At 38.2% G+C, this 72089-nt stretch overlaps 2 protein-coding genes and 1 pseudogene across 2 annotated transcripts; all 3 read left to right on the forward strand.

Annotated features, from left to right (window-relative positions):
- The first annotated feature begins 27822 nt into the window (after nucleotides 1-27822).
- LOC113289332 (flavin-containing monooxygenase FMO GS-OX-like 3) lies at nucleotides 27823-33009 on the forward strand. The gene is made up of 8 exons (XM_026538565.1): nucleotides 27823-28487; nucleotides 28993-29063; nucleotides 29808-29960; nucleotides 30070-30152; nucleotides 31825-31960; nucleotides 32059-32232; nucleotides 32422-32607; nucleotides 32691-33009. Exons 1-8 carry the CDS (start codon nucleotides 27938-27940, stop codon nucleotides 32715-32717), a joined length of 1380 nt encoding a protein of 459 aa, XP_026394350.1. The 5' UTR covers nucleotides 27823-27937; the 3' UTR covers nucleotides 32718-33009.
- Nucleotides 33010-38963: 5954 nt separating this feature from the next.
- On the forward strand, nucleotides 38964-44093 carry LOC113289333 (flavin-containing monooxygenase FMO GS-OX-like 4). The gene is made up of 7 exons (XM_026538566.1): nucleotides 38964-39617; nucleotides 39973-40043; nucleotides 41021-41158; nucleotides 41250-41332; nucleotides 42880-43015; nucleotides 43120-43293; nucleotides 43499-44093. The coding sequence occupies exons 1-7, from the start codon at nucleotides 39074-39076 to the stop codon at nucleotides 43697-43699; spliced, it is 1347 nt and encodes a 448-aa protein (XP_026394351.1). The 5' UTR covers nucleotides 38964-39073; the 3' UTR covers nucleotides 43700-44093.
- A 521-nt stretch (nucleotides 44094-44614) lies between these two features.
- LOC113286192 lies at nucleotides 44615-45517 on the forward strand (annotated as a pseudogene).
- The last annotated feature ends 26572 nt before the right edge of the window (nucleotides 45518-72089 follow it).

Genomic DNA, 72089 nt, shown 5'->3' on the forward strand with positions numbered 1-72089 from the left:
CTTGAATTGTAAGCTAGGATAGTCCTTGTTCATGTCACTGTTCTTGTAGTGCTGAAACTAAGTAGGATTGATAATTGGCTAGTTGAGTGAATGCACCTGTGATCAGCTTTGCTGTAAGAAGACAGCTGATTCTAGGGGTGTAAGAGTGAGAGTAGCTAAGGATTCAGTCCATTTGAAGGACTGTTCTTAATTGAAGTAGGGAAGTTAGTAAACTTAGTGATCAAATGCACCTGTGATTGAGTGTGATGTAAGAAGACACTCAATGCTAGGGGTGAACTAGAGAACTTAGGGGATTAACCTTCCACTAATGCGGATTGCTAGATAACTGGTTGAGCAAACAAGCATGTGATCAGCTGTACTGTGAGAAGACAGTTGATGCTAGGGGTAAGTTAGTAAGATTAGTTAAATCATTCATAATATTCCCTGAGATGAAACAAGAACATGATTTGATTAGGATCTGCCTTAGTTTAGGATCAAGATGTGGATTCAAAAGCCCTACCATGTTCCTGTTTACTTGCTTTACATGCTACTGTTTTTTCAGTTCTGTCACTGCCCTTGGCTCACAGCCTTGGTTTGTTTGTCTTTGTTTCACTGTTTCTTATTCACTACCACCGATTTTTCTTGTTAACTGTCACTTGATTCATCACTTCAACTATACACCCTAGTCTCTGTGGTTCGACCCTGCCTTGCACACTCACTACAACAGACCATGTGCACTTGCAGGTATCAGTTTGTGAATCTTTTAGAGAGCCACCAAGTTTTTGGCGCCGCTGCCGGGGACTTGGCTGCTGTTTTGTTGAAGTTTTTCTTGTATCTTAGTTTGCTCTTTTTGCATAACTTGCTGTGCATCTTACTGTTTTGCATTGCATCTTAGTGTAACTTGCATTAGCATCTTGCATATTGCATATTAGTTTGCATCTTAGTTTGCATATCACTGCTGTATTGATCCCTCATTGCTTCTTTTTCAAGATAAACTTACTTCCCTTTTTGAGCAACAGGTGTTGCTGCTACTGCTGCTTCCTGTTGCTGCTGCCAGCCTCTGTTGCTGTGCTGCTGCTGCTGGGCTTGCCACTTTCTGCTGCTGGTGCTGAGCCTCTGGTGCTCTTGCTGTTGTTGCTGCAGCTGTGCTGCTACTTTCTTCTTCTCCCTGCTGCTGCTGAGTTCCTGCTGCTGCTGGTGCTTGGGCCATTGCTACAGCCAGCCTCTGGTGTTGTTGCTGTTTTCCTTCTGCTATTGTTGAGTTGGTGGTCTGAGCTTGTTGCTGAGAACCAAGCCCAACTGGGCTCCCCTTTTCAAAGTGTAAGCCTAAACTAAAAGTAGAAATTCTGAAAGTGTAATTATTCTGGGCTTGTAACAAATTTTGTTTCTGAAAATTTTGATAACCCATTTCTAAAACTCACTTCTGGGCCTGTTTCTACTCTGGGCTTGACCCAAACAAAAAATTGAAAAACATTTTCAAGCCCCGATGGGCCTAAGCTTTTGGCTAAACTGCTAGCCCAAAACCCAACTGAAAATGAACTTCTGGGCTTGTTTCTGAACACTGGGTTTGACCCAAATTTAAAATTTGAAAAACAAATTCCAAGCCCAAGTGGGCCTCGTACTTTTACTCTCTGAGAGCCCAACAACCAAATACCCAACTGGGCTTCTGAACCCAGTTTGTGGGCTTGTTCTAATTGTTTTTGGGCTTGATTAATTTGTTTTTGAGTTTGTTTAAAACTGTTTCGGGCTTGTTTGAATTTACTGTGGGCCTGTAATTGTAACTCTGAAAACCAAAATCTAGGCCAACTTTTTAAACTGAATTTTGGGCCTCAAACAAACTGCAACCCCCCTTTTTCCCTAAAAAAACCAAAGTTTTCCAAAAGTTTCCCATAAAAACCAAATGTCTCCCGACAAAACCAAATTTTGCCAAAATGTCTCCCGTCAAAACCAAATTTTTTTTGTATATAATCCAGTAAAAAAAAAAAAAAAAAAAAAAGTTGTTTCTTTTGTACATATTTTGCTAATCCAATATGATCTCGGCTGACATATGTTGGATTCTTGCCTTGAATAACGGAGTTCTAATCTTGCTTTCGCCGAAATCGGGTATTCTCTTTCCTTTTTCTCTACTCAGCATGATCCTCTTCATATGTTGTATTATAATTCTTTACATCTTTTGAAACATTGAGGACAATGTTTAGTTTAGGTTTGGGGATATAGAGTAGATACCACGATAATATGCCATAATTGAAAACAAGAACTCCTTCTTTTTGAATTCTTTTTGAAAAAATTGAAAAAAAAAATTACAAAATTAAAAAATCATAAAAATGGAGCTCATTTACCTTGAAATGTTGACTCTTCTGCATGTATGTAAACATAAGGATTCTTAGTCTAGATATTTAGGCACCCTGATTCTAGCACAATTCACATAGTGATAAGAAACTTGCACGCGCACGATCTACCAATACATGTATAGACTCGATCTTCAAGGTGTTTGATAGGAAGTTTGATAGGAAGTTAGATTGCCAATCACTTTAGAATACTGAATGAGACTTGACTAGCTTGTTCTTTGGTTGGCTGGGATAGAAGTTGGAGGATACGTTAAGAAAAGCAACCATAAAATTTGACCGGATGCATTCGATAAGGGCCACCTCTTGCTAAGAGTCATGTAATTATGTTTTTCTTTTTGTTCATGTATCAAAAGTGTCACTATGTTGTAAAGATCAAAGTTATTAATTTAAAAAAAAAATCAAAAAAATTCAGAAAAATCAAAAAAAAAAATCAAAAAAAAAAAATAAAAAAAAATAAAAAAAAAATATCAAGCATTTATTCCATGTTTTGTCATGTTAAAGACAATAGTTCTCTCTTGTTCCAAAAATAAAAGAGAGTAATCAATGTAAATAAGAGTCATGTAAAGAGTCATCTTTTTGTTGTAAATAGTCTTGTAATAAGCAAGGAGGGTGCAGCCATCGATGTATAACGCGGGTAAACTGAAATATCACCAACTCATTGGGTGAACATTCACAATTCTCGTAAAGCTGGACAGCTAGCTTGGCTTAGAATTCGGTTCTTAGCCTAAAAAATATCTCTTGGTGATTAGTAGTCATAACTTCAGGTCATTCTAGAAACATGTGTAGATACACTTTACACTCTTATCACGTGTCTTTAGTTGTTATCAGTGCTAGGATTGTGCCTTTGATAGCTAGATTGACATCTCCATTTTGCTGTGAGCTTCTACTGTCTTGCACATGTCACATTTCATGGAATCTGAGCTTATATTTTGTCCTAGAACTTTGTAGGTACGTTCTAAGCAAACCTTCACGAGACTTCACTCGTCCACTAGGGACACTTAGTGGTTTAAAAGGCTTAGTGCATACGCTAAATGCATTCGAGAAACCAGAGACAATGGTATAGGTAGGATTTCCTTAGTTTTGTTTTACTTGAGGACAAGTAAAATTCAGGTTTGGGGGTATTTGATGAGTGCTAAAAAGTGCATATTTCTATATATTTTTCTTGGCATTTAACTCATCTTTTGTGCATTAATTCTCCATTTTATCCCATATTCTGTATTTTCATTGTTTTCAAGAATAAATACTTTTCTTAATTAATTTTGCATTTTTAGGTACTAAATAAAGCCTGGTTAACTCACGAAGTGAAAAGAGCAAAGAAACGGCAAAGACTCCCGCAGAAAGGCAGCGAAGAATGATGTTTGCAAGAGCCGGATCAACTAGAAGTGGGCTTGGAAGGAAGAATTTGTTCTTAAAGAAGAAGTGGGATCAGAATTGTCTAAGCCCAAACTCTAACCTAAGTCCAAGACCAAGCCCAAAGCCTGCCTAAGCTCGTAGCCGTCAGATTGGATCCACAGATGCATCCTACGGTCGCTTCATCGTCGTGCATCAAAGTCTGAAGCTCCTGTCAAACACTACAACACCTAACTCCATCTTGAGCCGTCAGTTTCGTTGTACTTCCGCATCCAACGGTCGCTCCTCGCTTCCTTCTGTCTCGCCGTTAGATCGATCCATCATCTTCCGCATCCAACGGTCGCTCCTCGCTTCCTTATGTCTCGCCGTTAGATCGATCCATCATCTTCGCATCCAACGTCTCATCCTCGCTGTTCATCAACAATTGCTAAACCCGCTCAACACCCGAGTACCAAATACCCTATACCCAAAACAAACGCACCCCAATCCATTTTCCATCGACTTCTTCTCTTTCTCCCCCACCCTCTGCAACACCACCATACCCTGCCGCACCACCATCATCACCACCACCTTCCTCAACTGCCACAACCACCACCAAAAGCCATCATGGCTATTACCTAACGAAACCCCATCTATTTCCCCTTCTTTCTAGCCAGCTATCATACCAATTTCTCTCCTAGGGTTTCAGAGACAGGAAAGAAGAGAAATTGATAAAATAGCTCGAGCTAGAGGAGCAGTTGGAACAGGAGATGGAGAAGGAAGAGCAGAGGAAGGATGGGTCGAAGACATGGGAACGAATCATCCCATCAAATTAGGTAAATCAGTAACCCTAATTTCTGCTGTTTTTGGGGATTTGGGGAAAACTTGTGTAGAACCCTAATTGAAGCTTGTAACTATAAATATGATGTGTGTGTGTGTGTTAGAAGACATGCCTGGGATAGCTAGTGCTTCACCCAAGAGGACTGGAATAGCCAGTGCCTCAAGGGTTAGTTATTAGTTTAAATTGTTTTGTAAATTTCAGTTCATTTTAGAATTTAATTTCAGTTCAAGTTTAGTTCAATGTTTTAAACAATTTCAATTCCATTGTCATTTAATTTCATTATGTTCTAACTCCATTTGCTAGGGGTTAGATGATACTCTTGAATTGTAAGCTAGGATAGTCCTTGTTCATGTCACTGTTCTTGTAGTGCTGAAACTAAGTAGGATTGATAATTGGCTAGTTGAGTGAATGCACCTGTGATCAGCTGTGCTGTAAGAAGACAGCTAATTCTAGGGGTGTAAGAGTGAGAGTAGCTAAGGATTCAGTCCATTTGAAGGACTGTGCTTAATTGAAGTAGGGAAGTTAGTAAACTTAGTGATCAAATGCACCTGTGATTGAGTGTGCTGTAAGAAGACACTCAATGCTAGGGGTGAACTAGACAACTTAGGGGATTAACCTTCCACTAATGAGGATTGTTAGATAACTGGTTGAGCAAACAAGCCTGTGATCAGCTGTACTGTGAGAAGACAGTTGATGCTAGGGGTAAGTTAGTAAGATTAGTTAAATCATCCATAATCTTCCCTGAGATGAAACAAGAACATGATTTGATTAGGATCTGCCTTAGTTTAGGATCAAGATGTGGATTCAAAAGTCCTACCATGTTCCTGTTTACTTGCTTTACATGCTACTGTTTTTCAGTTCTGTCACTGCCCTTGGCTCACAGCCTTGATTTGTTTGTCTTTGTTTCACTGTTTCTTATTCATTACCACTGATTTTTCTTGTTAACTGTCACTTGCTTCATCACTTCAACTATACACCCTAGTCTCTGTGGTTCGACCCTGCCTTGCACACTCACTATAACAGACCCTGTGCACTTGCAGGTATCAGTTTGTGACTCTTTTAGAGAGCCACCACTCCTTAGTCAAGACTATACGTCTAGCTCGTTTACAAGATGAAAAAGTAATCTTGCATCGATAAGACTTCAGATCGGCGGTGCAACTTAACTTTATGCCCACAACAACATCAGAAAACATAGATCATATTCCTCAAATCAAAAGACTGATTACAGAATAAGCAGGGGAACGATGGAGGAAACAATTACGTTATTATTGCGACGAGAGATGGTTTCGAGGACATCAATTTAAGTAGAAAACTTTATTCCTTATTGAAGGGGAAGAGGGCATCGATTACAAAGGAAAGAGGGTTATATCGTCAGCATGCTTTGAGGACAACACAGTTTCAAAGGGTTATATCGCCAGCATGATATAACCCAGTTCTATCTAGGCTTAGTTTAGCGCGACAACACTACAAGTTAGGGAATTAGGAGCCAGTATGATTTATATTTCAGTATTTCAGTTGAGTTAGGACTCCCTGGAAGCTTTTTTCGAGAGAGTTTTTTTTATCCCCAAGAAGTTTAATTGCTTTACGAGTAAGTTATGAGTTTTAATAGGATCAGGTTTTGTTTCTTAAGGTTTATATAAAGTGTTGTCATGTCCTTCTATTGATTATCAGAAATCAAATATTTTGTTTATTGCTAATTCTTTTCTTATTCTCTGTAATCGATTTCGCTTCTGCTGGCCGTGATAATAATTCAGTTCTTATCTGAGTACTTTTCTAAACTAATCAGTTTATCAATTATTAAAAGAAAGTGCTTGTAAAAATTTATTATAAAAATGATTATATCAAAATCGTTAATAATTTATGACTATCTATAATCATACTCCTAATTCATAAAACCAAGCCTATTCTCTATATAAAAACAGAGTTTTTTCGAGCGACGTGGTTAATCGGAGCTTCTGGTTGATTCTGCCCCACCATTTTAATTTTCAACCAATAGAATTTGAGAAGGATCTTTTGATTCTACAATATATTTTTTGACTAATGAAATGTAAGAAAAAATATTACCAAAATACTAACTGTCATAAAATATTATAACAAATTACATAAAATATATTGAAGAAAATCATTTAGAATATTTTAATACTAACAACATTTAAGATTAAAATTCAGAAATAATATAGAAATAATATTAAGATAAATATATTTTTATTTTCTTCTAATATAATGTTTCCAAAATTATAGAAATGATATTTTCATAACCGGTTTTAATTAATAAAAATAAGACAACAAAAAATATATTTAGGTAAGTATATTAAAATTCTAGATATGTTTAGATATTATTTAACATTATTTCCGAAAATTATTGTCCCGGACGTTAATAAGCTTGCATATAAATTTTTAATCTATTTCAGTATTTCCCGTCAACGCCGCTTCTTTTTTTCATATTTTTATTAGAGTTTCTTTAATAGGGTTTTATTACATGGATTCTTACGTGTTTTTTCGCAGGAACCTTCGAGTTTGCTTGCATCCGTAGTAGATTGGTGCCACTTTTGTCTTTAAAAAACAGCTCAGGTAATAATTTAATTGCTTTGAAGTCTTATTAGTTCTGTGATAAAGTTGTTAATTGTTTCTGATAATCAATCCTATTTTTTTGTTTTGATACATGATAATCAATCCTCTTAATGTTATGATAACCTGTAAATTTTACAGATAGATTTTATTTGTGCGGGCTTTATTGATGGTTATGCGAGTTTTGAATCTTTTATTGTGTTGGATCTGCTTACATTAATTTCGTTGGCCTGTGATTGTCGTTTGTGTTACAGGTATCGAAAAAAGTGTATTCGATGGATGATGTTCTCTCTTTTGAAAGCAGCTCATCAGGTTTTTTTGTTCTTTTTTCTATTGTCTATAGAAGTTCTTATTGGTTTTTTATTTTGCTTTCTTTTTTTATGGTGGGAAAACATCAATTTGTGATCCGCAAGGTTTCTCTCTTTTGCAGTTTGCAATCTCATTTATGAAAAGAATGAGCTAGTAGCCATTACTGAACCGCAAGATTCAAGGGGTATTTTGTTGGCCCTAATTTTTTTTTCTGTCTCTTGGAGCTCTCTTTTTTCGAAATCTAATTGGGCTTACAAGTTTTTCTTTTAGCAGGTGGAATTTTTTTCTTTTTCATTATCCGTGTCCCTGTTCTTTTTGCTTCAACTACAACTTGATTTTTGTCAATCAATCAGGGGTACACTATATGTACGAAGAGGGTGAGGGAGAACTAATTGAATCGACACAAGTTGAAAACTTTGATGGTGTAATATGGATGAAATTCATCTTTTTATTCGAACCAAAGATGGCATGTTCTATAAGTTTCCTTGAACAGGTGCTATTCTGTACCTCTCTTCTAACATTCTACGTTACAGATTACTTTGTTTACATGTGTGATGAGTGCTAAAAAGTGCATATTTTTATATATTTTTCTTGGCATTTAACTCATCTTTTGTGCATTAATTCTACATTTTATCCCATATTCTGTATTTTCATTGTTTTCAAGAATAAATATTTTTCTTACTTAATCTTGCATTTTTAGGTAATAAATGAAGTTCGGATGAGTCGCGGAGCGAAAAGAGCAGAAAAGTAGTGAAAAGCCGGGAAGAATTACGCAAGGAAGCCGCAAAGAATGGAGCACACGTCCAAAAAGCTAGGAATGGGCTCAAGAAGGAAGAATTGTTCTTAAAGAAGATATGGGCTTGGCATACCCAAGGCCCAAAACCCTTACCCAAACCCATTTTCTATATCCATAACCGCCTCCATTCTCAGCCGTTAGATGGGACTACATCGAAATCCTACGGTCGCTCCTTCGTAGAGCATCAAAATCTGAAGTCTCTGCAAAACACCACAGCGCTTAAATTCCAAGCCTTCAGATTAGATTGTAGTTGAATCCAACGATCGCTTCTTTGCCTGCGCATCAAACCTCGATACTTCCGCTTAACACTACAACACCTAACTCCATCTGGTGTCGTTAATTTTGTTGTATTGTATAATCCAACGGTCGCTTCAGGATCCACTTCATCTCACCGTCATATTGATCTTTCATCTCCATATCCCACGGTCGAGATTCGCCAAACATCGAACTCGATGATCCCGCTACACACCATAGCGACCGAACCCTATGACCTAACCAAACATCCCCTTCTTCCCAAAACAATCGACCTTCACCTTCTTCCTCTCCACCATACCCTGTGCAGAACCACCACCATCACCCATGTCCGTCTCTGCCACCACCACAACTCTCACCAAAGACATCATGGCTCCTACCAACTGAAACCCACTCTTCCCCTACTCCTCTAGCTTTCTATAACATCAATTCCTCGATCTTTTCCTCTCACAGGAACCCTAGGTTAGGGGTTGATGAAATAGATGAGCTAGAAAAGCAATTAGGGCATGGGAAGAACAAGAGAAGCATCAGGAGAAGAATTGGAGGCATGGGTCGACATCTACCAGTGTCATCAGTGATTAGGTAAATTTTAATAGAAATTTTTATAAGAACCCTAATTCCATAAATTGGGGATTTTTGGGGGAAATTGATTGTACGTCTAATTAGAAGCATGGGTCACGTATTAGGGTTGTTATCAGTATGTTAGGTGAGTGAATTTTGGATTTTTGGGTAAACCCTAATTTCACTGATTTGGGGGATTTTTTGGGATTTTGCTTATATGTATAAATAGATGATGTGGGGGTGTGTTGTAACTATCTCTGGACTAGCCAGTGTATCCCCATGAGGGCTGGACTAGCCAGTTCCTCTTGGGTAGATTTTTCTTACCTGTTTTGTATTTGTAGATTTAATTTTAATTTTCAATTTTAATTCCAAATTCAGTTTAGTTTATCTTGTTTCAATTCAGTTGTTTTATGTTTTAATTCACATTTCATTCTAGTTCACATGTTAGTTTGTAGTTCTCTGTTTAGTAAATGTTTTGTTTTTGTTGCTGTTATGTGAGCTCACATGTGTATGTGTATAGCTAGGCTGAGATGATGCCTTAAGTCACTGTTAGTGGTGGAATGCTAGGTTATAATTCATGTAAATTGAGTTGATTGAGTAATGGAGGAATTTAGTGCTCAACTGTGCTTGTGATTGATTGTGCTGTCAAAAGACAGTCAATGCTAGGAGTAACAGTTGAGCAAGCTTCTTCTCCTTCCATTCCATTTATGTATGCCCTGGAACATAGGCAGGCTTGAACCTTCACCTAGATCCATTAGGGACAGGGATTTAACATAGAATTACACTATCTGGCTAGTTCACAAGGTGGATTCATAACCTAGTTGTGTTGTTTCTCTGTTTTGTATTTGTAGTTTTGCTCCCCTGCCATTGCCCTTGGCTTAGGCCTTGGTTTATTACACTGTCATTTTATTGTCTTTGCTTCACTGTTTATCTTCATTGTTGTTTCTCAATTGTTCACTGTTAAACTTTCACTGTCACCTTCTCACTTTCACTTTGTTCCATTTTGTTTTGCTTTTGTTCTCTGTTTAGTTTCATTGTTCTGTCACCTTCTCATAATACTTTTGTTCTGTTACTTTTGTTCATTGTTTTGCTTTGATGTGTTCACTGTCACCTTCTCACACACTTTTGTTACTTCAGTTTCAAGATCTGTCACTTAAAAGCCCATTTGTTCTCTTGCTTGGCTAAAGCCTAGTTCATAGCTCAGAAGCCTAGCTAATCTAAAGGCCCAGCCAACTGAGCCCAAGGCTCAGTTCATTCCAAAAATCAAAGATCCAGTCCACTGTGGACTTAATCAAAGCCCAAGGCCCAGTGCAATTCAAAAGACCAAAAGCCCATAAGTTCACAGTCAATCCAAAAGCCCACTGAGCCCAAAACCATTTCATTGTTACAAAAACCCACTAAGCCCAAAGCACAATTAGAAGCCCAATAGCAATTTAGAGCCCAAATAGCTAGAAACTCCAAACACCCCAGTCTCTGTGGATCGACCCGTACTTGCACGAGCTATAACTGACGACCGTGCACTTGCGGTATTACTGTAGGCCCGCGTTTTTATTTCGCTTCAATTTTATACGCTTTCCCGGGCCCACCAAGTTTTTGGCGCCGCTGCCGGGGACTCGGGTTTGTTTCTCTAGTAGTTTTATTAGCTATTTTTGCATTTCACTGCATAGCATTTGCATCTTCATCTGCTTCACTTCATTTGCTGTTGGACCTGCTGTTCTGAACCAGTTTTCCTCTGCTGGGACGCCACCAAGGAAAAGAACCAAAGCCCAACTGGGTTTTTGCAACAATATCAGAGCAGCTGGGTTGTGCTTAAAAGGTAACCCATTTAAGAGAACCCGAATTGTGGGCTTCCAATTTTTAATTGTGGGCTTGTAATATTAACGCCAATTTTGGGTTTTTATTTTCTGTTGGGTTTGTAATTATTTTCTGTGGGCTTGTTTGTTTAATTGTGGGCTTGTATTTAATTTTTGTGAGCTTGTTTAATTTGGACTGGTATTTTGTAGTCTGGGTTTTTTTAAACCCAGCTGAGCTTGTAACCGATCACGCTAGGTTAACTCGTTAGTGGGCCGAGTACCCAAATTCTAGGCCGAGATTTTGGACTCAGTTTCACCAAGCGTTTTCAAACCAGCTGAGCCAAAGCAAACACAAAACCAACAGTGGGCTTGCTCCCATTCAAAAACCAAATTTTATTTTCTTTTTAAAAAAAAAAAAAAAAAAAAAAAAAAGTTTCCAAATGTCTCCCGACAAAACCAAATTTTTCCCAAAAGTCCAATCCCATTAAAAACCAAATTTTCTTGTAGATAATGTGTTAGTTAAATTTCCTTTTGTATATATTTTGTGCTCATCCATTGTGACTCCGAATATGTTGGAGTTTTGCCTTGGATAACGGAGTTTTAATTCTGCTTTCGCCGAAATCGGGTATTCTCTCTCCTTTTACTCTACTCAGCATGTCCCTTTCCATATGTTGCATTTTAATTCTTTCCATATTTTTAAACATTGAGGACAATGTTTAGTTTAGGTTTGGGGGTATAGAGTAGATACCATGATAATATGCCATAATGAAAACAAGAACTCCCTCTTTTTGAAAAATTTGAAAAATTCCAAAAAAAAATAGAAAAATGAAAAAAAAACATAAAAATGGAGCTCATTTACCTTGAAATGTTGACTCTTGTGCAAATATGTAATTATTAGGAGTCTTAGTCTATATTTAGGCACCCTGATTCTAGCACAATTCACATAGTGATAAGAAATTTGCACGCGCACGATCTACCAATACATGTATAGCCTCGATCTTCAAGGTGTTTGATAGGAAGTCACGATTGCCAATCACTTTAGAATACTGAACGAAACTTGACTAGCTTGTTCTTTGGTTGGTTGGGATAGAAGGTGGAGGTTACATTAAGAAAACAACCATCGAATTTAACTGGGTGCATCAAAAAGGGCTACCTCTTGCAAAATGTCATGTAATCTTTTGTTTCCTTTTGTATATGTATCAAAAGTGTTTCCTTTTTCAAAAAAAAAAAAAAAAAAAAAAAAAATCATGTATTTATCAATTCCATTCTCTCTTGTTCCAAAAATAAAAGAGAGTAGTCAATGTAAAAAGAGTCATGTAAATAGTCATTTTGTTGTTTCATTGTAATAAGCAAGGAGGGTGTATGCCATGATGTACAACGCGAGTAATTGTGAAATACCTCCAACTCATTCACAATTCTCGTAAAGTCCGGACAGCTAGCTAGATTTCGACCTTGGTTCTTAGCCTGAGAAACTATCTCTTGGTGATTAGTAGTCATAACTTCAGATCTTTCTTTACACATGTGTAGATACACTTTACACTCTTATCACATGTCTTTTTTGTTATCAGTGCTAGGATTGTGCTTTGATAGATAGATTGACATCTCCATTTTGCTGTGAGCTTAAACTATCTTGCACATGTCACATTTGATGGAATCTGAGCTTATATTTTGACCTAGAACTTTGTAGGTACGTTCTAAGCAAACCTTCACGAGACTTCAACTCGTCCACTAGGGACACTTAGTGGGTTTAAAAGGCTTAGTGCATACGCTAAATGCATTCGAGAGACCAACGACAGTGGTATAGTAGGATTTCCTTAGTTTTGTTTTACTTGAGGACAAGTAAAATTCAGGTTTTGGGGGTATTTAATGAGTGCTAAAAAGTGCATATTTTATATATTTTCTTGGCATTTAACTCATCTTTTGTGCATTAATTCTACATTTTATCCCATATTCTGTATTTTCATTGTTTTCAAGAATAAATATTTTTCTTACTTAATCTTGCATTTTTAGGTAATAAATGAAGTTCGGATGAGTCGCGGAGCGAAAAAGCAGAAAAGTAGTGAAAAGCCGGGAAGAATTACGCAAGGAAGCCGCAAAGAATGGAGCACACGTCCAAAAAGCTAGGAATGGGCTCAAGAAGGAAGAATTGTTCTTAAAGAAGATATGGGCTTGGCATACCCAAGGCCCAAAACCCTTACCCAAACCCATTTTCTATATCCATAACCGCCTCCATTCTCAGCCGTTAGATGGGACTACATCGAAATCCTACGGTCGCTCCTTCGTAGAGCATCAAAATCTGAAGTCTCTGCAAAACACCACAGCGCTTAAATTCCAAGCCTTCAGATTAGATTGTAGTTGAATCCAACGATCGCTTCTTTGCCTGCGCATCAAACCTCGATACTTCCGCTTAACACTACAACACCTAACTCCATCTGGTGTCGTTAATTTTGTTGTATTGTATAATCCAACGGTCGCTTCAGGATCCACTTCATCTCACCGTCAGATTGATCTTTCTCTCCATATCCCACGGTCGAGATTCGCCAAACATCGAACTCGATGATCCCGCTACACACCATAGCGACCGAACCCTATGACCTAACCAAACATCCCCTTCTTCCCAAAACAATCGACCTTCACCTTCTTCCTCTCCACCATACCCTGTGCAGAACCACCACCATCACCCATGTCCGTCTCTGCCACCACCACAACTCTCACCAAAGACATCATGGCTCCTACCAACTGAAACCCACTCTTCCCCTACTCCTCTAGCTTTCTATAACATCAATTCCTCGATCTTTTCCTCTCACAGGAACCCTAGGTTAGGGGTTGATGAAATAGATGAGCTAGAAAAGCAATTAGGGCATGGGAAGAACAAGAAAGCATCAGGAGAAGAATTGGAGGCATGGGTCGACATCTACCAGTGTCATCAGTGATTAGGTAAATTTTAATAGAAATTTTTATAAGAACCCTAATTCCATAAATTGGGGATTTTTGGGGGAAATTGATTGTACGTCTAATTAGAAGCATGGGTCACGTTAGGGTTGTTATCAGTATGTTAGGTGAGTGAATTTTGGATTTTTGGGTAAACCCTAATTTCACTGATTTGGGGGATTTTTTTGGGATTTTGCTTATAGTTAAATAGATGATGTGGGGGTGTTGTAACTATCTCTGGACTAGCCAGTGTATCCCCATGAGGGCTGGACTAGCCAGTTCCTCTTGGGTAGATTTTTCTTACCGTTTTGTATTTGTAGATTTAATTTTAATTTTCAATTTTAATTCCAAATTCAGTTTTAGTTTATCTTGTTTCAATTCAGTTTGTTTTATGTTTTAATTCACATTTCATTCTAGTTCACATGTTAGTTTGTAGTTCTCTGTTTAGTAAATGTTTTTTTTGTTGCTGTTATGTGAGCTCACATGTGTATGTGTATACTAAGCTGAGATGATGCCTTAAGTCACTGTTAGTGGTGGAATGCTAGGTTATAATTCATGTAAATTGAGTTGATTGAGTAATGGAGGAATTTAGTGCTCAACTGTGCTTGTGATTGATTGTGCTGTCAAAAGACAGTCAATGCTAGGGTAAACAGTTGAGCAAGCTTCTTCTCCTTCCATTCCATTTATGTATGCCCTGGAACATAGGCAGGCTTGAACCTTCACCTAGATCCATTAGGGACAGGGATTTAACATAGAATTACACTATCTGGCTAGTTCACAAGGTGGATTCATAACCTAGTTGTGTTGTTTCTCTGTTTTGTATTTGTAGTTTTGCTCCCCTGCCATTGCCCTTGGCTTAGGCCTTGGTTTATTACACTGTCATTTTATTGTCTTTGCTTCACTGTTTATCTTCATTGTGTTTTCTCAATTGTTCACTGTTAAACTTTCACTGTCACCTTCTCACTTTCACTTTGTTCCATTTTGTTTTGCTTTTGTTCTCTGTTTAGTTTCATTGTTCTGTCACCTTCTCATAATACTTTGTTCTGTTTACTTTTGTTCATTGTTTTGCTTTGATGTGTTCACTGTCACCTTCTCACACACTTTTGTTACTTCAGTTTCAAGATCTGTCACTTAAAAGCCCATTTGTTCTCTTGCTTGGCTAAAGCCTAGTTCATAGCTCAGAAGCCTAGCTAATCTAAAGGCCCAGCCAACTGAGCCCAAGGCTCAGTTCATTCCAAAAATCAAAGATCCAGTCCACTGTGGACTTAATCAAAGCCCAAGGCCCAGTGCAATTCAAAAGACCAAAAGCCCATAAGTTCACAGTCAATCCAAAAGCCCACTGAGCCCAAAACCATTTCATTGTTACAAAAACCCACTAAGCCCAAAGCACAATTAGAAGCCCAATAGCAATTTAGAGCCCAATAGCTAGAAACTCCAAACACCCCCAGTCTCTGTGGATCGACCCGTACTTGCACGAGCTATAACTGACGACCGTGCACTTGCGGTATTACTGTAGGCCCGCGTTTTTATTTCGCTTCAATTTTATACGCTTTCCCGGGCCCACCAAGTTTTTGGCGCCGCTGCCGGGGACTGGGTTTGTTTCTCTAGTAGTTTTATTAGCTATTTTTGCATTTCATGCATAGCATTTGCATCTTCATCTGCTTCACTTCATTTGCTGTTGGACCTGCTGTTCTGAACCAGTTTTTCCTCTGGGGACGCCACCAAGGAAAAGAACCAAAGCCCAACTGGGTTTTTGCAACAATATCAGAGCAGCTGGGCTGTGCTTAAAAGGTAACCCATTTAAGAGAACCCGAATTGTGGGCTTCCAATTTTTAATTGTGGGCTTGTAATATTAACGCCAATTTTTGGGCTTTTTATTTTCTGTTGGGTTTGTAATTATTTTCTGTGGGCTTGTTTGTTTAATTTGTGGGCTTGTATTTAATTTTTGTGAGCTTGTTTAATTTGGACTGGTATTTTGTAGTCTGGGTTTTTTTAAACCCAGCTGAGCTTGTAACCGATCACGCTAGGTTAACTCGTTAGTGGGCCGAGTACCCAAATTCTAGGCCGAGATTTTGGACTCAGTTTCACCAAGCGTTTCAAACCAGCTGAGCCAAAGCAAACACAAAACCAACAGTGGGCTTGCTCCCATTCAAAAACCAAATTTTATTTTCTTTTTTTAAAAAAAAAAAAAAAAAAAAAAAAAGTTTCCAAATGTCTCCCGACAAAACCAAATTTTTCCCAAAAAGTCCAATCCCATTAAAAACCAAATTTTCTTGTAGATAATGTGTTAGTTAAATTTCCTTTTGTATATATTTTGTGCTCATCCATTGTGACTCCGAATATGTTGGAGTTTTGCCTTGGATAACGGAGTTTTAATTCTGCTTTCGCCGAAATCGGGTATTCTCTCTCCTTTTACTCTACTCAGCATGTCCCTTTCCATATGTTGCATTTTAATTCTTTCCATATTTTTAAACATTGAGGACAATGTTTAGTTTAGGTTTGGGGTATAGAGTAGATACCATGATAATATGCCATAATTGAAAACAAGAACTCCCTCTTTTTGAAAAATTTGAAAAATTCCAAAAAAATTAGAAAAATGATAAAAAAAAAAATGGAGCTCATTTACCTTGAAATGTTGACTCTTGTGCAAATATGTAATTATTAGGAGTCTTAGTCTATATTTAGGCACCCTGATTCTAGCACAATTCACATAGTGATAAGAAATTTGCACGCGCACGATCTACCAATACATGTAGCCTCGATCTTCAAGGTGTTTGATAGGAAGTCACGATTGCCAATCACTTTAGAATACTGAACGAAACTTGACTAGCTTGTTCTTTGGTTGGTTGGGATAGAAGGTGGAGGTTACATTAATAAAAACAACCATCGAATTTAACTGGGTGCATCAAAAAGGGCTACCTCTTGCAAATGTCATGTAATCTTTTGTTTCCTTTTGTATATGTATCAAAAGTGTTTCCTTTTTCAAAAAAAAAAAAAAAAAAAAAAAAATCATGTATTTATCAATTCCATTCTCTCTTGTTCCAAAAATAAAAGAGAGTAGTCAATGTAAATAAGAGTCATGTAAATAGTCATTTTGTTGTTTCATTGTAATAAGCAAGGAGGGTGTATGCCATTGATGTACAACGCGAGTAATTGTGAAATACCTCCAACTCATTCACAATTCTCGTAAAGTCCGGACAGCTAGCTAGATTTCGACCTTGGTTCTTAGCCTGAGAAACTATCTCTTGGTGATTAGTAGTCATAACTTCAGATCTTCTTTACACATGTGTAGATACACTTTACACTCTTATCACATGTCTTTTTTGTTATCAGTGCTAGGATTGTGCCTTTGATAGATAGATTGACATCTCCATTTTGCTGTGAGCTTAAACTATCTTGCACATGTCACATTTGATGGAATCTGAGCTTATATTTTGACCTAGAACTTTGTAGGTACGTTCTAAGCAAACCTTCACGAGACTTCAACTCGTCCACTAGGGACACTTAGTGGTTTAAAAGGCTTAGTGCATACGCTAAATGCATTCGAGAGACCAGCGACAGTGGTATAGTTAGGATTTCCTTAGTTTTGTTTTACTTGAGGACAAGTAAAATTCAGGTTTGGGGGTATTTAATGAGTGCTAAAAAGTGCATATTTTTATATATTTTCTTGGCATTTAACTCATCTTTTGTGCATTAATTCTACATTTTATCCCATATTCTGTATTTTCATTGTTTTCAAGAATAAATATTTTTCTTACTTAATCTTGCATTTTTAGGTAATAAATGAAGTTCGGATGAGTCGCGGAGCGAAAAGAGCAGAAAAGTAGTGAAAAGCCGGGAAGAATTACGCAAGGAAGCCGCAAAGAATGGAGCACACGTCCAAAAAGCTAGGAATGGGCTCAAGAAGGAAGAATTGTTCTTAAAGAAGATATGGGCTTGGCATACCCAAGGCCCAAAACCCTTACCCAAACCCATTTTCTATATCCATAACCGCCTCCATTCTCAGCCGTTAGATGGGACTACATCGAAATCCTACGGTCGCTCCTTCGTAGAGCATCAAAATCTGAAGTCTCTGCAAAACACCACAGCGCTTAAATTCCAAGCCTTCAGATTAGATTGTAGTTGAATCCAACGATCGCTTCTTTGCCTGCGCATCAAACCTCGATACTTCCGCTTAACACTACAACACCTAACTCCATCTGGTGTCGTTAATTTTGTTGTATTGTATAATCCAACGGTCGCTTCAGGATCCACTTCATCTCACCGTCAATTGATCTTTCATCTCCATATCCCACGGTCGAGATTCGCCAAACATCGAACTCGATGATCCCGCTACACCCATAGCGACCGAACCCTATGACCTAACCAAACATCCCCTTCTTCCCAAAACAATCGACCTTCACCTTCTTCCTCTCCACCATACCCTGTGCAGAACCACCACCATCACCCATGTCCGTCTCTGCCACCACCACAACTCTCACCAAAGACATCATGGCTCCTACCAACTGAAACCCACTCTTCCCCTACTCCTCTAGCTTTCTATAACATCAATTCCTCGATCTTTTCCTCTCACAGGAACCCTAGGTTAGGGGTTGATGAAATAGATGAGCTAGAAAAGCAATTAGGGCATGGGAAGAACAAGAAAAGCATCAGGAGAAGAATTGGAGGCATGGGTCGACATCTACCAGTGTCATCAGTGATTAGGTAAATTTTAATAGAAATTTTTATAAGAACCCTAATTCCATAAATTGGGGATTTTTGGGGGAAATTGATTGTACGTCTAATTAGAAGCATGGGTCACGTATTAGGGTTGTTATCAGTATGTTAGGTGAGTGAATTTTGGATTTTTGGGTAAACCCTAATTTCACTGATTTGGGGGATTTTTTTGGGATTTTGCTTATATGTATAAATAGATGATGTGGGGGTGTGTTGTAACTATCTCTGGACTAGCCAGTGTATCCCCATGAGGGCTGGACTAGCCAGTTCCTCTTGGGTAGATTTTTCTTCCTGTTTGTATTTGTAGATTTAATTTTAATTTTCAATTTTAATTCCAAATTCAGTTTTAGTTTATCTTGTTTCAATTCAGTTTGTTTTATGTTTTAATTCACATTTCATTCTAGTTCACATGTTAGTTTGTAGTTCTCTGTTTAGTAAATGTTTTGTTTTTGTTGCTGTTATGTGAGCTCACATGTGTATGTGTATAACTAGCTGAGATGATGCCTTAAGTCACTGTTAGTGGTGGAATGCTAGGTTATAATTCATGTAAATTGAGTTGATTGAGTAATGGAGGAATTTAGTGCTCAACTGTGCTTGTGATTGATTGTGCTGTCAAAAGACAGTCAATGCTAGGAGTAAACAGTTGAGCAAGCTTCTTCTCCTTCCATTCCATTTATGTATGCCCTGGAACATAGGCAGGCTTGAACCTTCACCTAGCTCCATTAGGGACAGGGATTTAACATAGAATTACACTATCTGGCTAGTTCACAAGGTGGATTCATAACCTAGTTGTGTTGTTTCTCTGTTTTGTATTTGTAGTTTTGCTCCCCTGCCATTGCCCTTGGCTTAGGCCTTGGTTTATTACACTGTCATTTTATTGTCTTTGCTTCACTGTTTATCTTCATTGCTGTTTTCTCAATTGTTCACTGTTAAACTTTCACTGTCACCTTCTCACTTTCACTTTGTTCCATTTTGTTTTGCTTTTGTTCTCTGTTTAGTTTCATTGTTCTGTCACCTTCTCATAATACTTTTGTTCTGTTTACTTTTGTTCATTGTTTTGCTTTTGATGTGTTCACTGTCACCTTCTCACACACTTTTGTTACTTCAGTTTCAAGATCTGTCACTTAAAAGCCCATTTGTTCTCTTGCTTGGCTAAAGCCTAGTTCATAGCTCAGAAGCCTAGCTAATCTAAAGGCCCAGCCAACTGAGCCCAAGGCTCAGTTCATTCCAAAAATCAAAGATCCAGTCCACTGTGGACTTAATCAAAGCCCAAGGCCCAGTGCAATTCAAAAGACCAAAAGCCCATAAGTTCACAGTCAATCCAAAAGCCCACTGAGCCCAAAACCATTTCATTGTTACAAAAACCCACTAAGCCCAAAGCACAATTAGAAGCCCAATAGCAATTTAGAGCCCAAATAGCTAGAAACTCCAAACACCCCCAGTCTCTGTGGATCGACCCGTACTTGCACGAGCTATAACTGACGACCGTGCACTTGCGGTATTACTGTAGGCCCGCGTTTTTATTTCGCTTCAATTTTATACGCTTTCCCGGGCCCACCAAGTTTTTGGCGCCGCTGCCGGGGACTCGGGTTTGTTTCTCTAGTAGTTTTATTAGCTATTTTTGCATTTCACTGCATAGCATTTGCATCTTCATCTGCTTCACTTCATTTGCTGTTGGACCTGCTGTTCTGAACCAGTTTTTCCTCTGCTGGGACGCCACCAAGGAAAAGAACCAAAGCCCAACTGGGTTTTTGCAACAATATCAGAGCAGCTGGGCTGTGCTTAAAAGGTAACCCATTTAAGAGAACCCGAATTGTGGGCTTCCAATTTTTAATTGTGGGCTTGTAATATTAACGCCAATTTTTGGGCTTTTTATTTTCTGTTGGGTTTGTAATTATTTTCTGTGGGCTTGTTTGTTTAATTTGTGGGCTTGTATTTAATTTTTGTGAGCTTGTTTAATTTGGACTGGTATTTTGTAGTCTGGGTTTTTTTAAACCCAGCTGAGCTTGTAACCGATCACGCTAGGTTAACTCGTTAGTGGGCCGAGTACCCAAATTCTAGGCCGAGATTTTGGACTCAGTTTCACCAAGCGTTTTCAAACCAGCTGAGCCAAAGCAAACACAAAACCAACAGTGGGCTTGCTCCCATTCAAAAACCAAATTTTATTTTCTTTTTTAAAAAAAAAAAAAAAAAAAAAAAAAAGTTTCCAAATGTCTCCCGACAAAACCAAATTTTTCCCAAAAAGTCCAATCCCATTAAAAACCAAATTTTCTTGTAGATAATGTGTTAGTTAAATTTCCTTTTGTATATATTTTGTGCTCATCCATTGTGACTCCGAATATGTTGGAGTTTTGCCTTGGATAACGGAGTTTTAATTCTGCTTTCGCCGAAATCGGGTATTCTCTCTCCTTTTACTCTACTCAGCATGTCCCTTTCCATATGTTGCATTTTAATTCTTTCCATATTTTTAAACATTGAGGACAATGTTTAGTTTAGGTTTGGGGGTATAGAGTAGATACCATGATAATATGCCATAATTGAAAACAAGAACTCCCTTTTTGAAAAAATTTGAAAAATTCCAAAAAAATTAGAAAAATGATAAAAACATAAAAATGGAGCTCATTTACCTTGAAATGTTGACTCTTGTGCAAATATGTAATTATTAGGAGTCTTAGTCTATAATTTAGGCACCCTGATTCTAGCACAATTCACATAGTGATAAGAAATTTGCACGCGCACGATCTACCAATACATGTATAGCCTCGATCTTCAAGGTGTTTGATAGGAAGTCACGATTGCCAATCACTTTAGAATACTGAACGAAACTTGACTAGCTTGTTCTTTGGTTGGTTGGGATAGAAGGTGGAGGTTACATTAAGAAAAACAACCATCGAATTTAACTGGGTGCATCAAAAAGGGCTACCTCTTGCAAAATGTCATGTAATCTTTTGTTTCCTTTTGTATATGTATCAAAAGTGTTTCCTTTTTCAAAAAAGAAAATATCAGAAAAAAAATCAAGTGTTTATCAATTCCATTCTCTCTTGTTCCAAAAATAAAAGAGAGTAGTCAATGTAAATAAGAGTCATGTAAATAGTCATTTTGTTGTTTCATTGTAATAAGCAAGGAGGGTGTATGCCATTGATGTACAACGCGAGTAATTGTGAAATACCTCCAACTCATTCACAATTCTCGTAAAGTCCGGACAGCTAGCTAGATTTCGACCTTGGTTCTTAGCCTGAGAAACTATCTCTTGGTGATTAGTAGTCATAACTTCAGATCTTTCTTTACACATGTGTAGATACACTTTACACTCTTATCACATGTCATTTTTTTGTTATCAGTGCTAGGATTGTGCCTTTGATAGCTAGATTGACATCTCCATTTTGCTGTGAGCTTAAACTGTTTTGCACATGTCACATTTGATGGAATCTGAGCTTATATTTTGACCTAGAACTTTGTAGGTACGTTCTAAGCAAACCTTCACGAGACTTCAACTCGTCCACTAGGGACACTTAGTGGTTTAAAAGGCTTAGTGCATACGCTAAATGCATTCGAGAGACCAGCGACAGTGGTATAGTTAGGATTTCCTTAGTTTTGTTTTACTTGAGGACAAGTAAAATTCAGGTTTGGGGGTATTTAATGAGTGCTAAAAAGTGCATATTTTTATATATTTTTCTTGGCATTTAACTCATCTTTTGTGCATTAATTCTACATTTTATCCCATATTCTGTATTTTCATTGTTTTCAAGAATAAATATTTTTCTTACTTAATCTTGCATTTTTAGGTAATAAATGAAGTTCGGATGAGTCGCGGAGCGAAAAGAGCAGAAAAGTAATGAAAAGCCGGGAAGAATTACGCAAGGAAGCCGCAAAGAATGGAGCACACGTCCAAAAAGCTAGGAATGGGCTCAAGAAGGAAGAATTGTTCTTAAAGAAGATATGGGCTTGGCATACCCAAGGCCCAAAACCCTTACCCAAACCCATTTTCTATATCCATAACCGCCTCCATTCTCAGCCGTTAGATGGGACTACATCGAAATCCTACGGTCGCTCCTTCGTAGAGCATCAAAATCTGAAGTCTCTGCAAAACACCACAGCGCTTAAATTCCAAGCCTTCAGATTAGATTGTAGTTGAATCCAACGATCGCTTCTTTGCCTGCGCATCAAACCTCGATACTTCCGCTTAACACTACAACACCTAACTCCATCTGGTGTCGTTAATTTTGTTGTATTGTATAATCCAACGGTCGCTTCAGGATCCACTTCATCTCACCGTCAGATTGATCTTTCATCTCCATATCCCACGGTCGAGATTCACCAAACATCGAACTCGATGATCCCGCTACACACCATAGCGACCGAACCCTATGACCTAACCAAACATCCCCTTCTTCCCAAAACAATCGACCTTCACCTTCTTCCTCTCCACCATACCCTGTGCAGAACCACCACCATCACCCATGTCCGTCTCTGCCACCACCACAACTCTCACCAAAGACATCATGGCTCCTACCAACTGAAACCCACTCTTCCCCTACTCCTCTAGCTTTCTATAACATCAATTCCTCGATCTTTTCCTCTCACAGGAACCCTAGGTTAGGGGTTGATGAAATAGATGAGCTAGAAAAGCAATTAGGGCATGGGAAGAACAAGAGAAACATCAGGAGAAGAATTGGAGGCATGGGTCGACATCTACCAGTGTCATCAGTGATTAGGTAAATTTTAATAGAAATTTTTATAAGAACCCTAATTCCATAAATTGGGGATTTTTTGGGGAAATTGATTGTACGTCTAATTAGAAGCATGGGTCACGTATTAGGGTTGTTATCAGTATGTTAGGTGAGTGAATTTTGGATTTTTGGGTAAACCCTAATTTCACTGATTTGGGGGATTTTTTTGGGATTTTGCTTATATGTATAAATAGATGATGTGGGGGTGTGTTGTAACTATCTCTGGACTAGCCAGTGTATCCCCATGAGGGCTGGACTAGCCAGTTCCTCTTGGGTAGATTTTTCTTCCCTGTTTTGTATTTGTAGATTTAATTTTAATTTTCAATTTTAATTCCAAATTCAGTTTTAGTTTATCTTGTTTCAATTCAGTTTGTTTTATGTTTTAATTCACATTTCATTCTAGTTCACATGTTAGTTTGTAGTTCTCTGTTTAGTAAATGTTTTGTTTTTGTTGCTGTTATGTGAGCTCACATGTGTATGTGTATAACTAAGCTGAGATGATGCCTTAAGTCACTGTTAGTGGTGGAATGCTAGGTTATAATTCATGTAAATTGAGTTGATTGAGTAATGGAGGAATTTAGTGCTCAACTGTGCTTGTGATTGATTGTGCTGTCAAAAGACAGTCAATGCTAGGAGTAAACAGTTGAGCAAGCTTCTTCTCCTTCCATTCCATTTATGTATGCCCTGGAACATAGGCAGGCTTGAACCTTCACCTAGCTCCATTAGGGACAGGGATTTAACATAGAATTACACTATCTGGCTAGTTCACAAGGTGGATTCATAACCTAGTTGTGTTGTTTCTCTGTTTTGTATTTGTAGTTTTGCTCCCCTGCCATTGCCCTTGGCTTAGGCCTTGGTTTATTACACTGTCATTTTATTGTCTTTGCTTCACTGTTTATCTTCATTGCTGTTTTCTCAATTGTTCACTGTTAAACTTTCACTGTCACCTTCTCACTTTCACTTTGTTCCATTTTGTTTTGCTTTTGTTCTCTGTTTAGTTTCATTGTTCTGTCACCTTCTCATAATACTTTTGTTCTGTTTACTTTTGTTCATTGTTTTGCTTTTGATGTGTTCACTGTCACCTTCTCACACACTTTTGTTACTTCAGTTTCAAGATCTGTCACTTAAAAGCCCATTTGTTCTCTTGCTTGGCTAAAGCCTAGTTCATAGCTCAGAAGCCTAGCTAATCTAAAGGCCCAGCCAACTGAGCCCAAGGCTCAGTTCATTCCAAAAATCAAAGATCCAGTCCACTGTGGACTTAATCAAAGCCCAAGGCCCGGTGCAATTCAAAAGACCAAAAGCCCATAAGTTCACAGTCAATCCAAAAGCCCACTGAGCCCAAAACCATTTCATTGTTACAAAAACCCACTAAGCCCAAAGCACAATTAGAAGCCCAATAGAAATTTAGAGCCCAAATAGCTAGAAACTCCAAACACCCCCAGTCTCTGTGGATCGACCCGTACTTGCACGAGCTACAACTGATGACCGTGCACTTGCGGTATTACTGTAGGCCCGCGTTTTTATTTCGCTTCAATTTTATACGCTTTCCCGGGCCCACCAATGTGCCATTACCTTTTGAAGGGGTGGAAGTGTTTGAGTAGGAAAACTCATCATGGAAATAGGAAGTCATGATTGGAGTTCTTTTACATTTAGAAAAAGAGCCAACTTGATTTTTTTCCATATATACGCTTAAGAAAAGAAAAATATCCCAGTTGCGCCATTATAAATATAAACCGGACGTACATAATTTGTGAAGAAAAAATCTCATAAACTTTTTAAGAAAAAAGTTTAAAAGTCTTCTCCTTATTGACTCAATCCTTTTCTAACCAATGGCAAATTCGTCCACATGGAATCTGACAAGATAAAATGATGTATGATATACCTACGATATATATGGTACTAAAAAATCAAGTCAATTTAATTTTTCATTTTTTTCTGTGTGTGCGCGCATACCAAATTGAACTGACCTTTATGCAGTTGTAAGCATCGCATAACGGTTTTCATGCATTTTTCCCTTAACTGTTTTTTTTCCTGAGTACAGACCATCAACCAGTCTTCAGTCGTTATATGTTAAAGTGATTAAGAGTTTAACACTGTATACAAATATTTTTACTTGGGAATTATTGCTTCAGACATTGTTTAATGAGCATTTTTACGTCGTGTTTTTTTTCGGAATCTAATTGGGCTTATCAGTTTTTGTTTTAGCAGGTAGAAACCATGCTCTTTCTTTTTCCACTATCCGTGTCCCTATTCTTTTTGCTAAAAGAAACGTGGTCAATTTTTTCGTTGAATCACTTAAAAAATATGGTCCATTGAGAATGACATGGTGAAGAGAAGATGAATAAGGAAAACAAACTTATTAGCACGAATTCAAGAGAATGAATAAATTAAACTCAATTAAATGATCCACCCAGGAGCAGGTTAACAACTAACTACGTCTAGAAATTTGTCTTTTAAAATGTTGGTCCCAATTATTTGTTTATCTTCGTCAAATTAGTTTGCCAATGGAGTTTGAGAATCAAAAATGATATACAGACATTATTGCTACTCAAATAATTTCGATTACCAAAGACTTCTTCAGGCTTGAAGATGGGGTTACTTAAATGCAGGCCCTTCCCAAGAAGGTTGTATAATTTATATTTACATATTTGTACCGTTATACGATGTTGTGTAATGAATAGAACCCACGATTTCAAAGAAGCAGTCACTGACTCCTGCTAAATATAAGGTTTTGGAAAATCCTAATGACTTTCAAATAAAATACATGTTGTTAAAGCTTAAGTTGATACTACAAGAATTCATGATGGAGTTTTAACTCAAGTTACGCCATCAATGTAAATATATAAATTAAATCGGCAAAAAACGAAATTGCAAAGTTTTATCTGTATTACATTATAAAAACAAATTTTTGTGCCATTAGTATTTTGGAGTATTTTTGTAGGCACGAATTGTGCATCCATGTCATTTAGATGTTGTAGATCAATTATATGCATGCACAACTATGCTTGAACATAAATGTGAAATTTTACACCACCAACGGTATTGAACAACGAGAAATAATAACTTAATCAATTGTATGAAGCACAAGTTGGCGGATACCAGAGAGCGGAAATCCATTGATAAGATTACACTTACAATTTCGGCACCAGTTTTCTAGATGACTCAAATGACAATAAATTCCAATCATTTAGATATGCTCATTGCCTGGTTACTAAGTGATAAGTTGTATAAATGCGCGTATGTCTACTAAACACTAACATAACATTAAATTTAAATACATGTAAAATATATAAAAGGAACATGGAAAATAAAAGAAACATGGAAAATCTACCGAATATTAATCCAAACAGAACAAAAAGAAAGTGAAATTATCATTTTTCCCAAAATAAAGGTAATATCTCTTAACATTGTCGTAAGGTTTAACACTTTTACTCTCATTCAGTGTGAGATCAGCTTCCATAAGTTGGATGTTGTCGAAGAAGTTATAGATTTCGCGGCTGGCGCTGCTCAAGTAATTGATCACAAACTTCTCCTTTATTCATTTTTCTATTTTCAAGCAATTTGTGGGTTAGAAACCCAATAGATACGAAGTTGTTATTAAGATATTTTTCTTATTTCTTAAATAAGGCACTATATATTTGATGTATCAATGGAAATCATTCTTTTTTCGAGGTACAAAGAAACATTCGACAATGGGCTGATTCTGAGTGCATGTTTTACTCACTCTCTCAACTCCACTGGTAACAAAGGAGACGGAAAAAATTTTAGTTTTTATGTTGTTTCTTGATATTTTTATCTAACACAATTCATAATTTCATACAACTATATATATATATATATTTGATGACTATATCACTCATGATAATAATTTGATCCATCCATGATTTGTTAGGAATTACATCAGGACCAAAGGGGGTATATGTGTGCACGTAAAATATTTTCTGGTTTGTGTAGAAAAATGGAAAATTAAAAGAAGATTATGAAGCTATCGAAAAAAACCGTTGCTAGATATCAATTATATCACAATAAAACACCAACAAAATCATATGGTATAGTTGAGATGGGAGAATGTATAAAAATCAAGTTTCTTAATGAGATTTTATTGAGATTCTATCATGTATCGCACAAAAGAGGCATATAATGATTGGTGGACCAAAATAGCAAAAGTACAGAAAAAAAAGGAACAAAAACATAGCTCCAAAAACTTATGGAATATCAAATTTTGAAAAGAGATTGGATACAGGGGTGCAGCCAAAATTTTTGTTATAGAGGTGCAAAAAAAATTCTTTAGGAGGTGCAAAAATATAAAATTAGGCTTATAATATAGAAAAAAACTTCATATTAATTGGGCCTAAGTAGGTTTTGGAGACATCTGGGCAGGAGATGCAAGTGTACACCCTTGCAATGGACTGGCTCCGCCCTTGTTTGGACGAACATAACTTCTAAATTATTCTAAGTGCTGATTGAACTTTTATTAATTTTCTGTAATATTTTATGAAATTTTATCTATTTTATTAAATTATTATAATAAAATTATTTCATAAACAAGAACCAAACCCGTGCTTAGCACGGATGACAAACTAGTTCTCTAAAAACAGATCGAAGTATCACACATTTTCCCAAATAAGGCCTAGTTTGTCTTTTTTTTCTTCCACTTTTGTGAGGCTTACATTGACAGAAATAGGCATCCTCTTCTTTGTTAACAGGTCAAATTACCCAATCGCCGTGGCCATATTCTCTTTCCCCAATTCGTTAGGAGCCCATAAACCAGCTCCTACGTGAGGATGATTTCAAGAAAAGTAGCTGTGATCGGTGCAGGTGCTGCTGGCTTGGTTGCATCTCGAGAATTGCTCAGAGAGGGTCATGAGGTGGTAGTATTTGAACGGAGTGATCGACTTGGAGGAACATGGGTATACGATCCAAACGTCGATTCTGATCCGTTGGGGTTGGACCCATCTCGAACCATCATCCACAGCAGTCTCTATGATTCTCTAAGGACTAATCTCCCTAGAGAAACCATGGGTTTTAGAGATTACCCTTTTGTTGCAAAAGTGAACGATGGTAGAGACCCAAGAAGGTTTCCTCATCACAGTGAGGTCTTACATTATTTAGAAGACTTTGCAAATCATTTTGAACTCATTGAGCTGATCCGGTTTGAAACTGAGGTAATTTATGCTGGTTTATTGGAGGAAGAACGGGAGTTGAAGAATAGTTGGGTCGTCAAGTCAAGGAAGAAAGGTGAAGTTGGTAATTCGTCTGTTGCCCATGAAGTGTTTGATGCTGTGGTTGTGTGTAGTGGGCACTATACACATCCAAATATTGCAGAAATTCCAGGTACTCCTTTTGCCTTACACCTTTTGTTTTTGTTGCACTAAGTAACATTTTAAACCATGGTTTGCTTACAACACACACAGAGACACTAAATTTGCACTCAATTGGAGAACATCATTTGGCTAGAGCCAGCCATGGAAATTTATTATCTCTTAAAGCCCGAATAACACTTTCAGAAATCAGAAATGACATTTAACCTCCCTTTGTTAATAGTCCATTCCGATGCAGACAAGGTTGCCATAATCTCTGTAAAAAAGTTAACAAATTACAATTATGGTTATAGAATCCTGCAGTCACTGCACCTACATTGGCACCAATATTCTGATCTGAGTGATCATAGGTTAATTCTGTTCTTACGTTTCAAACAAAATACGTTGACATAACTTTGTCAATTTAGTTCCATCAGAGTGAAGTCTCTAGGTTGTTCTTGCCTGGGTTTTGCATGTTGTAGATAATGGTGAAGCTACTTTCATTATCATATATCTTGTGGCTGGTTTGTCCGCTCTAGGTATAGAAGCATGGCCGGGGAAGCAACTTCACAGCCACAATTACTGTGTTCCTGAGCCCTTCAGTGGTCAAGTATGAATCACTTACTTTTCTTTCCTCAGTTCTATTCTGTCATATGTGCCCGTACTTGAGTTACCCTTAAATCTCCTTGACTTGTACCCCATGCATACTAGTTTTGAAAATTTTCTTTTATGATGATATTAGACTGAAAATAAGTCTTTCATAAGAATCAACCACTGGGTAGTTAATCTGATTGCCTATTAGTGGAGTATAGAGCTTTCCTAACTTGCTGGAATTTTTTTTCTTCGAAAAAAAACTGTCTGGCTGGAACTGATGAAAGAGCAAGTGCTTTTGGTGATTATTGACACAAATGCTATCAAATATTTAAATCAATTCAAATCAACTCTAAGAAAAACAATTTTAGAATGGAGTACATAATCAAAGACCAAACCACAAGAATTCTGATAAATGTTTGAATGGTAAACTATATAACTTACTATTTACCCTTTCATGTTAAGAATTCTGATAAACTTCCCCAATCGCCAGAATAGCCTTCCACACAAACTATTAACATGCTACAAAAAAACACAGATGTTCGTGATAATTTTAGTGTCAAAATGCAAGACTCAAGCATGAAGCATGAGACATCATATGCTTAGAGCCGTGATATCTCCCACTGGCAACCTTAAGTATTATCGAGACCTTGAAAGAAAGTTATATTCTTCCAGTAGATTTATCAAATATTATTGATTGTTGCAAATTTTCCTTATTTTCTTCATTTTCACTGAACATTCTTCCTCCTCATCGTGTTCACAGGTTGTGCTTATAATAGGAAACTCTGTTAGTGCTGAGGACATATCTAAGGAGATTTCTATAGTTGCAAAAGAAGTTCACGTTGCGTCAAGATCTACCATGGACGCGCTACTTACCAAAAGATTTGTTTATGACAACATGTGGCTTCATTCAATGGTTAATCACACTCTCATTTCTTTTCTTCTCAAGAAAAGTTTGTTTGTGAAAAAAACTTCCGAACCTTATCTTGTCAGTTGGACATACTGAATATATAGCTATAATGCAGGTTAAGAGTGCACATGAAGATGGAACTATAGTTTTCTCAGACGGAAGCTTGATTCCTGTTGATGTTATTGTACACTGTACGGGGTACGTATCACTAGCTTTGGTTTACAAAATTTGGATCAATTAATCTTGTTATCCTCTATTGATCCTAAATAGGGTAGATTAACTTTAAGCCTGATCAGCTTGGATTTACAAACTTCCGACCTCTTTCCCGCAGAACCACGGTTCTTGCAAAGAACTGTGGTGGTCCCTGCATTTCTGGATACTAAGACCATTACCTACTCCATAGTTCATCTTCAGCAGTACCAATGATTCTTTAGATGAACGGGATACTTCAAGCTCAAAGAAAATACCACTAGTCTGATCCAGAGAAAGATCTTCACTAGCCAAAGGTTACCTTTGTAACGAGGAAATATTTGATGCAATTGTTCGAAGAAGCTTCAACAAATCTTCCTCTGAGAAATTCACAGAAACAACTATAGGTTATACCCCTTCGCATAGGGCCACACGACCTTCTCTATCTACTTTTGTCACTGTGTTTACATCCAGTACTTGAATTTCATTGTTTGTCTTATGCTTTTATGAAAATGCTACAGGATGGTCCGTTCAGCAGTAGATAATGAAAGTTGTGTTTCTTAGATATAAGAGATGTGCATGATAAGGATGACACATAAAATGATAGGCTTTGACACCAGTTTAGATTGATAAAGAGTCAGCTTGCTGAAAATAAAGAAAGCATGTTGGAAAGAATGCGTCATCTCTGTAGGATTTATCCGTGATTCTGTTGAGATGTCTTACGAAAGTTCTAAAAACAGAATCCATGAGATAATGTACAGTTTTAACTTTGAAAGGATGAAATGATGTAGATTTCTGTCAATTGTATCTGTCAAATGTATAGCAAGGGGACTAGAAGGGACATACCATCTTAATTTGCCAACAGCCAACAGACAAGTGGGAGCCCAAGCAATACTGAATTTATTAGTTCGTGACATCCGACATTTACTGCCTATATGCTACAGCCATCCAGCACGATGATTGAGCAAAGCCACATATACCTGACACTGAGCAAAGAAAAGTTCAAAATTGGAACGATCATACGCCGAGCAACTGGCTGGGCCAGGTAAGTATCTGTCAAAGTTCTGAGGTGTGCTATGGCAAGATTTGAGGCCAACAATGATCTTTGGAGTTGTCAGGGCAAGGTTATCTCAGATTGAAGCTCAGGTTTTTAATCACTTAGAGTAGTAGTTGGTTGACGTCAAGGGACTTGTACGCCTTAGTCTTGTCCATACTGAGAATAATATCAATATGTGCCATCAACAGCGGTTTATTGATATGCACTTCTGTTACAGTCTTAAGCTAGTAGACATTAAAAATCTGCCAACATAACTTTTTTTGGTTGGTGAAGAACCACCATTTCCGAGATCCAGCATACTAGCTCTACATGATCAAATCTATACTTAATGGCTTTAATGGCTAATGCACATAGGACAAAATACTGATTGACCAGTAAATTTAAGTGAAACAAGATTGTGTTTAAATGTCATTTCCAAATCAAATACTTATAAGATAATGATGCTGATTGACCAGTAACATTTAAGTGAAACAAGAATGTGTTCTAGTGCAATTTATAATCAAATATAGGATAAATAAATAAATAATACAAAATTTAGGTGCTAATCTATATCTGTAAGCTATTTTAATTATTGTTTGATGAAATGTTGCATCCCAGAGGTTTTCATTCTCGACCATTTTGCAGGTACAAGTACTATTTCCCTTTTCTAGAGATCAATAATATTGTGACCGTCGATGACAGTTCTGTAGGGCCTCTATACAAGCACATTTTTCCGCCGATGTTGGCTCCTATGCTTTCTTTTATTGGGATACCTTTTTGGGTGTGTTCATTCTGACTTAATCTTAATTCCTATTAGTCTCAGAATTTATATTTCATATGGGCATTTGTTACCGAAGTCATTCTTATACATGGTGGCAGGCTCTACCTTTCCCCATATTTGAATTGCAAAGCAAGTGGGTGGCTGGTGTTTTATCTGGCCGGTGTTCACTCCCATCTGAACAACAGATGATCAAGGATGTCAAGGCCTTCTATTTGGAACTTGAAGCAGCAGCATTCCCAAAATGTTACACTCATCGGTTAGCAGAAAAGCAGGTAAACTGTGCTATTCCAAAGGTGTTTTGTGCTGCAAATCTGTTCAATGGGAAACTGTTTGGAACAAGAAAATAGAACTCAAACTTCTTCAGTAATTCCCTCAATGTATCAGTCCCAGTTGTTCGATGAAGAGAACTATGTATCTCATTCTTGATCCTGATAATTAAGTCTCTTTGATACTCTGTTCAGTATGATTATAGTGATTGGCTTGCTGCTGAGAGTGGGTGTCAGCCATGGGAGGAGTGGAGAAAGCAGATGCTTAAGGAACATGTGAGCAACTACTTAACACGACCAGAAACTTATCGTGATGAATGGGAAGATGAATATTCGATCTTGCAAGCTCAAGAAGATTTTTGCCAGTATTCACCAAGGAAGGTAAGCTACATGCAGCCCCTTCAAAACATGATTGCAAAGAGGCATAGTTTCTTCATTTAATCTTATTTTAGTTGTTTTTTCAGTTCTGTGGGCATGGCAAAGAGGCGTAGTTTCCAAGTGAATATTGGTACATATGTCAACTGAACCAAAGAGCGTACAACAACGTTGATACTACTAAGAAATGATTTTCAGATGTTTCTATTTTTGAAGAGCGAGGTTCTTCATTCAACCACTCAGTAAAAAGAGGATTCTCAATGTGATAATTTGATTTAGTTGTAAACTGTGACGGTGCTTCTTGAAAACCATCAAGAAATGGCATAATTTTTAACTTTCTGATGATTGGCGTTTACAAATGCTTTCCAGGTGATTTTATTATCATCTCTGAGCTCAAGTTGAATTGAATTTGTGAGTTGGTGAATATAGATTGAAGTAATACTGATAGATACAGTAGGTGGATCTGAATCAATGGTGGTAAAAAAATGAAGATAACAGCTAAAGAACGAAAGATGATGATTCCTATGACCAGTAAAATAGAAGCACAATGGGAAATCCTCACAGAGATTTAAGAAAGAGAGCGGAAAATATGATCAAGAGAGGAAAACTCTACAGTTTTTGCCATGAACCATAAAATGGATACCATGAAGCACCCGTACGAAATCCATTAAAAACAAAATTTAATCGTTCTTGATTGGATGACCATAAGTAACATTGGCAAGAATGTACCCTCAAATTTCGGAAGCAGGTCATTTTTGTGAATCTTGCTTCTTTTTGTCATTACACCGCCTCCACTCAGAGGATCCCTCTATTCATCATGCTTGGGCATAAGGCCTAAGACATGGAAGATGCTACAATCCCCAAGCTTTTCAGCTGTCCAAATGGAAGCATTTTTCGATTTGAACAAACGAGCAATATGGGAGGGGCGCTCTGGAAGATTCGCTAAAGCTTAAAGGAGCACAGTGAGATGATTGGGTGGAAATAAACACTCCTAGTTAATAGTATTTAGCATTGTTACACTTCTGTTACACTTTGTCACATGTATCTTGTGTTTCCTTTGTAAGTGTGTGAGGAGTGTGTGTGCCTCTGTCCTGTAACTGGTCTTATATATCTCCTCTTTCTTTTCTGGATTGGTTAAGCAGAATTATTTTGTTTTTCTTTTTATCAGTAAATGCTTTACTACTTTGGTATCAGACTGAGAAAATAAATCTTTCTTAAGGTTTCTCGATCCGTTATGGATATTTACTGTTGATTCTAAGAGATTTTATCAATATCTTCTGTTTGATTTCCTCTTTCTATTCTGAGATCTTAATTTCTTTGATACCTTCTCCTTATTTCTAATTTCTTTTTCAGTTTTTCAATTTTATCCATGGCTCAGCGTACCTTTGCTCAAATTCCTTTCAATCAACTTCTTAATATCATCTCCTTTAAGCTTACTGATAGTAATTATCTCACCTGGAAGTCGTTAGTTCTAGCTTTGTTCAATAAATTTCACGTTATTGGTTATCTTGATGGTTCTACTGTGTGTCCTCCTCAATACACTTCTTGTAATCACCAAAACAATGATATTGTCAATCCGGCTTATACAACCTGGCAAGACGAAGATTCAACGATTATTTTACTTTTCAATTCATTGATTTCTGATGCTGTTCTACCTTATGTGGCTGGTGCTACCTCTGCTCATGAACTTTGGACCAACATTGCAAATAGGTTTTCACAGGCTTCTGCATCTCACGTCATTCAATTGAGTACAAAGCTTAAATCCGTTAAATTGGGTAATTATTCTGTTCAAACTTATATCAATTCGATTAAGAAGATTGTGGATGCTTTAGCTGCTGCTGGATCTATTGTTTCTGATGCTGAATGTGTTGTTATCACTTAATCTGGTTTGAATTCTGCCTATGATTCTTTTGCAACAACTATTAGACTTAGATGTCCTCCAGTAACTTGTGTTGAACTGCATAATCTCTTGTTGAGTGAGAAAGTTGTAATTTCATCTAAACATGCATCTCTAGTTGCTGAATCAGAGAACAAAGCTTTTTACTCCCAATCTAGGAATCCTTTGTCCAATTATAACTATAGATATTCTGCTCCTCCAATGAGAGGTAATTATCATTCAAATCCTAGAGGTAGAAAGTCTTACAACTCAGCTCCAAGAGGTGGTTATACTTTTTCCCAAAGGCCTGCACTATCCTTTACATCAACACCTCCTCCTGCTTCTTTCAACAATGTTCAACCTCCCTGTCAAATTTGTAATGATAATGGACATCTTGCTAATGAGTGCACCCACAGACTGAACTTTGCTTATAAAGGTAGACAACCTCCTGTGAATCTTCATGTCATGCTAGCTACAGCTAACATTTTCGGTGAAAATCCTTGGTATGCTGATAGTGGAGCCAATCAACACATTTATTCCACTGCCACTCCTGCTGAAGATTATACAAGTTATAATGGCTATGACTTCATCCAAACTGCTAATGGAGAAGGTATGTCCATCTCTGTTGTAGGAAACTCTATTGTTCATACGCCCTCTAGGCAATTTAATCTTCACAAAATTCTCCATGTACCACAAGCTTCAACCAACCTACTTTCTGTGCATAAATTCACTACTGACAACCACTGCACTATAACCTTTTCTTCTACTGGTTACACTATGCAGGATCTTCAAACCGGGGAGATTCTGCTACAGGGACCTCACAATAATGGTCTTTATCCAATCAACTTTCAACAGCCCATTCTTGCTCTTCATGTGTCCTCTACCATTTGGCACCAAAGATTAGCTCATCCTTATTTTCAAGTCTTGCAAAGAGTCTGTAATGGTTTGTCCATCAAAACTGTTGTTAAGTCTCCTCTTTTTTGTGAGTGTTGTCAGTTAGGAAGGTCCCATAAACAACCTTTTATTGTTTCTACTAGTTTTACTACTAGACCTTTAGAGCTTCTTCATATGGATCTTTGGGGCCCTTCCCCTGTTGCTTCTAATAGTGGTTATCTATATTATGTGAACATCATTGATGATTACATAAAGTTTTGTTGGTTGTTTCCATTATATGTTAAATCTGACTTCAAGACAATCTTCTTCAATTTTAAAGCTTATATTGAAAATGTTATTTGTCATAAGATTGCTACCATCAGAACTGATGATGGTGGAGAATTTATTGATGGAGAAGTACTTAGTTTTACTGTTGCTCATGGAATTAGACATGAAGTCACTTTCCCACACACCTCTGAACAGAATGGTGTAGCTGAGGCCAAACACAGGCATACTCTTGACATTGGAAGAACTTTTCTGATTTAAGCCAATTTTCCTGAATCCTTTTGGGTAGATTCTTTCATAACTTCCAATTATGTCATTAACATGCTACCCACTAGGTCAATCAATTTCAAAACCTCTCATGAAATGCTCTTTCACAAAAAGCCTGTTTATCAATTCCTCAAAAGCTTTGGATGCTCCTGCTATCCATAGCTCAAGCCATATGCTGCCAAAAAACTGTCTCCAAGAAGTGTTGCCTGCATCTTCCTTGTTATAGTACCACACAAAAAGGTTACAGGTGCTTAGAACCAGTCAGTGAAAAAATTTATGTATCTAGGCATGTTGTATTCAATGAAACATCATTTCCTTATCTTTCATTGGCCTCTAAACCCAAGCCTTCTTATACTACTCTTACTCATGAAGCTTTCACTTATGAATCATCTCATACTATTGAGTCTACTTCACCAGAGTTAGTGACAGAGTCTACTTCAGATCATCCTCATGCTGTCAGTACTGAAATTCCACCTGCAACTTCAGATTCTTCTTTAACTGCAAGTACTGCTCTTTTACCTGTTGTCTCTAACAACCATTCAATGCAAATAAGGGGTAAATATGGTATTTATGTTCCCAAGGTGTATTTGGCTATTGCTCATCCACTATCTACTGCACTTCTTGCAAAGGCTCTTCCTACCACTCCCACTTGGTTTTCATCAGCAAATAAGATTCCAGCATGGAGGGTATATATGTATGATGAACATAAATCTTTGCAAGACACTGGTACTTGGACTAAAGGTGCCTCTGCCTCCTGGTTATCATGCAATTGGATGTAAATGGGTGTACAGGGTTAAACATAAAGATGATGGTTCTATAGACAAACTTAAATCCAGGCTTGTAGCAAAGGGTTTTCATCAGCAGCCTGGTTTGGATTATAATGAAACCTTCTCTCCTGTGGCAAAGCCAACCACTATTAGGCTTATTATTTCTTTGGCATTTCATTATAATTGGAAGATTACTCAATTGGATGTGAGCAATGCCTTCCTACATGGAAATCTTCAAGAAGAAGTTTACATGACTCAACCTCCTGGCTTTGTTGATCCTGAGCATCCTGACTATGTCTGCAAGTTGCATAAGTCTTTGTATGGTCTTAAGCAAGCTCCCAGATCTTGGTATGACAAGTTGCATTATGTACTAGTTTCTCTTGGTTTTGTTGCTTCTGCTGCTGACACTTCCCTGTTTGTCCAAGTCCAAGGCAAATTCATGATTATAGTTTTAGTTTATGTTGATTATATATTGCTAACTGGTAATTCAGCTGATCATTGCTCATCCTTACTCACCATTTTAGCTAAGCAATTTCCAGTTAAGAATTTGGGATATCTTCATTTCTTCTTAGGACTTGAAGTAAAGAGGAATGCAACTGGGTTGTTTATGTGTCAGACAAAATATGATCTGGACTTACTTGCCAAGTTCAATATGGTTGGTACAAAGTCATGCTCTTCACCTGCATCTTTGTCTCAGAAGCTAAGTAGCTCAGATGGTGATGTTCTTGACAATCCAACTGAATACAGATCCTTAGTTAGTGCCTTACAATACTTGACCTGGACAAGGCCTGAATTAGCTTATTCTGTAAATCAAGTTTGCCAATTTATGCACAAACCTACTTCTGTTCATCTTGTGGCTACAAAAAAGAATCCTCAGATATGTCAAGGGAACTTTGGATCATGGTTTATTCTTCTCCAAAGGTCTGCAGGTTCTTTAAGGATTTACTGATGCTGATTGGGCAGGTTCTCCTGATGACAGAAGATCAACTACAAGATTTTGCATCTTCTTTGGGAATAATCCTATTTCTTGGTCCTCCAAAAAGCAGGCTACTGTTGCTAGGTCTTCCACAGAAGCCGAGTACAGAGCCTTGGCTCAGTCTGCTGCTGAAATTGTATGGATATGTCAACTGCTTCAAGACCTACATATATTTCTTCCTACACCTCTTCATTTATCCTGTGACAACAACAGTGCAATATCTCCAGCCTCAAATCCTGTTTTTCACAGCAAAATGAAGCACATGACATTGGATTTTCACTTTGTCAGAGAATTGGTACAAGCTAAGAATTTAAAGGTCTCTTATATCTCAACTCTGGTTCAGATTGCTGACATCTTTACTAAAGGCCTCCATGGACCAAGATTCTCTCTTCTGAAGAACAAGCTGTGTGTTTGGCATTTCCCATTTCAAACAGCTCAACTTGAGGGGTAATAGTATTTAGCATTGTTACACTTCTGTTACACTCTGTCATATGTATCTTGTGTTTCCTTTGTAAGTGTATGAGGAGCGTGTGTGCCTCTGTTCTGAAACTGGTCTTATATATCTCCTCTCTCTTTTCTGGATTGGTTAAGCATAATTATTTTGTTTTTCTTTTTATCAGTAAATGCTTTACTACTACCAGTCTCCTGCCCAGTAGTATTGTTTATTACCGGTAACCAGGCACCAACCGACAATCAATATGTCATTCTGCCAACAACTGTTGGAATATTTTCAACACCGCTTACCAAAGGGGGGTCCTGGGGGGCATCGCCCCCCAGGCTGTGGTCGACCTGACAGGTCAGGTCGTGGGGGTCCAGGGGAGACCGCCCCTGGTGGGGGTTTCAAGGGGGCAACGCCCCCGGAAGAATTTTTTTTGAACTGACGGTTTTATTTGGCCGATAAAAGCCTGTTCGAAAATTTCGAATCCAAAAGACACCATTGATGTCTGTTGATGAAGGAACCTGACGTTTCGTGAATAGAAACCTGTTGGCGAATAAAAACCTATTCCCAACAGGTGCAAAACCCTTTATAAATAGCTTCTCCCAGTTTCGTTTAAAAACATAAGAAAAATCAATCTGTTTTCTCTGTTTCAAAAAGCATCATCAGAAATCAGAAATCTCTTTGTGTGTTCTTGATTGAATCAAGGGGTACAAACCTTGAATTCAGTTTTCGTTGCAGGGCTTTCATTGTATCCTGAAGGCAATATTTCGCATACCTGTTGTAATCGCCAATTGTTATTGGGAGGGTAGAAATATTTGTCTAAAAGAAATTTATACAAGCCTTGAAAGTTTTGGAGTGCAACACTTTCTTCTCTGATTCATTCATCCTTTGTGAAACCCAATTTTTTTCCAACAACAACCACCACTTGCTCTACTTTTCAACGGATTAGTCTTCATGGCCGGTCAGAGTAACTCCCTGAGCATTTCGCCATGATTTCAAGAAAGGTAGCCGTGATTGGTGCAGGTGCTGCTGGCCTGGTTGCATCTCGAGAATTGCGCAGAGAAGGTCATGAGGTGGTAATCTTTGAACGGAGTGATCGAGTTGGAGGAACATGGGTATACGATCCAAACGTCGATTCTGATCCATTGGGGTTGGACACATCTCGAACCATCATCCACAGCAGTCTCTATGATTCTCTAAGAGTTAATCTTCCTAGAGAAGTCATGGGCTTTAGAGATTACCCTTTTATGGCACAAGTGAAGGATGGGAGGGATCCAAGAAGGTTTCCTCATCACACTGAGGTCTTACATTATTTAGAAGACTTTGCTAATCATTTTGAACTCGTTGAGTTGATTCGGTTTGAAGCTGAGGTGATTTATGTTGGATTATTGGATGAGGAATTGAACAATGGTTGGGTAGTCAAGTCTATGAAGAAAGGTGAAGTTGGTAATTCATCTGTTGCCCGTGATGTGTTTGATGCTGTGGTTGTGTGTACTGGGCACCTCACGCATCCAAACATCGCAGAAATTCCAGGTACTCCATCCATCTTTCTTAAAGCCATCCATGGAACTTCATTATTTATCTTTCTACCACCCTTTGTTAGTACTTAATAGTCCATTCCAAGGCAAAACAATTGCCACTATCTCTGCAAAAAAGTTAGAATCTCTCAGTCACTTCACCTACCACGACACCAATATATTTGAGTGATCATAGGTTAATTCGGTTGTATTGGTTCAAACCAAATACGTTGACATAACTCTGTCAATTTACTTCTATCTGTGTGAAGTGGTCCATATCTAGGTTGTTCTTGTTTGGGTCTTGCATGTTGTAGAAAATTGTGGAGTTACTTTCATCATCAGATATCTTATGACTGGTTTGTCCGTTCTAGGTATAGATGCATGGCCGGGGAAGCAACTTCACTGCCACAATTACCGGGTTCCCGAGCCCTTCAGTGGTCAAGTATGGATCACTTACTTTTCTTTCCTCATACTTTGATTCTGTCATATGTGCCTGTACTGAGTTACCCTTAAATCTTGCTTCTTCTGTTTTCTCTTTCCCTCGTACCCAATGCATACTAGTTTTGTGATAGAGCTTTCCTAATCTTGGTGGAAAAAAATATTTTTCTGAAAGTAACTGTTTGACTGAACTCAGCCTGTAGTTTTTCTGCACAGCCTGTCCCAAGCCAGGATAAAGGAGGAGGGTTCGTGTTTGACGTGGCGAGCCACGGTAAAAAACACAGCCATTCCCCTCTGAAAATAGGGTCGTGATAGGCGTGGCAAGCCAGCGATAGACCAGAAGAGGGGGAGAGCAGTACCAAGATGGGTGACCGCTTGGGAAGTCCTCATGTACCTTTGTTTGGTTGAAAACCAGCCATTCCCATTTGCTTAGAAAAGGGCGAGAGCAGTACCGAGATGGCTGAAGAAGAACCGTCTGTCTGAAATAGATGAACGAGCAAGTGCTTTCAAAGATTCTTGACGAATACCATCAGTAAAATTCAGAATAGGTTTAAATCAACTCTAAAAGAAGCAATATTAGAATGGAAAACATATTTATAGGACCACAGGAATTCTGATAAATGTTTGAATGGTAAAATATATGACTAAAGTTTCCCCCTTTAAAATCAAGAATTCTGATACTTACCCAATTGCCTGAATGGCGCATCAAAACAGATTAATGAATCATTAACATGTTTAAAAAATACAGACGAATTTGATATCATAACTCAAGGCTCAAGCATGACATAGTGAAATTGTGATGTCTCCTGTCGGCAACTTTAATTTGCAACTTACCGACCATCAGTATTTTGGAGACCTTGAAAGGAAGATATATTTTTTCCAGTAGATTTATCTGGTAAATACTATTGGTCGTTGCAATTTTGATCTTTCAAATTTTCTTCATTTGCACTGAACATTTCTTCCTACTCTTCTTGTTCACAGGTTGTGCTTATAATCGGAAATTCTTATAGTGCTGAGGACATATCTAAAGAAATTTCTACAGTTGCAAAAGAAGTTCACGTTGCATCAAAATCTACTACAGAAAGATTTGGTTATGATAACATTTGGTTTCATTCAATGGTTAAGCACACCTTCATTCATTTCTTTAAGAGAAGAACTTCTGGACCTTATTTTGTCAGTTGGACGTACTGAGTATATAGCTCTAATGCAGGTTAAGCATGCACATGAAGATGGAACTGTGGTTTTCTCCGATGGAAGCTTGGTTCCTGTTGACGTTATTGTGCATTGCACTGGGTATGTATCACTAGCTTCCGTTTACAAATTTTTGATAGATCAATCTTGTTATTCTCTTAACCGTTAGAAGGGTAGATCAACTGTATGCCTTATTAAGAGTTTTGATTTACAAACTTCCAACCTCGTTTGCACAGAAAGGTACTCACAAAGGACCGTGGTGGTTTCCTGTGTTTCTGGCAACTAAGAGCATTACCTACTCCATAGCCCATTGTAAACAGTACCGATGATTCTTAGATGAATGAGAAAATGTTTGTTGCAACTGTTCGAAAAAGCTTTGACAAATACGAGAAAATGTTTGTTGCAACTGTTCGAAAAAGCTTTGACAAATACTCAGAAAAAATTTATAGAAACAGCTACAAATTTACCCCTTTTAAGATAGGGCCTTGCGGCCTTTTCTATGTATCTGTATGTCGTCTTTTTCTAGATCTGTAGTGACACTGAGGTCATTTTAGTTTTAAACCATATTAAAGGCATATTGTTCAATAAAAATGCTATAGGACGGTCAGCATTAGATAATTACAGTAGCATTTCTTAAATTTAAGAATGTGTATAGTAAGAATGACACATTATAGGATAGATTTTGACACCAAGTAAGATTGCTAAGGAGTCAGTTTGCTGAAATAAAAAAAAGAATGATGGACGTACTGCAATAGAGTTGTCATCTCTGTAGGATTTATTCGTGATTATGTCCAAATGTCTAAGGAAAAGTGTAAATAAAACCATGAGATGATGCAAAAATTTTCCTTGAAAAGGATGAAATGATGTGGATTTTTGTCAATGGTGTAGCAAAGGGACCAGAAAGGATATACCATCTTATTTTTCTAATAACCAAGTGGGATGCCCAAGTAATAATTAGTTTATTAGTTCTTCAAGGAAACGATATACAACATTTAGTTCATACAGGCCACAGATATCCAGCACAGCGATTGTGCAAAGCCACCTATACCTGATAGGCTGATACTGAGCCAGGAAACCTGCAAACTCTAAAAATGGAACAATCATGAACACCGAACAACTGGCTGGGCCACGGCCCACGTAAATATAGATCACACAAGATTTGAGGACTACGAGGATCTTTGGAGTAAAGCCACCTATACCTGGCAGGCTTATCTCAGGTTGAAGCTCAGGTTTTCATGAGGAAGATGAGTAGTTGGTTGAAGTCCGGGGACTTGCATGCCTTGGTGTTGCCCATACTGAGAATATTAATATCTGCCATTGACAGCAGTCTATTGCTATGCATTTCTCTTACAGTTTAAGCTAGTACACATTAAAATCTGCTGACATATTAGCTCTACATAATCACCATTTCCGATGTCCAACATATTAGCTCTACATAATCAATTATGTATTTAAGTTAACGACTTTAATGGCTAATGCACGTAAGACATGATGCCGATTAAATAGTACCATTTAAGTGAAGCAAGAATGTGTTTTTATGCCATTTATATAATAAACAGTTTAGGTGCTGATTAATTTCTGTATACTATTTTGATTTTGTTTGGTAAAATGTTGTATCCTAGGTCTTTTCATTCTCTACCGTTTTGCAGGTACAAGTACTATTTCCCTTTTCTAGAGATCAATAATACTGTGACCGTGGATGACAATCGTGTAGGACCTCTATACAAGCACATTTTTCCTCCAATGTTGGCTCCAAGGCTTTCTTTTATTGGGATACCTTTCGTGGTATGTTCTGTTCTTATTGGCATGATCTTAAACTTCTTAGTCTTAGTATATATGTTTTTATGCGGGCATTTGTTAGGAGAATCATTCTTTTTACATGGTGCCAGGCTCTAGCTTTCCTAATATATGAATTGGGAAGCAAGTGGGTGGCTGGTGTTTTATCTGGCCGGTTATCACTCCCATCTGAAGGACAGATGATGAAGGATGTCGGGTCCTTTTATTTGGAACTTGAAGCAGCAGCTGTTCCAAAACATTACACTCATCGGTTAGCACAAAAGCAGGTAAACCGTGTTAACCCAAAGGTATTTGGTGGTGCAAGCTGTGTAGTTATCTGTAGCATCAAGGGGAAACTCAGAAAATACATTTTTTTAGATGATGAACTCAATACTTCTTCAGTAATTCCCTCAATGAATCAGTCCCAGCTATTCGATGAAGAAAGCTATGTATTTCTGACGATTAATCAAGTCTCTTTGATATTCTGTTCAGTTTGACCACAGTGATTGGCTTGCTGCTGAGATTGGGTGTCAGCCATTGGAGGACTGGAGAAAGCAGATGTTAAAAGAACATGCGAAGAACTACTCTGCACGACGGGAAACCTACCGTGATGAATGGGATGATGAATATTTGATCTTGCAAGCTCAAGAAGATTTTTGCCAGTATTTACCAGCGGAGGTTAGGAATGGGTAGCCCTTTGAGATAAAATGAAAAATCTCAGTAATGAAATCGGTCATCGGATCTCAAAATCTCGTGACCTAAAATATGTCATCCGACTAAAACTCGCTTAGGGACACAAATTCATCCTTGTACCCCCATATTTGCTATTGAAAATCTGTCCCACGACTCAAAATTTGAGGCAACTCTAAACATGCCATACGACTCCAAATTCGATAACGATAGATTGATCGGGAGAATGTCAGCTGCAGACAAACATTCATAAAGCACCCGTACGGATTCGGTAAAAAGGAAATTTAATAACCATCAAATGTATATATTTTGATTTGAACAAACAAGTAATATTAGGTGGGGCGCTCTGGAAGATTATATTAGTACAACCGTTGCCACGATGGAAAAATCGATCGAAGAAAAATCTGAAAATGGGGTTGTTTGTGACTACCTTCACCGGTGGCGGAGCCATGATTTCAATTGGCCAACAAAAATTACAATAAAGCACTAATAGTACCATGGCGGCCGAAGGCTACGAATTTTTTTTTCTGGGGGAACAGATTGCACAATGAGTGAGCAACTGTTGGTGCATCCCTGTACCAAATGAATAACAATCTTATGTCCGCAATAGTAGTTTAGAGGAATGGTGAAGAATAGAATTAGAGGGACTAAACTAATGCATGGGACAAATCAGGGAAAGTGGTGGACTAAATATTCAGCCCCATAAACTTTGAATCATGTTTTAGGGCATACATGAAAATTTCGGGGCGTACATAATTATTTTCCTATCTATGGTGATTTTATAAGGGATGTCTAAATAATAGCGTAATTACCTATATATCTTTAAACAATTAAATTACTAATCTATCCTTATGTTAATATAAAAAACTAAAAATCTAAAATCAAATTCAGTTTCTATCCTAAATGTTTCTTGTTTTTCCTTCTGCCCAACCCTCACCGTCTGATAATTTTTTTTCATCTCCACAATTACTCGTTCGATTGATAAAAATTTGATCATCGATTTCAACTTGATCATCGATTAAATTCAACTATTTCCTGGTAGTATTGTTTATTATCGGTAACCAGACACCAGCCGACAAACAATATGTCATTCGGCAAACAACCACCACTTGCTCTACTTTGCAATGGATCAGTCATCATGGCCAGTCAGAGTAACTTCATCAGCATATTTCGCCATGATTTCAAGAAAGGTAGATGTAATCGGTGCGGGTGTTGCTGGTCTGATTGCATCTCGAGAATGGCGCAGAGAAGGACATGAGGTGGTAGTCTTTGAACAGAGCGATCGAGACGGAGAAACATGGGTGTACAATCCAAACGTCGATGCTGATCCATTAGGATTGGACTCGTCTGCACCATCATCTTCAGTAGTCTCTATGAGTCTCTAAGAGTTAATCTTCCTTGAGAAGTCATGGGTTTTAGAGATTACCCTTTTGTTGCACAAGTCAACGATGATGGTAGAGACCCAAGAAGGTTTCCTCATCACACTGGGGTCTTACATTATTTGGAAGAATTTGCAAATCATTTCGGACTCATTGAGTTGATTCGGTTTTAATCTGAGGTAATATATGTTGGATTATTTGAGGAGGAAGAGGAATTGAAGAATAAATGGGTAGTCAGGTATAGGAAGAAAGGTGAGGTTTGTAGTTCATCTGTTGCCCATGAGGTGTTTGATGTTGTGGTTGTATGTTCTGGGCATCATACACATCTAAATATTGCAGAAATATCGGGTACTCCTTTAATCCTCTTCCACCTGTTGTTGTTATAATTTTGAATTTTCTCCCATCAACTAGCATGTTGGTATGACGAAAAGAAAAAGCCTAATCTTGCCACCTGTTGTTGAGTTTTTTTTTAATTGTACTTTGAAGTTTTTCATATGATTATCGTTTGTTTTCACTAACATAAATGTTTATGCTTGATTGATAGGTCGTTTAGGTACGCAACTAAATTGATTTATTAATTGAACTAAAGCTAGTAAAAGTTAGGGGATAAGTTATCGTTTCTTGACTTTTTACATAAGTAGAAAACAAGAGATCTTGCATAGGGATTCTGTGGAGCAATTGTGTGTGAAAATAACGCTAGAAAGTGGACCGAGCGAACATAGTCTAACTACTAGTATCAAACAAAAATTCGTAAATCTTAATGCGTTCTTTTGAATTACATCTTGTAAGCGAACCTCAAGGTGGTTCTTTGGAATAGAATCTAATAACTACGCGGATCTGTTACTCAATTGAAACGAGAAATTTTGGGGTTAGCTAAGCGAACCTGTTAACCAACGGTTGGTGATAATCTGTGACTAATAAAAAGTGAAAAATAACATAACTTGAATCATTGTTTTGTAACGAAGAAGGATTCCTTGATCTTGTCTCTCTTATTGATTTCAACTTTATCTTTTTAATTGCTTTGTTTACTTTCTTTTTCTTTTCAAAATCTAAAACAAAACCCCCCTTTATGACATTATAAGACAACTAAAACCTCTTGCTCCTCGTGAGAACGAACTTAATTACCACCATATTACTTGTTAATTAAGTGGAAAAATATTAACTAACTTGTTGTGGTTACGACACGCATCATCATAGCGCCTCAAACATATACAATTACGTCAAAAGGTGTTTTCAGCCTCTGATACCAATTGAAAAGGAGAGGGTGCCAAAATACACCTGCAAATTTTTCGTTTCATGAGATAAAGGGATATTTACTTGGATGATCTCAAAAATCCATGTTCAAGTACAATCTGAGTTAGACGTATATTTCAAGACTATATTTTTTCATAGATAAAATTTTGGAATCTTCAAAGAGGATTTAGACTATACTCAATATTGATCACGTAAAAACTTGCAAGTATACAAAGATTATAATTCGGAAAAGTAAAGTATGCGAGACACCATAATTTTGTTAACGAAGAAATCGAAAACTAGCAGAAAATCCTTAGGATCTCTTCCGTAATTGAATACACTCAATATTAAGCAACTACAAGCACTGTCATACTGTAAGAATTAGTTCTGGAATGTAGATGAGCCTGAATAAACTCTCCAAGTTATCCAGTTACCGTTGTGCTCTTGTGGCTTAGATTCTCGGCAAGAACCTACGCATGTGATTCACTTAGCTGATATCCTTTACATGTATTAAGTATTGCTTTTCAGATATTCATAAATACTTTCTCATAGCCCGCCTCTATCACGACACTTATGGTTTTCCTTTAGATTTTACAATCAAGGTTCAAACGGCTATCAATTTGTTCTTCTGATCAGTTAGGTTTTATGCTCTTCAAAAGGCTTATAGAGATACCTATTGATTTTACTTCACAAAGTATTGATCTTAGCACTAGGTCTAAAAATCAATTATTTGTGGAACTTCTAAGGACTTATATGCACAAGATGCCTTGCGAAGTTTCTATCAAAATTTTGATATAAGATTGATCAATATCTTGAATGGCCTTACAACAGAAGAGAAGAACCTTTAAAATTGTCAAGAAACAATAAATCAAACAAGATTACAAGATCAGGTTCGATAATCAACCTGTGCTTCATGGATCTCCAAGTGAAGTCTTTTGATATAGTCGTAACTCTTAAAGTGTTTCGAGATGAATGATTGAGAATTCTTGTTATCGGATGTCATCAATTTATATTGGTCATCCAAGGATAGTTAGTTTTAGATTGAAGTTATCTACGACTTTGGGCTAAGAAAGTTCATGGACCAGGGATGGTTTCTAAACAGTCTTTAACTTAAGTCAATTAACGCCGATTGGACTTCTCAATTCTAGTTTCATAAGACAAGCTTATATCCGTTGAAGAGTTATATCATTGACATTCTTTTCATTGTTGAAGTCATAAATCAATTAAGTACTTAAGAATAAATTCACTTCTCTTAATTCGAATTCAATTAATTTAATCAAGAAAGAATGATAGAATGTGATCTAGATAACTTCAACCATGATATGCTATCTAAGATGGCGTGGCACATGACTCAAAACTCATACTTAATGTGAATATCAATCTTGGAGGTTAAATATTTTAAATATAATTCTCCACCGTGAATCAAAAACCAATACAAAACTTCTCTTGGGTTTGGAAAGGCCTTTGGAATGGCTTAAAAATTGTCCAAGATCTAGTCACTTGGGAAGTTGGAGATGGTTTGGATATAGACTTACATAAACATAACTAGAAAATCGCAAAAATATTTTTTAGGATATTGATCAAAACCAAAGGATTGATTCTGATTGTATCTCATGGTTGGCTAGAATTTATCAAAAAATTGCGAATTACAACTAAATTGATTATCACCATAATATGCCTGATCTTGTGCATCATACATGTTATTTCCATAAGGAAACATGATGACACACAAAGAGTGGAAAAATCTAAAAACAAACAAATTGGTATACGTAACTCGTTCAGAACACCTGCCTTCCTTCAAAGCGCATGATGAATACTCCAACAAATTATGAACAACTCAAAATCTAAAACCACAAAAATATCAAAATAAAAACGTAAAAGATAAGTAAAAAGAAATCTCAGACAAAAACAGTTGCCAACTGTTCTCAGACATTTCTTTTTGTGGAATTAGTAATCTAAACTATATTAAACGAAACTAATATAGTAAAACAAAATAACCCTAATTCATCCTATCACAGGCGTACTCCAACAAAACTCCTTATATCATCAAAGACGCATAAGACACACTTTGAATCATTCTCAAAAAATAACTTGGCGCAAAAGTCACTCAATTTTAACCCAATGCAAGCAACTTTGTTTGTCAGTTTAGGTTGTTCCAACCAATCCAACTCAAGATCCACAAAGATTTAACTTAGGTTAAGCTTCTACACATAATGTACTATTTGTGATTCGATTTCTTCGACAATTCCGGATCTCAAACCTTAGTCTAGCTTTAGATAAAAACATGATCATTCGATTTGCAAGTTGAACGAAAAAGTCTTCAATCATATACTTGTGATATAAATAGTAAATAGGTGATAAAAGAAGTCATTGACATTAAATCTAATCAAACAGATTGTTTATATGCTTAAGACTACCCATTGCATCCCAAAACCAATAAGAAATTTAGCTAGTCATGAGTTTATTAAAATCCGTGGAAAATATATAGAATGAGAATAGTTTCCCCTTGTTAATACCGGAATTCTCGTTAGGTTCTACCCGTCCTAATATACCAAGATGACCTCACTTTTTCTTACAGTAGTATGAGAGAGAGAGTCCCTTTCCATTGTACCTTGTCCTTTCTTATATAGACTTTCTAAAAGCCTCTTCTTTTTATGACATCTTTCCATGTGTCATAAACCTCTTTAATTACTATTAATGCCATCATTTTTCTAATATAACCTTCTTCTTTCTTGTTAATTACCTCATTGTCTCTTCCATCTTATGGATACTTCTTTGGTGGACTTGGGCCTTAGTCCCCATGTTTTGTGTGTGGCCTTTCCCCTATTTGGGGCACCCCATCCTAGTTAAGGGAAATTATTTTTCATGTATCAACATTAGTCCCTGACTATGAGGTTAGTCGTAAGATAACCTTATAGTCATTATCTGGACATCTTCCCTCTTGGCATTCGTGGGTGACGTTTGGACTCCTCCTAACACGACCTCTTCAGTTCCTTATTTATTATCGTGTTCGTTTGTGCAACTGTCGCCTTTATGCCTTCAGATTCCCTATATATATGAGCCCTCCAATTTACTTATTTCTTTCACTCTTTTCACAATTTACCTCTTTTCCTACACACTGTTCCCACACACGCGCCATGTCTAGTAGTTCTTCTGATGATAATTCTTCTAGTGATTCCGACGAGTCGGAGGAAATAATGAGCAATGGCTCGGATGCGAGCGAGTATTCGGGGGAGCCATAGCTCCACTTACCTCCCCCTGCCGATGGTGAGTCTTATACACTTGCAGAGTTCACCGGGACTCCCGTGTTAAAATGCGGGTTAAAATTAAAGGAATTCCGAGGAAAAAGACGTGTGATGCCCTTGGATGATAATCTTGTCTCCCGTCTCCTGAACCCTTTATTATTGCCTTACCCAAACGCCCCCGGGTGGCTTATGTATCCCGAAACGGCTGACACAGCTACTTATCCGTTCAAACGGGTTCCGCGTATGGCTATCCATCATGGTGATTATGAGCTTCCTGATATCGACACCCGTTCTATATCGAAAACTCCCGCGACATGGCCGCACTGGGTGGCTTATATCCGTGATAATCCTGACCATGCGGTTATGCTTTGTAGGGCCAAAATTATGATGTTATAGATTCTTCTATCCATTGGGAAATACAGAGATGCCAGCGCGACGCAACGCGACTTTTCTGCTGTTGGATCCCTCCCATCCATACCCTCCTTACAGCCTAGGATGAGGCCACCGTGGTCTTGGAAGATGTCGTCGCACTTACCGGTCTGCCTCTCCATGGGACCCATTCCTACAACGAGGTGGCCGTTTATTAAGCGTTGACCCCAGATGATCGGACGTTGTGGGCTTATATGTTAGACTGCAAGGATGCCTCTCGTGTTGAATTAGTGCGGAAGGACAAGACATCGGTCACAAAAGATCAAACATGGAAAGTCGTCACCGCGAGAGGAAAGACTATCAGCACCATTAAAGAAAAGTCCTAGGGTGTTGCTAAAAGGAAAGCTAAGATTATTGGGGATAAGAAAAGGAAGAAAACCCTGACTCCCTCGGGGGAGCGTCTCATTAGTGGTTCTTTCCGTGCTTACGAGTCGATTCATGGTACCAATTATTCGGCTGCTGCAACTGACTCTGAATGGTTCCCTAAGGATCATAAACGCATGTCGTTTCCTCTTTGGCTTAGGTTCTGGGCTCCGCGTCTTGTAAAAGGAAAGGTACTTCCCCCGGAGCGTCAGGAGCCGAACCCTCGAGCAGAGTTGGCTTCCTTAATTCTTCTTTGGCTCTGTCGCGACGTGTTTAAGTATAGTCCCCAGGATACAATAAAGAACGAGCGGATTCCCATGGCGGTGTTATTGTCTCGCGGGATCTCCATTCCTCTTGCTCCTATGTTCCTAGGTGGTTGATACCGTCATTTGGATTTGTTCTGCCAGGATCTTCAGATGGTGGGGTCGACGCATAAGATCGAGACCTTTATCCCCGCCTCTTTCATGCTTGTGTGGTCTTGGGAACACATTCTTCCATACGCCCCTGATCCCCCATCTTGGAGGTTCACCGCGAAGAGGATATTAATCAGGTTGATGGTTCGGTGAAGAAGGTTCCCGTCGAGTATAATTATCCTCGCATGGCCCTCTGGCGCAAGAAAGGGAAGATACCGAAGTGTGATATAGCAAAGTTCTTAGATGTGGCTAAGGATTTCGAGCCGTGCCCCTATCACGATGGTCGATCTGGTCCATCCCATTATGATTTCACAGCGCCTTTCGACGCGGATTTAGACTCGACGTAATTTCTGTCTGAATCAGATTTTGACGCGGTGATGGCGGTATTACCTGGATATCTTCCTGGATTTCATGCCGGTAAATTTATAGCCATGTCTTACAACCCTGATCGTACGGCTCGCCAAATCGGGTTTGACCAAGGAGTCCCCCTTAGATTCCCTCCCCCGGAGAGTACAGATACTTCAGACATCATTGCTAGTTTCAATCGTTTCATTTTTAAAGGTCCGGTGCGCTTGGATGATCAAGGGGCTAAAATTTCGTTTAAGCATCCTCTTGCGGGTCGGCCCTCGGGGGTTACCGAGGGTGCTCATGACTATCAACTTCTGACACGATGTCGCGCCTTGAATTTCTTCCTATGGGACCCGGCCCCTGCTTGAGATTTATCACACGTGGATCTTAAGGCACTTCATGCCTCGGGGAGGATCAAACTTGACGATGACATATCCATGGAACATCATCTCTCCTCAGGTACTAAAGGCCGTCCTTTAGAGCCTATCGTGACTTCCTGGGATCCTCCCGAGGGTTGTGATCCTATTCGTCCGAAAAGGGAGACGAAATTTTCCAATCGCAAGCCCCCTCGTTTGAACATACCCCGATCATCTTCAAGCCCTTTGGCGATTCAGGTATTAATTCTAGTCCTTTACATTACATAGATATTGTTTATTATATATTATTTCTTTTGAACCAACCCGGTCGCTGATGGGCCATTGGCTCGCCTGTCCCATGGTGCTCCGCCTTCCACTTTTGTGGGGCGTAAAGCCCCTTCTTATGTAATGGAAGAGTATTTAAACATTCCTGAATGCGACTGAACCGAGAAGAGTCTTGCTAAAAAGGATAAACACGAAGCGGCCAAGTTCTCGGATCTTCCTATGCGCCCTTGTTCCTCTGCTAACGTTTCCCCTTTACAATTTGGGCAGTCTCATCAAAGAGGCGCGTCGCAGACTCTTCATGGTGTTGTCAAAAGTTCGTCTCCATCCTATGCCGATCAATTACACAATCTCGGAATAAGCTTGTCCGCGCGCCTGAAGGTGTTGTCAGTCAATCCTCCTCGGGCACAGACTGTTCGTGTTCTAGGTGAAGTGCCTATATCTCCTAATGTTGTCTTGGAATCAATGAGCCCATCTGGATCTAACCGATCAGTGTTTGGTGGATCCTCAACCCACGTGGCGTTTCTTACTGGGGGCTTTCAAGGTAACCAATTACTCTGTCTTGCGTTTATGAATGTTTCTCCCTCTCTCTTCCCCTTATTTTTGTTATAAATTATCGGGCTTTGTTTATCATGTTACTCACTTTTGGATTCTCAGGCGCATCAAGCGGTCCAAGCTCGTCATCTGGTTCTTCGGTGTCCCACGACAAAGATATCAATTCATCACAACGTCAAGCCGCGTCTAAGGCTAGAAAACAGGGCTAATATTTTTTCTTTATTTTCCATGAACCTTCATCTATATTAATAATTGGTTTCATTATTAGACTATGTGAAGTACTCGCAAGGGAGTGAGCAAACCCGAAACCCCTGGAATTGATGCTGGTCCGCGCGTAATCGCTAGCAGTGATAGCGGCTCCAAGCGCACTCGTAAAGATGGCGATGGATCTCAAGCGGACGTGCAGCTGCCCAATGTCCAAGTAGCAGTCCCTCACGCCAATACGGGTGCGCAGCTTCAATTCCCCATGGTGGTGGAGGCCGTTGCGGCTGGGGTCGACCCTTTTACTCATACTCTGGTTTATGGGTTTTGGGTTCCATCCATTTTCGCTGCCACGTACAAATATATTGTTGAGCGCACTGGTGGCCATATGGTTAGTGTCGGCCTATTGGATATGAGGACGCTATGTTACATGACCAAAAATCTATTGGAGGTTGCCGAAGAGCTTACTAAGGTGGGAAGTGGTCCCATGTCTGCAGCTAAAATTAACTGTTGGGAAGCGTCCGTGCGAACGACCATCAACTTGAAGTTTCCGATAGGTTGGATGGAGGCATTGTTAGTGCATGTGAAGAATCGTAAAGACCCCCGCATTCAACTTACCACTCGGGTGACCAAGATCGAGGAAGAATTGGAGAAGTGTTCTGGAGTGACCAAGCATAGGAAAGAGGTGCTGGACCAGCTTATTACCTAGGTGGGAGTGGCGAGCGATGAGCTACTTCGTGCAGAAACCGCAGATAAGGGTGCCCGAGATGCTCATGAGCAGGCGCAGAAGAAGTTGTCCTCCCTTCAATCAATCTGATGCAATTTATTTACCTTCTATCTCATGAACAATTTCATCTCTCTTTTCCCGCTAATCTATTCTTAAGCCGGGTTGTTGTGTTTTTGTTTGTTTTTTTTATTTATTTTTTTATACTTTTGATGTTGTTTAAGTTAAATGGTGTTTGAATCTTTTAGTTGTGCGTGCTTCCTTTCCTGCTTTGTTGTTTATTGTTTTGAAAACTTCGTGCTTGCACGTCAGCAATGAGGATTGCATATGGTACGAGGTGGATGTTCCCACTCCTCCTTTATTTCTATTAGGAGGTGAGGTTAGGGAGATCAGAAGAACGCACCAACTGCCTTTATTTTTTAATTAAGAGATGAGATGAGAGGGGATGGGGCATATGAGGTACGCGCCTGCTTGGACGGGGCATAATATGAACGCGCTTATTTCCCCTTGAATTTATTAAAAGTCTTGAGGTACGGGGGCATAAGATAAAGGCGCCTACTCCTCCCTTGTATTTATTTGACGCCTTGGGGTGCGGGTGGGCGGGGAATAATATAAACACGCCTATTCCCCTCTTGAATATATTAAAAGTCTTGAGGTACATGTGGGCGGGGCATAGGATCAACGCGCCTACTCCCCTCTTGTATTTATTTAACGCCTTGGGATACGGGTGGGTGGGGCATAATATGAACGCGCCTACTTCCTCCTTGAATTTATTTAACACCTTGAGGTGCGGGTGGAAGGGGCATAATATGAACGCGCCTATTCCCTCCTTGAATTTATTAAAAGTTTTGAGGTGAGGGTGAGCGGGTCATAGGATAAACGTGCCTACTCCCCCCTGAATTTACTAAAAGACTTGGGGTGCGGGTGGGCGTGGTATAGGATAAACGCGCCTACTCCTCCCTTGAATTTATTTAACACTTTGAGGTGCGGGTGGGCGGGGCATAATATGAACGCGCCTATTTCCTCCTTGAATTTATTAAAAGTCTTGAAGTGCAGGTGGGCGGGGCATAGGATAAACGCGCATACTCTCTCTTGTATTTATTTAACGCCTTGGGATGCGGGTGGGCGGGGCGTAATATGAACACGCCTATTCCCCTTGAATTTAGTTAATACCTTGAGGTGCGGATGGGCGGGGTGGGGGGTAATATGAACGCGCCTATTCCCCCCTTGAATTTATTAAAAGTCTTGAGGTGCAGGTGGGCGGGGCATTATCGTGTTTTAGTAAATTTTCCAGCCGATCGGGTGCTTTTGGCATTCCCGCGGTTTTTTAGTCAGTCGATCAGGTGCCGTTGGCGTTTCCATAACTTTTTGTCAGTCGATCGGACGTCATTAACGTTCCGCAACCTTTCGTCAGTCGATCGGGTGACATTGGCGTTCCCGCAACTTTTAGTAAATTGATCGGACGTCATTGACATTCCGAAATCTTTTGTCAGTCGATCGGGTGCCATTGGCGTTCCCGCAACCTTTTGTCAGTCGATCGGACGTCATTAACTTTCCGCAACCTTTTGTCAGTCGACCGGGCGCCATTGGCTTTCCCGCAACCTTTTATCAGTCGATCGGACGTCATTAACGTTCCGCAACCTTTTGCAAGTCGATCGGGTGCCATTGGCTTTCCCGCAACCTTTTGTCAGTCGATCGGACGTCATTAACGTTCCACATCCTTTTGTTAGTCGGTCGGGCGCCATTGGCTTTCCCGCAACCTCTTTTTTTTTAATCAACTCTAGAGAGATTTATTTTTTGAAATTATTTATAAGGAAAAGACATTACAGATTATATTTTTCTTTACCCGTTGTTTGCTGTCGCATTTTTACATTTAGCTCATCGGTTTCCTTTGTTCTTAGTGACACGTGAAAGGGTCTTGCTCGATCATTTGTCTTGCTGCCTCAAGCCCTCCAGACTCGCGTTTTATTTCAAATATGCTTCTTATCGCATGATATTCTACTGTTGGATGTCCCATTCTCCTATGATAATGGCAATACCTTGCAGCGTCCTTATTCATTTTGTTGACATCCACCACCGTTGGTGGCAATTGAACCTCTCCCTAGATACCCATTGGTTGAGGAGTCGAACAGTCTATTATCTTTCATACGACAGTGGAGGAGGAAATGGTCTTCAATCTTTTCTAATCCATTTGTTTTTCCTTTGGATGAGGTCTCCCCCTTGTTGTTGGATTCCGTTTCCCTCTTTGTTATTATGCTTTTAGGGGACTACCGATGTGGTACTTACAGTATGACGCCAGTTAACGTCTGCAGGTAACTCTTCCATGAAGTCAACAATTCTTTCAACAACTTCCTCAAGTTCGAGGAAGGTTTGGAATCTGAAGTTGATCAAACTCCATTTGAAGGACTGAATCATTCCCCGTACGCATATTTACACGAGTACTTCTTCGCTAATGTCTTCATGGCAATCTATTTCCTTCCGTCGGAACCTTTCTATATATGTCCCTATTTATTCACATGTCCTCTGTCCACTTCTGCTCAGGTCTATGGACATAACTTTCCTCTTGGATGAATAGAATTTACCCATAAACATCGAGTACATAATGGGACAAGAGTCTACGCTCTCTGCCTTTAGGTTATCGTACCAAGTAAAATTTGTTCATGTCAATGATTTGGGGAATTCTCTCAAACACAGTTTCTCGTCGGAGATTTTATCGTTCATGGCTGAGAGAAAATGTCTGACGTGTTCCCGTGCATTTCCCTGTCCATCGTAGGTCTTAAACTTAGGAGAAACATAGTCCTCGGGGTACTGATATTCCCGGACACTTAAAGGATATGGGTTGTTCGTTTGATGGTGGTTATCTTGCTTCGTAATATGGTACCTATGCTCCAGGTACTCCGCCGTTTCCTCCTGTGTGATTACTGCGGCCTTGGTGTTTTGATGTTTTTCCGATTCGGTTGCTTCCCGAGGGGCACTTTGGCCCGCCATCACAACTTGTGCTATCCATTCTTCCAATGCTTGCCTCTTTTAAAGTCGATCTTCTAATTCTTTCTGAATACTTTGCATGCCAGGGGTTGCAGTCTTTGATTGTCGAACTATTTGTACATCTTCTTTGCGCGTGGTATTCGTTTCTCCATTTTGGTGAGCGTCTTCAAACTGTTTGTCTGCGCTTTGATGTGGTGTTTCTTCCTCGATATCCCATTCTTCTATGATGACCTCATCGAGGTCGACATTATGGTTGGCTGGTTGATTTCCTGCCGCACCAGGATTACTGTTATTCGGATGCACCATGGTGGACTAGGCACGAGCCTCCGGGTGTGGTCGCCAAATGTTAGTACTAGAATTCTCGTTAGGTTCTACCCATCCTAGTATATCAAGATGACCTCACTTTTTCTTAGAATAGTATGAGAGAGAGTCCCTTTCCATTGTACCTTGTACTTTCTTATATAGACTTTCCAAAAATCCCTTCTTTTTATGACATCTTGTCATGTGTCCTAAACCTCCTTAATTACTATTAATGCCATCCTTTTTTTCTAATATAACCTTCTTCTTTCTTGTTAATTCCCTCATTGTCTCTTCCATCTTATGGATACTTCTTTGGTTGACTTGGGCCTTAGTCCTCATGTTTTGTGTGTGGCCTTTCCCCTCTTTGGAGCACCCCAGCCTAGTTAAGAGGAATCATTTTTCATGTATCAACACCCCTTAAAGGGGTAAACCCTAGAATATTGATTATCAAGTGTCTCTTTTCTCCGGCGGTTGATGTCTTATTTGAGCCTTAGATGTCTTCCTATATAGGCTTTAATACTTGACCCTCAAGCATCCTCTCTTTCTAGGGTTTGGAAACCTATTGGGAAGGAGTTTCCTTAATTTATAAGTCCAAAATGCAACTTCTTCTTTCCTTCTCGCGTGGGCCTAATAAGGCCCAACAACCAACAAAAACCAAACCAAAGTTGATTTCAGTGCTTTGCTCATAACTTCTCAATACTACCGCGGGGTGACCTCATTCTTTTTGAGTTGACTTCATATATTCACTCTCTTATATATAGTTAGAAGAATTCCTTGATTTTAACGAGTTATTTTTTAGTCTTAGGTTCTTCTCCAATAGTAGACTTCATTTCCTTGCTCTTTTTAAACCATTTCCGCTTCTTCTGGTTGATTCGTCCTAACAAAAGCTGCAAAACAGAAAAAACACGTAATAACAAGATAAAATGCAAAAAATTTAACTAAACATGTATGGAATTGACATTTAAAACACATGTAGATTATACGCGGATCAACCATCTTCATATACAAAATCTTGGAAGTAAATTTCCATGCAATCTGCGTGCCTCCCCTTGAATGAGTTGTTTATTTCTAACATCATGTCTAATCTCTAGTAGGTCGATGGGTTCAGATGGATAGTGCTCGCGTGAAATGGCACTGCCAACTACCTATATTGATGCCACCAATGGTTGTTTTCTTTTCGAACTGAGTTTGGACAGTCTTGTATATTTCTTTGACAACGACATTTTTCCCAGCTACCAATCATGTCAAAAATTGATCTTTTTGCCGTCCAAAATCTGGAACGGAAAATGGGTCATTTGTCCAAATATTTTTAAAACATGGTTCAAATGGACGAGTAAAAATTATTACGGGTGAAATGAACACCAAAAGAATAGTAACGATGACACTGCATCCATCCTGACTTAAACTTAAAAATAGCAAGGATGAAACTGGATGCATCCTGATGTAAATTAAAAATAAGAAAAAGTATTTGAAAATGGGTAGGATGAAACTGTTTACATCCTGATTATTTTTTCATTTTTGTCCATTTAAACAGTATCAAAATCTAAGTGTCCTTTTCGCCCAGAAATTGTTAATTTCGGTCTTTTTAACCAATTTTGTGAATCTGGAAAGCAACACATTCATGAAAGTCATTCTTTTCTTTTGATGTTTTCATCCACATGCTCCTCCCAATTTCCTATATGAACCGCAATGAACTAAGAAGCTAGGATCAAATCTTGTTTTTTTTCGTAAATAACTTGTCTCCAGAATGCTTGTATATGTCTGAATATCTCCAATTCCACTTTCCCAATAAAGATCTAACATGAGTCTCAAATTCCTTATTTCAAGTCCTCATTTCTTTCTTGTTTTGCAAATATTACACCAAAAGATCCGACTCATTTTCCCTTGTCTTCGTCTTCACCCGGAAGAAATTTTCTTATCATCCTATTCAATCTCTTTTCAATAAAAGCAGGCATCTACATAAGAAATGACAGTATAGATTGATAAAAATTTTAAAAAACTTTTAATTGGAGGTGCCCTACGTGCTTTGTTAAAAAATTCGGCTTCTAAGGTGCAACTTTTATGCATTCTTTGTATACCTGTAGCTCGCACAACCAAGCCTAAGTAAGTGATACAAGTGTGTCATTTTTAGAACCCAACTTAAAAACCAAATCCTCCAACAAATCATCTGTACCTATAGTAGTCATTGAACATTTTTCTAAGTTCGATTGAAGACCAGTAAATCCGCCTAACTTTCGAACCCTGTTTTTTTTGGCATTCAAGAAAATTTTAGGGCATACTAAATGATTAAATGATTGAACTAATTAGGGTGGGGTGATAAAGGGTATCTAAAGATAAGTAAATTACTTAGTTACTCTCAATTAATTTTTTAATATAATTATTTTTTTTTAAATATATTTTTTATTATTATTATTTTTTAAAGAGGAGCCACTAGAGGCATATTATTAAAAATCAAGAACAGGTACAACATCCGTGGAGGGTAGTCTAGCCACAAGCTGAGCCCCCACCTTTTATATTTAAATTTTTTTAGTTTACTTTATATAAAATAAAATAAAATAAAATAAAAATTAATTATTATTTTTACAAAATTAATTTTATTTTTTTATTTTAAATTTTGTTTAATGAATAATAGTGACACTGTGACTAATTTTATTTAAATTTTGTTTAATTTTTATCAAAATTAATTTTTTTTTTTTGATATTTCTTGTTAAACTAATTTTCTTGTATTTGGTTGATAGATTACATTTAAATAAAAAAACATGAATTTTTTGGTAGTTAAATAATGAAGTTCGGCTTTTAATTGAAAAGAATTATCAGCCGAACTTCTCATTTTATTCTCACTCTGAAGGTGCTGATGAACAGTTCGGCTGATAATTAAATACGAAAATAATCGTCGAACTTTACTTTATGAAAAACAACACTAAGTTCGGTTATCCTATTTTTTTTTCTCGAATCATCTGAACCTAAGTTCGGCAATTACAGAGTGAAGTTCGGCTGCTAACATGTTAGCCGAACCTAGGTATGTTTATAGAAGACCTAGGTTCGGCTGACTAGTTATCATCCGAACTTCCTATACCCGGAAGTTTGGCTGATAAGTTATCAACCGAACCTAGTGTGTTGTAAATACAAAAAAAACAAATAACAAAAAAAAACTATAAAAAGTTTTAAAAAAAAAAGTTAGAAAAAGTTTTTTAAAAAATAATTTGTTCCTCGCCAGACAATTGGTCAAGCCGTTGTTCGAAAAAGAACTAAATATTTAGAGAAGTGTACAACTCATGGCTTTGGTTTGGGGTGCTTGTGTTTACCACCTTAGGTGAGCTGGGGAGTGATACTATAGAGTTTTTGAAAAGACTGCGCAATTATATGGCTAGTCGTGATGCGAATGTCATAGTGGGGGATTTCTTTTCCATAGGATTAGGGTTGTCACTCAAAAAGGGGTTGACGTCCAGCTTGTTGCCAGGCTCCCATCTAATTCTTGTAATTTTTCATCGTCAGATTAATAAAAGTTAGTTTGTTTTTTTTGTTTTTTAAATAGAATTAAAAAATTAAAAAAATAAATAAAATAAAGGCAGTATTAACCTTCTTTTACTCAAAAAAAAGAGAGCAGTTTTCTCATTAAGCAAAATATACGGATAAAGGGCTTTAAATGAACGCGCGATTGTGGGATAAAAAAGAACGCGCGATTGGGGGATATCAAAACTAACTGGGGGATATGAATTACTTCCCCCAACCAAAGGTGTCTCCTAAGGAATGTTTTTTGGGACGAAAATACTAAAACACCCGTTCATTAATTAAAAATATTATGAAAAGACTGTTATACCCTTCCCACAAAATAAAGAACTTAAAATCAAAACCAAACACAAAATCAGTTATACCTCATTTGAGTACCGGCATACTCGTGTGTTAGGGTTAGGTTTTGGAAAAAAAAAATCTTCCATCTTCCTCTCCTCTTGTTCATCGTTCTTCATATACTCTACGATTAATCGTTATATCAAAAATTTCTTCATCGATTAAAACCAACCCATAAGAATGCCTCCACGAAATAAATTAGATGCCCAATCAAAATCAAAATCGATTGCCCAACAGAAATTATAGAAAAGGCTTGCTTCGATTGCTCAAGAGCAAGAACACGAAGAACAAGAGTTATCGGACGATCAACTACTCAGAAATATGGCTTCCGTGAGAAGGTAAGTCATTTAAAATTGTTTAATTAGTGTTTCAATCGATTTGTAGCTATGGGTTTAGGTCAAAATCGCGAAACTCTAACTGAAACAGTTGAGTTTCAGTATTTCCGGCATTCAATTTAATATGAATACCACACCGGAAATAAGTACCGGTATTCGATCTAGGATGAAGACCACACCGGCAGTGTCTCCCGGCATTTAATTTCGGTTGAAGACCACACCGGAACATAGTTTCAGCATTCTATTTAGGTTGAAGACCACTTCGGAACCCAGTACCGGCGATTTGAACTTTTACGAATACGCCGGTAGTGAGCTTCTAATAAACAGAAAACCCTAAGATTTTGTTATTGGTTACGGCATACGTTTTAGGTTAGATTCCATGCCGGTACTGGACTTTTGGTATCCAGGAACTTTCGCAAGAGTACCGGCATCCTCGAATTTTTTTTGTCAATGCCTGTATTAGTTCCCGACATGAGTTTTTATTTTCCTTATCTGCTGGTACTGGTATTTTTTTATCCAGGAACTTCCTAAAGTGTACCGGCATCCCCGACAATTAATTATCAATGCCGGTATTAGCTCCCGGCATGTTCAATAATTTTTTCAGTATGCCGGTAGTGATGATTATATGTCGTAATGTGGTGTATCTATGCCAGTATTAGAAATGTAAGTTACTTGTCTTATATTTATTTCGTGCTTCTTTTAAAATAGATTTAAAGCAAAGGAGGCTAACAAAGGAAAAGCTAAAGATGCTGTCACTAAGAAAATAAGGAAGGATGGTCTTGATACTCCTCAGTCTCTGCCTCCTCGAGGGAAAAACAAAAAGTGTTTTGGGCTGATACAAGAGGGGCAATTTGGGAGAGTGGTCGTGATCGTAGTAAAATCGTAATTCGTGAATCTACCGGAGCTGTTGAAGAGAAATATGAGCAAGACGAAGAGGAAAGTGAGGAGGAAGATAATGAGATTGATCCAACTCAATTAGCAAACCAAAGCCAAGGAGTAGTGGAACAAGGTGGTCCAAGTCAATAACCCACTCAAGGCAAGGGGAAAGGCAAAGGAAAAGGTAAAGTAAAAGTTAAAGGTTCGCACCTTCCTCATGTTGATGACATGATACATGACCTTGATGGTGGTAGAATTTGGGGCGCAGCTTCTCATGATCCGGGGTATCTATTTGGCTACAAGGACTCGTGGGATCATACTATATATCAGACCTATGTAAGAATTTCTATCTCGTGCATATGTATTGTTTTGTATTTATGCAAAATCTCTTAATCGTATTATCTCCTAATTGTAGGATCATAAGAAGGTTGTGCGTGTTTGCCGAAACCAAGCCGCGGCTCATTGGGATTTGTCTAAGGAGCATGAAGAGGTCCAAGCAATAGTAAAGGATTCTGGTCTATATCCTCTGGTTTAAAATTATGTGAAGCCAGATATGGTGACAGTCAATTGCTTCATCGAAAGGTATGATGGTGAAACTGATACCATGCACTTTCCGTTTGGAGAGACGACCTTGATCCCTGATGATGCTCAGAACATTCTAGGCTTGAGTGTTACCGGCAAATCAATTGCAGAACGATATAATCATTCTTTTGAGCTAGAATGGACGAAGTTGCACGAGCTTACTAACAAGTTGTTTGGTTGGCACTACAAAACTTCTGTGGAAAGCTTCTATTTATCTAAGGTTAGTAGGACAAAGATCATCAAGCTGACCCTGCTTAAGGACAATTTTGAAAATAAAAAGGAAAGAAGTTTGAAGGATGGATGGGACCCCGCACAGATTCGTTATACAGCCGTTGCGTACCTGTTATTAATCTTGGGCACTAGGGTATTCCCTTACACTAGTAACAACAAGGTTAGTGCAAACTACCTTCAGTACTTGGATCAGTTGAAAGAGTTCTTTACCTATTCATGGGGCACCTTGGAAATGGCACATTTGATGACGGAGATGAGAAGGGCCTCTAAGGCGGTTGCAAACCAATTTGTTGGGAATTTCACTCTACTCCAGGTATTTTTGTTTTTAAACTTATATTCTTAGTTATATTGTTCACATGTACCCTTATCATGAATTTAGAAATAAAATTTACTTATTTTTATATGTATCATTTCACATTTGTATAGGTGTGGGCTTATGAACATTTCCAAACATTGTTCAAGGACAACCCCTTCTTGAAGTTTATTCCCGTTGATGACCCCGAGGAGCCTAGAGCCAAGAGATACGAGTTCAACAGCCATCCAAAGAACGGTAACAATCATCGACTGACAGAAATGAGATTGGCTCTGGACGTGATGACTACCAAAAATGTTGTGTTCGACCCTTAAAAGGAGGCTAGAGAAAACCGCCAATATTTGAAGTTTCATAACGTTGCATTTTACAATGGGCCTTTTTTCCACTCAAAGGTATATGTTATGGCTGATCCTCAAAGTGTGATGCGGAAACTTGGATACAAGCAATTACCCTCCTTCATGACAGCCTCTACTGAAAGGTATCATCTTGACCTTTCTGTGTACATGACAAGTTCCACAAGGTTGAGGGTAGAGTATGATCCAATTCCAGAACCAACACATTGGAGGGACAGAGAACCGCGTCATTTGGTAGATACTAGTAATTGGGAGCTTGCGATCAAAGGTTATGAAGACGATCCCGCCTACATTGGTAATTACTTGGAATGGTCACATCCTTTTGTCGTGCGCCCGAAAAACGTCGAAGTTCCATCCCAGAAAAACCCTCTCGTTCCAACTCCTATAGAGGCGCCACCTACCATGACCCAACTTAATAAGACCGTTGGATTGCTAGTAAGTATTGTTAATTGCTTACCCGTTTAATGTATACATAATTTTGTATTAGCATATATATACTAATTATGTGTTGTATGTATGAAACTAGAGGCGTCGGCTTGGCAAGTTGAAGAAGATGTTAGGTTGCAAGTATGAGGAAGGAGAGGTGCTATCCCTTGAAGAAATGAAGGAAGTCGTGGAAAAGCTTGATAAAATTGAAGACCCAAGTGAAAGAACTTTGTTTGGGGAAACAAGGAAGGTGTCTGTTTCCAAGAAGCAAAAGACCAAGTGATGAACTCTATAGTTGTGTTTCGTTATTTGGATGGTGGTTGTTATGTTTTGAACAATTTCTAATTTTGTTGAACTCTATAGTTGTGTTTTTGGTTGAACTCTTTATTTGTTTGGTTTACTTTTGGTTTATGATACTTTGATGGAGAACATTTAACCACGATTCAGTTGTTTGGTTTATGTTGAACATGTTTAGATTTCTAGTAAAATGTTGTCTCTGTAAGTTTTCTTTACACGAGAAGCGTCGGCATTCAAATGTTTAAGTTACCCAGCACTGGTATTAGTTCCGGCATTAAAAGCAATTTAAATTCTATGCCGCTGTTTGTACCGGAAAGGAACAATTTACTCTAAAACCATGCCCGACACAATGGATGAAAATGACCAAGTTTCTCTGTAGATTATGGGTAGTTCCGGCACTAAAGAAATTATTTAATCTACGCCGGAATTCTGATTTTCTTACTCTTGCATAGTTTTGGGCATTGGATTTTGATAAATACACTATGCCCATATTGTTTATAAATAGGTTACGAATGCTCTATTTATTTCATTCCTAGATAATCTATTACATTAGATTTCAGACTTTAAATTAAAACATACTAAAACATGGTAATGGATCACTTTTGGTTTAAGATGATCTCCTATTTAGTAAGCTATCCCTTTTCAACAATTGCGGAACCTTTGAGACTTTCGCGAATATCTTCGAAGACATCGTCTGGAATCTCGGTGTCAAGGACCATATTCATTGGTTCATCTTCTCTTTCGACATATTCCTTTCCCTTCGTGTAGCACCCATCACACCCATAAATAGGCTTACATTGGCCCTTGTAGTTTTCTATTGATTCTGCTAGTTCAACAGCTTTGTCAAACCATTGAAACTTATCACACTTTGGGTAATTCAAACACCTTAGAGACATTCTTCCATTTTCAGCATCATCAGTTTTTGCAGTCCAAAACCGGCGTGTCCCATCACAACTTCTACATTTTGAATAAATAAAAGGACAGTCCATGGCTAGATGAGAAGGTGGCTTGTCAATTTGACACCCGCAATGATGATTCTGTAAGAGAAGATTATATTATTTATGCGTCATACTAGTGAAGATTTTAACTGTCCATATATTGTCGGTAATGTTCAATCTACTTACTTTGCAAATAGAGCTTGATGATGAATCTCCCATCGCTTGTGAAGCTTTAACCGTGCTTGATTGATCTATTTTTTGGTGCTTGCTTTCTTGAGAGAAGGATTTTTGTTATTTGGTGGGTGCTTTGTGTATATTTTTCCAAAGGAATGGGGGGTATTATATAGAAATGAATCTCCAACGGTCTTATTTTTCAAAAAACTAGCCGTTTTTTTTTTGAAATTCACAATTACTGGCATGGTCGCATAATATATTCAATGTCGGTATATCGTATCGGCGCTGAACCATGTTGTTCAACCATGCCGGAATTAGTTGCATATTTTTGTGAAGAAATTCACTTGTACCGGCATGGACATCTAACGGTAAACTATACCGGAACTGGGTTCCGGCATCTTATATCACATTTACTTCAATGCCGGAGTTTGGGTGATTTAAAAAAACCTAGTCGTTGAGGTTTTTCTCTATATAAGGAGAGCTAATACTTGGACCCAAAAGCCAAAAACTCGTGTGTTCTTATATATCTCCTTGAGACTCTTAAATTAGAAACCCTAAACCCTAGAATAATCATCTATAAATAGCTTAGTATAGTACCTAATCCCATATATAAAAAATGACATCGTTCGACTCCGAAGAAGATTTAGCAATCACCCAAGAATGGTACGCCGAAACTCTTCCTTCAACTATAGATAACAGCACACGGGATTCCGTGTGGTTGAATATTTTTAACAAATTTATTCACGATTACGGTAACTCGAAAGGAAAAACTGCTCAACAAATCGAGCAACGACACGACATCATCCTAAATGCGGTGGTCGAGTATCTAAAAATGAAACACCGGATCGAGCACGCTACCCGTAATAGATTGTCCCCTCAACAAGTATCTTTATCATTATTTCGACACAATCCACTCTTTTTCAAATTTTATGTAGCAAACTAAGTTTTGTGTTGTTTTTGTAGCATGAAGCCGTGAAAACGCGTTACTTACAGGAAAAGGGATAATCATTCATGTTTGATGCCAACGTGAACCACATTGTAAGCAAAGTCACGGAGTACCACCAGCTGGGTGAATCGAAGACGGATTCTTCCTAAGAAGATTGATAGGTTTAGTGGTATTTGGTTAGGTTTTTAGGGTAGTTTTTGGTAAGGTTTTGTGGGTACATCTCTATGTAAACCCTCACGAGACTAAACTCGTCCACTTGGGTCACCAAGTGGTTTAAAGGATTGATGCACGTGCTAAGTGCATTTGTGCTTCCTGCGATAAGGATTACATTTGAAATAAATTATAGTTCCGTCTTACTTTGTTAACATAATTCAATACTGTTATATCTCGGCATAGAAACTATATATTATCTTATGCCAGAATTTAGTGTCAAAATTCTGTGTGCAATAAACCATGTTTCGTCTTTGAAATTATATACATTACTGTGTCGGTATGCACTACCGGCATGGTCGAACATCTTCCGTTCACTGCCGGAATTGAACATTCAATGCATAGCAGCTATTTTTTTAAATCATAAACCAGCAAAGACCATTTCCTGCGTGGGATCTAAGTTACTGACAATGTCGGAATGATAAAGTGAAAAAGAGCCGTTGTGTCCTCATATATTTAAAGTGGATACACCCATTGCACTTGATACCTCAAAAAAAAGGTGAGCTCCAACACATTTCTCTGATGGAAAATCAATCACCAACTACGATTTCATAATCGCCATGGAAAAAGAAAAACTTAATAGGAACAAATTATCCACCCCGATAGGGAATCAATCATCAACCACCACCAACTCAATTCCCATGATATTAGAAAAACTTAGAAAGAAGGAGCAAACCACCAAGTCACTTGCCGCAATGGAAGAAGAGATACTTAGAAGGAAAAGAGTAGAAGAAGAGGCAGCAATAGAAGCAAAATATCATAAAGAAACTAAGGAGATTTACGAACGTGTAAAACAAGCGAAGATAGAAACGGATGTTGAGGAAGAAACCCAATGGATTAAAAATTACTACATAGTATCGGATCTCCCGGAAGATCACCGCCCTTGTACCAAGTGGAGAAAAGAGCCTTTTAGGCATTTCGAAGCTGCTTTGTTTCTTGAATCTCGTCCCAAGAAATGATGTTAGTTGCAATTATCTTAAGATCTTTCATTTCATGTGTAACGTTGTTTATGCGGTTAATGTTTCTAATTTTATTTCCTTAAGATTAGTATGAGGGTCTGTTTTGGTTAATGTTATTTATTTCCTTAAGATTATGTGGTTAATGTTGTTTTTTTTCCTTAAGTTTATTTCCAGTGCCGGCATTGAAAAAGAACCAAATATTATACCATTACAAGTGCCGGTATTGTAGACACAATTTAAACTTATTGTCAGAATGCCGGCATAGAATTGTACCATATGTCCATGCCGGAATTATGACTGTTACAAACTCAATTTATATGGCAGTTACAAACCCCTTAATTCCACTTTTGAAAGTTCGACAACTAGTTCTAACTTCTTATTCTTCTCCATTGTAACTATCGCACCAATTATCCCCCATTGTAACCGTTACAAACTCCCTCATTCCATTTATGTGACGGCTACAAACTCCGTTATTACATAAAATTGACGGTTATAGAATGGAAACGGTTCCATCTTTCTATTTCTTTGTTTTCACTTCACAATTCCAAAAGAACTTCCAAAACCACTAAACTTCATTATTTGGTTTCATCCTCTGAACCAAATTCATTCAGTTCTTTCAAACCCAAAGAAGAATGGGTCCTCGCAAACCTCCTGAAAAACGAAAACCTAATCCTGGTGGTAAATCGAAATCAGAAGCATCTATTTAACAAGATGATGAGGAGGAAATAACAGAGATGATGAGGTAAGTGATGTCAATGTTTATTGAAGCATTCTTAAGGTTTATTTCATAATATAAAAAACACAAATTGAAACTTGCATGTTTATTGTTTGTACTAGGTAAAAGGAAATTTGCAATTTGCAATTTAGTGAATTTGAAATTGAATTTAGTGAATTGAAATTTCAATTTAGTTTCTGCGTACAATTAAATTTGAATACAATGCCGGTTTATATGTCCTGTATCCCCCTTTTATTGCATGCAAGTTATTATAATACAAGCATAGAAACCCTATAAATTTCAACGCCGGCATCTCTGCCGGCAGTATTGTAATGTTCACTATCCATGCCGGTTTTGATTTCCTTATTTTGTTAAATCTCTGTAGACAATTCCCATATTACCGGCATAAGATTTTATTACATATAATGCCGTTACCGGAAAACCGGCATAAAATCCTTTTAGATTACAATGACGGAACATATGCCGGCAGTATCGCTATGTTCACCGACCATGCCGGTTTTGATTTCCTTATTTTGTTAAATCTGATTTTGTACGTAGGTCCAAAGCTGCAAAACGAAGAAATGAAAGGGAAAAGCTGTTGATGAAGGAAAAACTAAGTCTTCTCGGCCTCGACGTAGTCGAGATGATCCAGAACGTGGTAAGGTCATGATTCGAGAGATTCCATATGATGGAGACAACTGAGTGGGAGAAATTTGTACCTCCTGATCCAGCAGGTGGCTCATCATCACATGGCTTAGGACAACCTGAAGTTGAAGCCGGTGAGAAAAAGGAAAAAGACCCACCAAAGCACCTCCCAAAAACATAAGACATGATTGCAGAACGCAATGATGGCAAACACTGGGGTCATGATAGACGCATTTATGTGTCTATTTTGTTCTCAATATTCTGTATTGTTAGACTCGATTAAGTACCTATTGTGTTATTTTGTGTTCTTATAGGAAATTTTAGAGAAATAAGCCCTTGCGGCTAAATGGGCTCAAAAAGTGGTGTTTTACACCCCCAAGATAAAGTATTAAAGGAACCCCAGAAATGCACTGGAAACGTCACAGAAATGTCCCGGAGGAACCAAGAAAAAATACTATTTCCACCCAAAAATTACTGTTTCAGCCCCAATTGCTAAAGGGACACCAGAACTGGATTAGGGGGAGGCCAGTTTTCTTCCCAAATTCAAATACCAAAATTGGCGGGAAAATTTGGTTATTTACTGGCATATTTGCCAATCGATTTTTGAAGGAGTTTCAGGCCGATTCAATGGCTGAAACTCATTGGGTATCTTCTGCTGGGCTAGACAGGAAGGATATGGGTGTTGGATGCGATTAAATTTGGCTGGAAAATCCATCAGATGAAATCAGAGCAGACGCGTGCATGGAAAATATTTCACGGGGTTTTGATGAGTTGGAAGTCTGCTGCTCGTGTTTGGATGGGGCTTGGATATATTCTGAAGTGTGTTTGAGATAAACAAAGAAAATCTACTCACCATTTACAGATCCAGACGCGTATAGAGATAATTCAGGGAAGAAAATATTCTGAAATATTTTTCTTCAATGGACGAGTAAATGAAGATTATTTGGAGTTAATTGAGGAGATTCAATGGTTCAATTACGTATAAATATGTTCCTAATGTGCTACAGAGAGGTTGTCGAGAGTTGGAGGTCGAGAGGATAGCTCAAGAGCAAGAAATCACGAGTTGATCAAACTCTGTTTCTGCTGCTGCTGCTTATGAAGAACACCAAGAACACGAAGAACAGACTAGCGTAAGCAGTCGTTAATCAACAGTGTCTGAGACGCACACCGGGGGGTCGCATTGCAGTCTCAACATCAGCATCACTTGTCTCTTATCGTTCCTTTTGTGACGCCTTATGTGGGTCGTACATTCACTGTTTACTCATTTTTATCATTTTAATCAACTTTTGAGCAACAATTATGTATTTTGAGAACATGATTAATATGACGAGTTAAACCCCAACACTGGGGCGATGGAGGAAGCCTTATTTCACACTTGGGTAATTATATTTAATTCTTTTCATGACTTTTGCATTAATTTTAATTGAAATTATGATTTAAATTTAGTTGTGATTTGATTTGATGGGTCATGCTTAGCTTAGATGATTTGATGTCCCATGCTTAACATTTACACCTAATATTTTGAGAATCTATCTTGGCAATAAATTAGAGTCGATATATTTAATATATTTTTCGAGCTATTATTGATAAAAGAATTATTATTTGAACCTTAAGAAATGAATTTGGCAGAATCCTAGTCCCAGTACCTCTCTACCAATTTGTCAATATTTTTGTATATAATTTTTATAAATCTAAAAATCCTTCACCTTCACAAGTCTTAGAGTTCGAACCATCCTTACCACTTCATTACTACAACCCACAAAAAAATCTTTAATCAGGTCAACCGAGAGATCTGAAACTCTTATTTGACTACAAGGACACTTGGGCTCGTTGGATCTATTCAACTTATGTAAGACGTTTGCATCTTGTATTAAATTGTTTATATATGACATCAGGTGAATTGAAGTTTGTTTGGTGTGTTTTTATACGACCACAAGAAAGCCTTCCGTGTTTGCCACCATCAATAAATAGATACATGGTATTTGGAAGGGGAGTGTGGGGTTGTTCAAGCGACAGTAAGAGCATATGGGTTGTATCCAGCGGTAGAAAACTATGTGGCCACTGATCAAGTGACGGCGAATTGCTTCTTGGAGAGGTTTTTTTCTTCAACTGACACCATGCATTTTTCTTTTGGCGAGATAGCCATTATCCCTGAAGATGTCCAAAGAATATTAGGTCTAGAGATCCTTGGAAAATCCGTTAAGAAAGAAGATGACGGTAAGACCCTATAATGGTCCAAGATCTATGAGCTGACTAAAAAGTTGTTTGGTTAGGACGAGGCAACGACAAAAGCAAATATGTACGTGTCAAAGAATACCATGACAAAGACTATTAAAGTCTTCAAGCTCAGAGATTTTTTTGGGAATACGATGGGCAAGGAATTGAATGCCGAACAAATTCAGCAAACTATCACTGCTTATCTGTTTTTCCTCTTGGGCATCGCAATATTCCCTGAATCTAATGGTAACATGGTGCATATGAACTACTTACAATACTTGGATCCCTTGGAGGAGGTTCATGAGTATTCATGAGGCACTGCTTTCTTGGCACATTTTTTGGCGGAGATGCGTAGATCTTCTAAAGGTGACTGCCTGTCAATTTAATGGGAATTTAACTGTATTACAGGTAATGAGAACTAGTTATTTTGTTTTCCAATTAGTTCTTTTCTTATACATTAAATTGGAACGATCTTTCATTTGCGTAGGTGGGGGCTTATGAACACTTCCCAACATTGTTCAAGGAGTACAAATATTTGGAGTCGTCAGCGTATGGTTTGGAACCACAGCGTCCTGTAGCTAAGAAATACTTTTTCGACAATAAATCGGAGCCCAATAACAGAACTCGGTTACTCGCCATGAGAGAGGCTTTGGACTCTATCGATGTCGAAGATGTTGTGTTTGACCCATATAGGAACGAAAGAGGAGTTCACTTTGCAAGGCATGACAATGTAGCATTTTACAACGGACCATTGTTTCATCCAAAAGGATTTGTTATGCATAACCCTTGCCGTGTGATGCGCCAACTTGGGTACGAAGAGAAAAAATTTACTGGTAAATCTGATGCCAAATTCTCTCATGACTTTCCTCAATGCCTATCAGATGAACAACATATTCTGGTAGTTTACAAACCAAATCCTCTACTTGTACATTGGAATGAAAGCGAAGAACAACAACTAGTGCTGGATAGGGTTGGTTGGGAATTGGCGGAAAACGTTTATGAGTCGGAACCAATCTTCCTCAGAGGTCATTCGAGGTACTCCCATCCTTTTATTGTACGCCCGGCCACCGAAACAGTGCCTCCACAAGAAGAACCTCCCTCTGCAACTCCTGAAAAACTTATTGTACCGGTACTTCAAAAGACCCTCATGTTGTTGGTACGTAATTCTGGTTCACTTCCTATTATTTGGATGTATATCTATAAACTTATAAAGTTAACATACTAATGGAAAAATATGACAACAGTGTTCGCGGCTAGGAAAATTAGGAAACTGATGTCAATAGTCATAGGAATTATTATGGACATTTTCAAAGTCCCGAGCCGCAATACATGAACCCTAATGACTATTCATACATGCATCATTCGCCACAACGTGAAAATGAACATTTTGCTAGTGCCTCACTCACACAATCATCACTGATCGATCAATTAGAAGCTCGAATCGCAGCTTTAGAAATGCAATCACATGAGGAATCTGTCACATCTAATTTTCTTAGGCAACCTAAAATCTATGC

Source organism: Papaver somniferum, chromosome 6 (genome assembly GCF_003573695.1).
Source record: "Papaver somniferum cultivar HN1 chromosome 6, ASM357369v1, whole genome shotgun sequence".
Taxonomy (NCBI): domain Eukaryota; kingdom Viridiplantae; phylum Streptophyta; class Magnoliopsida; order Ranunculales; family Papaveraceae; genus Papaver; species Papaver somniferum.

Bases quoted from the DNA above. Each gene is read 5' to 3' on its own strand.
- LOC113289333 (XM_026538566.1), top strand. From the start codon at position 39,074: ATGATTTCAAGAAAGGTAGCCGTGATTGGTGCAGGTGCTGCTGGCCTG. The intron at 41,333-42,879 runs GTATGTATCACT...ACCGTTTTGCAG, and splicing joins GTTATTGTGCATTGCACTGG to GTACAAGTACTATTTCCCTT. The intron at 43,016-43,119 runs GTATGTTCTGTT...ACATGGTGCCAG, and splicing joins TTATTGGGATACCTTTCGTG to GCTCTAGCTTTCCTAATATA.
- LOC113289332 (XM_026538565.1), top strand. From the start codon at position 27,938: ATGATTTCAAGAAAAGTAGCTGTGATCGGTGCAGGTGCTGCTGGCTTG. The intron at 31,961-32,058 runs GTGTGTTCATTC...ACATGGTGGCAG, and splicing joins TTATTGGGATACCTTTTTGG to GCTCTACCTTTCCCCATATT. The intron at 32,608-32,690 runs GTAAGCTACATG...TTGTTTTTTCAG, and splicing joins GCCAGTATTCACCAAGGAAG to TTCTGTGGGCATGGCAAAGA.